The sequence below is a fragment of the Perca fluviatilis genome, chromosome 2 (genome assembly GCF_010015445.1).
Source record: "Perca fluviatilis chromosome 2, GENO_Pfluv_1.0, whole genome shotgun sequence".
Classification (NCBI taxonomy): domain Eukaryota; kingdom Metazoa; phylum Chordata; class Actinopteri; order Perciformes; family Percidae; genus Perca; species Perca fluviatilis.
In genome coordinates this window covers 19,864,299-19,934,747 of record NC_053113.1, presented here as the reverse complement: position 1 = coordinate 19,934,747, position 70,449 = coordinate 19,864,299, and the positions used below count along the sequence as shown (strand labels likewise).

The 70,449-nt window shown below is 39.4% G+C and overlaps 6 protein-coding genes across 11 annotated transcripts in view; 4 read left to right on the top strand and 2 right to left on the bottom strand.

Annotated features, from left to right (window-relative positions):
- Positions 1–1,255, top strand: part of si:ch1073-280e3.1 (complement C2) — a 6,927-nt gene extending 5,672 nt beyond the window's left edge. The window contains exons 15-19 of the mRNA XM_039825954.1: positions 13–86; positions 269–357; positions 481–613; positions 701–750; positions 836–1,255. Of these exons, the coding sequence (XP_039681888.1) occupies positions 13–86; positions 269–357; positions 481–613; positions 701–750; positions 836–1,018 (529 nt within the window). The 3' untranslated portion in view covers positions 1,019–1,255. The remainder of the gene's footprint in view (positions 1–12; positions 87–268; positions 358–480; positions 614–700; positions 751–835) is intronic.
- Positions 1,131–9,967, bottom strand: LOC120575252 (polynucleotide kinase 3'-phosphatase). Its single transcript, XM_039825966.1, is given in 20 exon segments — positions 1,131–1,759; positions 2,032–2,099; positions 2,200–2,287; positions 3,702–3,811; positions 4,009–4,070; positions 4,161–4,257; positions 4,386–4,408; positions 4,411–4,477; positions 4,606–4,676; positions 5,379–5,427; positions 5,641–5,712; positions 5,802–5,909; positions 6,000–6,057; positions 6,149–6,228; positions 7,115–7,309; positions 7,311–7,412; positions 7,527–7,805; positions 8,313–8,359; positions 9,515–9,660; positions 9,826–9,967. Coding segments are annotated over 19 exon segments (1,818 nt in total). The 5' UTR covers positions 9,636–9,660; positions 9,826–9,967; the 3' UTR covers positions 1,131–1,638.
- LOC120575221 (TRPM8 channel-associated factor homolog) lies at positions 9,647–20,625 on the top strand. 5 transcript variants are annotated; one of them, XM_039825941.1, is made up of 13 exons: positions 9,647–9,746; positions 10,971–11,043; positions 11,327–11,990; positions 12,740–12,956; positions 13,238–13,529; positions 15,310–15,611; positions 15,710–15,884; positions 16,176–16,270; positions 16,688–16,898; positions 17,221–17,457; positions 18,404–18,627; positions 18,794–18,907; positions 19,808–20,625. In XM_039825941.1, the coding sequence occupies exons 3-13, from the start codon at positions 11,344–11,346 to the stop codon at positions 20,048–20,050; spliced, it is 2,757 nt and encodes a 918-aa protein (XP_039681875.1). In that variant the 5' UTR covers positions 9,647–9,746; positions 10,971–11,043; positions 11,327–11,343; the 3' UTR covers positions 20,051–20,625. The 5 variants fall into 5 exon arrangements, with proteins under 5 accessions (XP_039681875.1, XP_039681859.1, XP_039681843.1 ...); XM_039825925.1 differs by having other exon boundaries at positions 11,210–11,990; XM_039825909.1 differs by lacking the exon at positions 9,647–9,746 and adding an exon at positions 9,915–10,032.
- A 7,971-nt stretch (positions 20,626–28,596) lies between these two features.
- LOC120575210 (TRPM8 channel-associated factor homolog) lies at positions 28,597–42,206 on the top strand. Of its 2 annotated transcripts, none has more exons than XM_039825895.1 (11): positions 28,597–28,790; positions 29,009–29,682; positions 31,842–32,058; positions 33,362–33,659; positions 34,336–34,637; positions 34,930–35,104; positions 35,365–35,459; positions 36,758–36,968; positions 37,651–37,887; positions 38,035–38,357; positions 41,568–42,206. In XM_039825895.1, the coding sequence occupies exons 2-11, from the start codon at positions 29,036–29,038 to the stop codon at positions 41,808–41,810; spliced, it is 2,748 nt and encodes a 915-aa protein (XP_039681829.1). In that variant the 5' UTR covers positions 28,597–28,790; positions 29,009–29,035; the 3' UTR covers positions 41,811–42,206. The 2 variants fall into 2 exon arrangements, with proteins under 2 accessions (XP_039681829.1, XP_039681837.1); XM_039825903.1 differs by having other exon boundaries at positions 28,976–29,682.
- A 586-nt stretch (positions 42,207–42,792) lies between these two features.
- Positions 42,793–62,269, top strand: LOC120575197 (TRPM8 channel-associated factor homolog). Its single transcript, XM_039825868.1, has 12 exons — positions 42,793–42,945; positions 49,608–50,290; positions 51,702–51,915; positions 53,120–53,405; positions 53,894–54,177; positions 55,059–55,233; positions 55,437–55,531; positions 57,812–58,022; positions 59,134–59,370; positions 60,132–60,355; positions 60,540–60,653; positions 61,366–62,269. Exons 2-12 carry the CDS (start codon positions 49,647–49,649, stop codon positions 61,597–61,599), a joined length of 2,718 nt encoding a protein of 905 aa, XP_039681802.1. The 5' UTR covers positions 42,793–42,945; positions 49,608–49,646; the 3' UTR covers positions 61,600–62,269.
- A 3-nt stretch (positions 62,270–62,272) lies between these two features.
- Positions 62,273–65,903, bottom strand: si:dkey-243k1.3 (endonuclease domain-containing 1 protein-like). Its single transcript, XM_039825882.1, has 6 exons — positions 65,889–65,903; positions 65,657–65,735; positions 65,469–65,569; positions 65,095–65,209; positions 64,350–64,506; positions 62,273–62,690 (listed from the first exon to the last, which is right to left on the bottom strand). The coding sequence occupies exons 2-6, from the start codon at positions 65,732–65,734 to the stop codon at positions 62,299–62,301; spliced, it is 843 nt and encodes a 280-aa protein (XP_039681816.1). The 5' UTR covers position 65,735; positions 65,889–65,903; the 3' UTR covers positions 62,273–62,298.
- Positions 65,904–70,449: the final 4,546 nt, after the last annotated feature.

Sequence of the window (70,449 nt, the reverse complement as noted above, 5' to 3'; positions counted from 1 at the left end):
GTCGTACAACAGACCTATCTGCTTGCCATGTACTGTACCAGCCAGCCGAGCCATGAAAAGAGTCAACTCCACCTGTCAGCAGCACAGTATGGGACCTTTTGACCTTTACACTCTGCAAATGCATTTACATTATTAAGAGTATGCAAGGACTATTTAAAAATGTTCCCAGTTAACATAGTGTTAATAATATATTACAACATAGAATTCAGACTAAAACATCCTGAATAAATTCTCATGTATTCTCAGTAAAATGTACGTGTGTTTACAGGGGATGAGCTACTACCGCACCAGGAGACTCCTGCCTTTTTCATCCATAAGAACTCTCAAAGGAAACAAACACATATTCAAGAGAGTCAAGTGAGTGAGGGCTGATGGGATTTACAGACTGCGGGCTTCATTCATGCTGACACTCAATAACATGGAGTAAATAGGTGTATTTGTTATAAGAGTGTTGCACTGTAACTAATTTGCTGTCTGCAGAGGCCTAGCTGTGTGGAGAAGGCCAGGCAAACACTCAAAGAGCCCACAGATGTAACTTTGGATGAGTATGTACCTGACAGATTCCTCTGTTCGGGGGGATCCTCAGCACACAAATACGCAATCACCTGTAAAGGTCTGGACTCTACACTTACTGTATTATATCCAACACAGTTTGAATAACACGGGATTCACATGAATTACATGTTGTCTTTTTGTATAGGTGACTCTGGTGGATCCTTGTTTCTGCAAAAAAGAAATCGCTACTTTCAGGTGAGTTTCTCACTTAAAAGAAAAAGCCTCATTACAAACTTTGCAGTCAGCATCATGTGGACATTTCTCCCGCTTTCATCTCCAGGTGGGAGTTGTGAGCTGGGGCACCACGGACGTGTGTGACCCAGTCAACTCAGCTCTGAGAAAATACAGCAGCGACAAGCCGCCTCCTGATGCTCGAGACTTTCACATCGACCTGTTCAAGATAATGCCGTGGCTTAAAGAGCACCTGGGTGGGGAGATCCAGTTCCTGTCTGAGATCGACTGAGAACATCCATAATCAATCAGCTGAGAACTGCTTAGGTTAAGCCACAATGACTTAATGCAGAATGCAATAGAGCACAAGTGGAAATAATCATAGACAATCATACACAGTAATATCAAGTGTTTTCTAAAGCTTTATTGTCAAATGGATACTGTTGATTTTTATAGCTGTGGTGCAGTAAACACACTTGTAAAGGAAGATGCTTTGTCATACACAACATAAAAAGTAATTCTTCTTGTTCTCACACTGTATTCTTTCTAAACTCAACATGTGCAACATGCATGACGCATTACTTTCATATGGATACTTTGAGTTGTTTGATAACACACCTATTTTAATGCAAGTCTAGTTAACATCACTTGTTCTAGTTAGAGGCCATTAGCCATACAGTATGCATATAAGCTAGGACATAAAAGTACTGCACAGATGTCAGTGGGTAGCCCAGACAGTCCCATCAGCTGTCTCAGCTGTGTCTACTGACTAACTTGGTGTGTTTGTCTATGACTGTTGCTTGTTGCTTGTGTGGATCTCACACCTCATCTGCTTCACTGGCTGTCATCTGTATTCTTTTTTGTGTCAGTGAGAATGTGAAAGTCAAAGGTGTTATGAAGCCAGCTGTCCTATCAGCCCTCAGAAAACTGCCGGTACAGGGTTTCTGATTGGCTGTCTTTAAAGTTCGGCACAAAGTGGATCTGGAGGATCTCGGACAATCCCTCAGGAAGAGCAGGAGCCACAAAGTGTTTCCTGTCCAGAGAGAGAGAGACAGATTACAGTGGTCAGTAACAAAGCTATTAGTAATAAGTGATTTTATTACCAGTTCTCAAAACCCACTGTGTCAGACTTTCATTTTAACATAGTGACAAGTAACAAGGACAAAACAAAAGCTTCTGAAAATGTATTAAAATAAAAACTAAAGCACATTAGTGGCGTGCATTTAGTTTGGGCTTTATGGCACAAAAAAATAAATGTGTTTTATAACTGTTAAGAGTGTGAGAAGAAAGGCCAATATCACTAACTTGTAGCTGTGGAAAATCATGTCATTGACCTTGACGTGTTTGCTGTCTGATGGAGCCATCTCACGGAACTGGGAACAAGAATAATGCATTAAAAAACACTTGCCAACACCAGCCAGGATAAACCAAACCAAAGGGTGAAGAGTGACAGTTTGGAGAGGAGATTCATACTTTGTTGTTGTGTTTGGCTTGCTCCAGAGAGGCTGAGAAGTGGAAACAGCGACACGGCACTCCGGCTGCCTTGGCTACATCCACATATCTGGAAAATACACACACAACACTGGTTACACAAACAAAGTACGTAAGTAAATAAATGCACATACAAGCAGCAGGCAGGAATATAGTCATAGCACAAAATACAGCAAGAGCAGCATATGATCAGTACCCACATTCTAAAATACAACCATTTAGTAAGATTCCTTTAGAAAAAGGCTAAAACGTTGGCAATGAAGGGAACATAGTTAACTTGCAATGTCACTGTGCAATATACTGCTGGGTTTGAACCAGGTTAAAGGGTGTAGAGGAGATTAACATGGGCCAAAATATTTCAAAAGCAATGACATAATGAAGATCAGGATCATGACATGCAATATTAAAAATGATAATTCCAAGCATTTGTTTTCTACAGGGTAAAAGTCTTTTAATATTGTTAGGGAAATTTTGATTTACATACTTTCTCTCTTGTTATTATTAAACTGTTAGAATAATATTATACTGAATACTCTAAACAAGATAACATGGAGACTGTGTGTCCTTGTCTAAGCACGGTGTGTTCCTGAGGGCATACATGCCCTCCCAGACCAGACAGGGGAGACGTCATCGACTCTGACAAGATAACAATTGACGACATCTACTGTGTATCATCATTAATTACATTTATTATAAAAAGCAGCTGTAGAGAGCTTTTCGTTAGGTCATTGTCTGTACTATTCTGTAGTGCTGAAACTGCCTCCTTGTTGGGTTCTCAAGTAAAATGAACTTTGATATATCTTCAGTGGCTAACCCTAACCCTGTCTATTATTTGATAATGTAAATTATTCTAAAAATATTTACTAATGTTAAAGTGTGATTAAGTCATTAAATCACTTACATTTGTCATCAAGTGTAAGTGCATTTTGGCTAGTCACATTAACATGGAAACAGTTCAGCTATTTGTTTAACTATGACATTTTAACACAATGACATTTCTCTACACTAAAAAGGGTGTTGTGCTCTTTGCTATGAAATAAGGAATGCAGGGTTGTTTCTTGATTTACAACTTCTTTTACTATCTCTGCTTTTGTTGTATCTCTGTTTTCTGAGTTTGTGGCGGAGGAGAGAGGGATACATCCAGTAACTGAAATAAATACAGTTACTAGGTAACAAATCTGTGGTGCATGATAACTGCTTTTTTGATATATATAGTTATATCAGTTACTGCCCCATTGTAATTGTAGTTACCAGGCAGAGTGGATAGATTGTCACATCATAGCAGAAACTGATATCTGTGAATTAAAACAGTTTTCCAAAAAGAAAAGAAGCAATAGTGGAATATAGCAATACATTCTGTTGCTACAGCCCATCAGCCCATTTAAACCGGCTGTTATACTGAGCTAATAATAATGCAGTGAGCTTGAATCCTTTTTGCCAGGAGTTTTGTCAAAATTTGGTTTGGAGTTTCAGTTGTGCTTTACCGTTTGCGAGACTCTGGGTCTGGGTTGGTGTTGTCCACGGCGACACTGCGGCCTTCTTTCAGAGCACGCTCACATGCCGACACACAGTTCTGCCATGAACCGAGTGTGTCCTGACGCGAAACAAAACATGAAGTCGGTCACATGTCACGGAAGACTTTAAGGAAAGGGCCCAATGATATATGGATATCACAATGCTCATAATACATTCTTTACAACAGTTAAAAGCGGATGTATAAAATGTAAAAGCAGGGTAGCAAACATCAAAATAAACCAAAAACTCAACAACTGTTCATTAAAAGCCACTCACCCTGTTAACGTACACATAGCCTTTTGGAATGACATGGGTGTGGAAGAATGTGGATTTACCAGCTGAGAAGAAAGGGTCAAGGGAACAAGATCAGATTGGTGCTGGTGGAAGGGGAGAACAGAAAAGGTGACACACTGTCCTTTTTCTCTTACATGCAGGGAAACCCACGGCAACAATGACTTCTGTCTTGCTGGAGGTGAGAGAGGCAGACGGTGGGTCGTACAGTCTTGCAGTGGAGTCAATCTTCCTCTAGAAGTTCACATTAAGAAAATATTAACAAAAACACAGACACAAACCAAACCCACAAATGTTTCTCATACACTGTAGGAAGAAAAAGAAAAAACACAGTACACAGGAGATATGTTCATTATACTCACAGGGTCAAAATTAGGCAGGCTGAAGGGGCGCTCTTCCAGCCCAGGAAGTACTCCTCTGGGGTGTGGAACTGCAACCCAATGTTCAGAGCAAACTAGGAAAACAAGTGAGTCACACTTATTTACCTGGCCTTTTCAGTGACATTTAGGATGACACACACAAAACAAGTCAAGAAAGGAGCCCCCCTCCTAAAAATAAAAGTAAATAAATCTTAGGTCTTACCAGTCGGTCACTGCAGGAGAAATCCTTCTTCTTCCTCCCTGGAGCCCAGTTCTCTGGCCGACCTGCAGCGTCTGTGCACAAAGGTAAAGTCAGAAGCTCTGTGTGTATGTGTATGTGCTCTTGTACTTCTGCCACACTGGAAAATGAGAATCACATCAAGGGCCAGACATGTTTAGTTTATTGATATGCTTTTATTTAATCAAAAAAGTCAAATATCTTTGACTGTATTATTGCATGTGTCATATAGTCTCACTTACAGTTTGGTCAACATAAAGTCCTAAATAAGTCAGGAAAAAGTTCCTCAGCCACCATAGAAAAAAAAGCGCCCCAAAATGTCGGAAAAAGTTAAAAAATCGTCAAAAAAAAATGACAACGTCAGAAAAAGCGACAAAAACTAGGTGGGCCAAAATGTATTGTGAACCTAAATTGATATGTGGGCCGGATCATAATCTGCGAGGAGCCGGATTTGGCCCGTGGGCCTTGAGTTTGACACGTGTTCTAGATCATTTCTGGGCTTGGGGTTCGGTTTAGACCAAGGAATCATATTGGGTTTATAGTTAGGTTTAGGTCTAGTAATAAGCATTGAGGATTATAATTGGTGGAGATTTCAGGTTGTTTGGGCCATGGTTAGGATATGGGATCTTTTTGGGGTTTAGGAAAATAGCATTGAATTAAATGTTTGGTTTTCCAAAGGACACGTGAGAAAAAACACACCTGTAAGCATGGGATGTTTATCACTTTGGCAACACCACTTAACACCCAACCTCACTCACCTCCGACATAAAAACTCTGTGTCTTGTCCACAGTCATGCCCTCATTCGCCTGAGCAGTAAACACAAGCAAAGACACTCACAGTTAAAAGTAGAATAGACGGTTTATTGTCAAACATGCAAAGGCATCAATGCTGTGAGGAGAGATAAAAGGGCGGCTCCTATGACTCATATTGATTAGCGTGCAGTGACCACACTTGGTTCTGCCTCAGTGCAAATACCGTGTATGAGGTGTTGTTCAAAAACAATATGGGTGTGTGTTTACCTTGTCACACAAGTGATTCCACATTCCCATCACTGGTTTCCTGTAGATACCAGGTCCGGTTGCTACAAACACCTGTAACGAAAGGTAGGGATACAAACATCTGGGGGGGTTTTGTACAATAATTAGGAGAAAAGTGAGAGTTAGGCCATTACATGACTAACCTGCACAGGTAGCTGCAGCGTGTTGAGGATGTCCTCCACTTTAGACTTGAAGACTTCTGGTCTCAGTTTGCCTTTAGCGATCCCCATCTGGTTGGTGAAGAACACCACCTGTTGGAAGAGAGCCAGGGTAGACTAGGAAATCCAGTGTCCTATTTCACAGGCGTTCATTTTCTATTGTTGCATGTTGCTCTTCCTCACCTTGTAGCCTTTCTTGAACAAGTTGGTCAGCCTGGGCTGAATTTCAGGATACAGAATCCTGTTAATTGAACACACAAACATAAATATTACGACAAACAATAACATGAGATAAACCCTTTGAAAAGTAATGTTCAGGGGTGTAGACATACTTCCAGTCATCTGGCGCAGTGGGAAAGACTTTCCCAGACTTTGTAGTGATGATGCAGCCATCTATGTCAAACCCAGCAATCTGGAGAACGACAAGAAGAGGAAATGTTCAGGCATTTACACATTAGCTGCATGTTCTTACCAGAAATCATGTAAGGCGATATTAGGAAACCCCATTACAGCACTTTTGTGTTTATATGAAAAACTACATTAACAAGAATAAGAAATTATCTAACACTCGTCAGAGGACCTGCGTTTTGAAGAAGCACTTTTCAATGCGACTGTTGGTTTTATTTTGTCACTTCCTGTGACTGATGCCAAACCAAACTCAACAACCAAAATTAAAGCTGCAAACAATTATTTCATTATATTTTTTTATTAATTTTATTAAAAATAAATGATTTAGTATTTATTAATCTGTTTATTTTACTCATGTAAAATATCAAAAAGTAGTAAAACAGAAATGTCAGTTTTTGTATTTAAATGTCTTGTTTTTTACAACCAGTCCAAAAGTCAAAGGTATTCAGTTAACAATAATATTAAACAGTGAAAAGCAGGGCATGTTAATACTTAATATGATGGAATGAGTGACATCATCGTCATTTTTGCTTGAAAAATGACTTACCCACTTAATAGATTTTCTTTTGCTTAACTATTCAATGAATCGACTAATCGTTAATGGATCTGCTGTGGCAGAAATGCATTTGGGGAAAACGTGATGTCATATTAGGTCCTCAAGGGTTGGGAGTCCTTTTTTACAATAGCACTGACAACTGTACCTCTACATATTTTTGCAATTACATTTACAATTACCATAATTATATTTCATTGTGAGGCCTAAATTTCACTTAAAATGATTACGTTGCAAAATCTAGTTGCCTACCACAATACTGTGTAATTCTCTGACCTCAGACACTGAAACATTAATAAATGAATACATAAAGCTGTTCTATTGAAACAGTTCCCACCTTGTCACTCCCTTTGACACCAGCAGCAGTGTAAAGCATCAGGTTGCTGATCTGCTGCCAGCTGCTCTTTAGACAGCCCTTTGAAGAGGATGAAGATGATGAAGGCTGGGTGCTATTACTCCTCTGTGTTATAGACTTCTCTGCCAACTCCTGCAGCTGCTTGAGCCTTTCCTCTGCCATTTTTTCCTCCGCCTCCCTCTTCCTCTTCCTTCATTTGTCTGTCGGAGGCCTCCTTGTCTCTTCGTTGGCGCTTCACCTCAGGGTTTTCGCTCTCTGGGCTCAGCCGTCTTTTAGATGACTAGACAGAAAAATAAAAATACTCTATTATTTTTGTTGTTGTTTGACATCAAGGTCTCTTGATAAATATCTTCACTAAATAGGTTCAAACACAATGACCAAACAAATGTGATACCTTCATTGGAGATGTAGAAAAGAAATCCTTTATACTGCGCTTGGGTTCTGGACTCAACTGTGCCTCTTTTTCTTTCCCGTTTCTCCCTCCTTTTGTCTTATCTGTGGCTTTTTGTCCTTTCTGTGCAGTGCTGGAGGCGGATCCATTTGAGCTCAGGGAGTAGAGCAGTTTAAATGGGTGGCTCTGGTTAACTAGGAAGAGGGTGCCTCCATGGGTGAGTCTACCAGACTGGCTCCGGCCCAGCTTCTCACCATTCAGGAAACTGGGATTGGGACCCAGCTGTGGAAGAAAATAATGTATGGACATTGGACTGTAGCCTTTTTACATATACAGAGAGTTTATAGGATGTTAGATAACCAGTGTGTGTCTAGGCAGTAAAGATAAAGCTGTGCTGTTATCAGATTTTCAGTGAACATGGGCACGTAGGGAGGCATGCTCTGGAATTAAAATGGCTGTCTAGTGTGTGCTGAGAATTTTAGTTAGGTAAAAGAATATATTTATAAATATAATTTCATTGTTGGTTCTGGCTCGGAGGATGTTTCCCGAAGATGAAACATTGTCGATATAGACTAGGTTTACAGACATAATGACATAGCTAAAACATCAGCTATGTCACGTGTGGTGCCAAATATCAACTCTTTCTAGTGTTGTGTCTCGAGGATAAATACAAGTTGAATGTTTGTCGGGTGTGTCCGGCAGTGGTGTTTTTCTAGCCTGACAGCTTCACAGAAAGACAAACTGAATTATAAACTGTGACGTGGGGCTTAAAAGTGTTTCTTTTTATACCTGAGTAACAACCACATCCTGGTCTGCAAAGCAAGCCACCACCTTCACTGTAAGAAACAAAAGAAGAATTATTACCACCTCTACTTACTCACGGGCACATGCACACACATACTTGGATAGTCATTTAGAACTGAAACGATTACTCAAACAATCTACAACTTTTCTGATTATGTAATGGCTCAAGTCACTTTTTAAGCATCAATGCAAAATAAAGGAATTTGCACATTTAAGATTTGTCTTTCTGACATTTTACAGACCAGATGACTAATCGAGAAAAACGTTGTCCGATTAATAAATAATGAAAATAATTGCAGCCCAATATACAGTTATTGTGGCCTACAAAGATATGACACCAATTCTATCCCTGTTTCTTATTTTCTGCATTTTATCTTTATGTATTTTATGCACAGCAACAAAAATGACATTTAGAGCTGCAGCAAACAATTATTGTATTAATGATTACTCCGCCTGTTTTTTTTTCTTCTTGAGTAATCATTTTGTCTCTAACAGTTAAACATGTCCATTGCAATTTTTTTTTTTTTAGCCGGCCAACAGTCCAAAACCCAAAGATACAATGGTATGAAACAGAGAAAAGCAGCAAATTCCAAGATTAAGAAGCCTGAACTGCCAATGTTTTCATTTTTACTTGAGAAGCGACTCAAATTATTATTCAATTATCAAAATAGTTGCCAGTTTTATGTCTAACGATTTAATCAATTCATCCATCCACTAGTCATTTCAGCTCTTGACATCAACAACTCCTTTAAATTCTGTAATCAAGAGAATGAAGCACTAAAGTTGTTAATTAATCTTTCTCTCCCAACAAATTTATATGTCTCTCTATGTAAGATCTATTAAGGTTTACGGCTATAAGAAACAGTATGTCTCATGCTGTGTAAAAGTTACTTATTGATCAGTCCATCTCAAACAAAAAATAAATAGTCCTAACAGTTTTTAACACTCAGCAACTTATTTAAACGTTGTTCCTGCTCAACACTGACACCAAACCACCAGGGCCTTGCATTTATATTTAACTATTACTATCAGAATACTTAACTAAATACTAAATTACTAAATAGTACATTTTGCAAACTACAAGGGTCTCGCATGGGGGGTCTCTTGGTATATTCTTCAACAGTAAATGACGCGCGTGTGCATTGTCACGAAAAGCACCAATGTATTTATGTCGAAATTTCCCTCACCCTGGTGCCTGGAGCATTTCTTGTCGGTGACGCCAGTGTCCGGACCCCGGCCCAGAATCACAGCTCGTCCGTTCTCCAGGGGGAGCCGAGCTCCGGAGGGGCTAACCAGCGTACACGACATCTGAGCGAGCGACCACCACAGCAGCCTGTTTGTGTGTGTTTGTGAACCACTCGTTTAATACAATTATGAACCGAAACACTTATCGCACGAAGGTGGCTTCGTATATAACAAGTATGTAACGTTAATACTTTTGCCACAACTTATTTGTATCTGAGTTGGTTGTAGAAACGCAGTAAAAACAAATACTAACCGGAGGGGGCTTTTTACATTTTAGCAGAGTGTACCGTACCCACGGTCCATCAGAAAAATACGCTCGTGTAGAAACGTACTCCCTTTCAAGCTTCCACTCATTAGTCATTAGTTACTTTTCCGGGATTTCAGTACTAGCATAGTCGTATAATGCTTGATTTGTTGATTCATAATGTAAAGTAATTTCACGGAAAGCCACGTCCGCATGGTAAAGTAGACTTTTTCATCAATTTCTTTTTTGGTAATACAAAAATGCTATTAGGCTACTGTAGCCTACATTTTAAGAAGTTTCTCTTTTGAATGTTGCGCAGAACAGTAAACCTACCCGAGCTTCTCCGTTGGACAAGAGTCAAAAAAGAAAATTGACACACGGAGAAAATAGGACAATATGACCTGTTTGGGCTAAATGCTTGTATGCGCATACATTTGTCTAATTAGGAAAACAATACGTGTTCGTCGTCTTTCCTTATTTATTATCCTTCTATCCTTCTATTATCCGTCTGTTAATGATGACGTCAGGCCTAGATGTTTTGATTGATATAGGCTACTGTCTGTAACCTATTTTCTTCATTACAGGGTGGCCAGGTTGTGTAACTCATTCAGCCTAGTTGGTTGAAGAAAACCTTGTTATTAGACGTGTAATGTGGTTTGCTTATTATCATAGAAGTAGGCTTTTTACATCAGATTGTTTTATAACTTTTTATTTACAAGTAAAAAATATTGGGACAGGCCCACACAACATAGACACTAGAACTTAAAGTGGGGATTCTGGTGTTTACAAAAACAAAATGTAATACACTTGAACTATTATTTAATTAATCGTTATAATAGTCATCATACGTTTCTTTAAGAAACTAAAACACAGATGTCCTTATTGGTTTTATATTTTACAGCCACAATGTTATGTTGTGCTCCCAACATTCACAAATATTGACTTACACCGACATAATTCCAGGGTTTTGCTCACTGAGAATGTTTACAGACAGGTGATGTCATCCATACTATCCATTGATGTTCAATCTTGGCAGTGATAATAGCCTGGGTCAATGGGTTGATCTCACTGAAGCCCCTCCTCCTATTATCATTTCTGCTGAGCTACTCAATCCTGTTCTTACTCTATTTATATTCCCTCTTCTCTCCTGTCAGATAGAGTACTTGCTGGATTGCCTGTCTGGAAAACTGTCTGATAATACAAACAGAAAGACAACTCGACTTTCAGGTAAAAAATTATCACTTTGAGATTTAGGTAGCGTTTAGGTAGCATAATAATTGTAAATTGACATTTTTGTTGTAATTTGATATATATTTGTATGAAAGTGTAACACATTAGGCAGCAGTAGTACAGTATTTGTTGTTTTAATCTCTGTGAACTTCTTTTCTCACAGGACAACCAACAGACACAATATACATCTACGTGCAACTGTTTAACCACATTTACTAACGCTTAACGACTTTGCACCATTTTTTCCGCATCCTGCTTTCCACCCTTTAAATCTTCAAAGCATTGATCCATCTCACCATGTCCAACCAGCCCATCCAAAATAAAAATGAAGGGGCCTACATGTCCGTGATGAGAGGCTTGAGAGAGCTGGACCTCCGGGGCCCCTGTGTTCCCAGTGACCTGGTGCTAATTGGAGACCATGCATTTCCTTTAGCAATGAACAGCCGAGGCCAGGTCCTGATGGCAGCCTCTCTGTACGGCCGTGGAAGGATCGTGGTTCTGGGTCATGAGGGCTACCTGACCGCGTTTCCTGCTCTGGTAGAGAACGCTCTGACCTGGCTGAGAGGAGATGGATCTGACAACCTGTCTGTGGGGGTCCACGAAAACATCAAGGCAGTTGCTGATAAAATCAGCAAATCCAGCTTCCAAGCCAACGTTGTGGGGGCCTTCAGTGACAATCTGGGTGTGGGGGTGTATGTGACAGATGCCTACAGCCTGGGTGCTGACGTGAAGGACCTGGTGGCATTTCTGAAAGCTGGAGGAGGAGTGCTGATTGCGGGGCAGGCGTGGAACTGGGCTGCAAATCACCCTACGGAGAACACGCTGCTTCAGTTTGAGGGGAATAAGGTTTCTGGTGTGGCAGGGATCTACTTCTCTAAACGTTATGGGGAGGTAGAGTGCCTGCCTGTCTACCCACAGATCCCATCCTCCTGGATGGCTAGAGTGTGAGTGTATACTGTACTTCTCCTTTGTTGCACATTTAGGAAGGTTCTACTTATTATTTAATTTTAATAATTAATATTGACATTTTTTTAGAATATGTGGTGTATTTCTCTAGGTGCCGAATGAGTTAATGAATTTTCAGGGACAGAGAATATTGTGTATATACAAGTCATCCACCCTTCTCACCTCCAATCAAAAGCTTTGGCAGGTATCATGCAGCTACATTCTTTTTTTTTAAAACAAACACCAAGAAGAAGAAAAAAAAGAACTATACCAATAATAAGTAAAAGGGCATACCTCCACCAAGGCATGCCCTTTCTCACAATTTTAATGCAGTGTAAATCTTCCCAGTCGGGAACTAATTTTTTAGACTATTCCAACACCACATGAATGCAGCACAAATACCATATCTCGCAATGTTAACAACAGTGAAAATAATTTGTGCATCTGTCCCGTGTTTCGGATCCGTTCCAAAATGTATGGGTTCTTTCTTAGCCATTCTACACCCTTCCATTGGGTTTCATGAAAATTGGGCCAGTAGTTTTTCCGTAATCCTGTTAACAAACAGACAAACCAATAAGCAAAACAACCGAAAACATAAACACCTTGGCAGAGGTAAATATAATACATAACTTATTACCATACCGTTTTTTAATAGACTTTCATAGCAAAACAAAATAATCCCATCAAAAATATTGAATAACAATAAAAAAAAATTATTTTCCTTTTGTTTTCCTCCTTGCAAATACAGAATCGGAAAGGATTTTGAGGATGACTTGGAGTTCTTACTCGAGGGTGTTTCAGAGTTTGACCTCCAGGGTGGAGCAGTACCTTCTGAGCTTCTGGTCCATGGCCCACTAGCCTTCCCCATTGGTACCACTGGGGATGGACGAGCGTTCCTGGCAGGAGCCTACTATGGGCAGGGACGGGTTATTGTGGTTACACATGAAGGATTTCTGGGACACGAGGTAGAGTTTACAATAAACTCATTCATTTTAGAGTTTCTGCCTACATAAGTCAAATAGAACACAGAATTTGCTAATGTAGTATGTATATAAAAGATCTCATGTCAGATCGTATGATCTCATTTAGACTGTAAATATGATTACTTTGCCTATTTATTTGGATACATATTACCTTTTGGCCACCAGCAGGTGGTTGTCTGCAGTACGATGTGTGCTAATCTGCCAAAGCTCATTATGTGATTAATAAACTACTGCCTTTCTTGTAATAACTGCCTTTATCACAGACGCTGGCTCCATTTTGGAAAAATGCCATTCATTGGCTGGATGAAGGCCGGCAGGGAGTTGTTGGTATAGCGCCAAATCATGCGCTCGAAGTTCTCAGGAAGTCAGGGTTACAATGTGAGAAGACAGACTTCAGGAAAGACCTGAGTGTATTTGTTTGTACAGCGTACAGTGATCATCATGCGGAGGAAATCCGAGACTTTGTTGCAGAGGGAGGAGGACTGCTGATTGGTGGACATGCCTGGTACTGGGCACAGACACACCCTGGGCAAAATGAATTAACAGATTTCCCAGGTATGATAATGCACCACCACCAACGATTTCTTATATATACTTAACCAGTTTTATCACGTGATAGTATAACATGATGCATGCTAAGCATATTCCAGTTACTACTGTCTAAATGCTCATTCTGGTGTGATTGTACTAGGCAATGACTCATTTTAGGCACAACTCAAAACTGCGTTCTGCGTTAGATCCCCACACAATGAATCCCACTTTGCTAAGTAAGAAACACATTTGCAGTCATAAACACAGTATAGAGTACAGGATGCCAGGCATTTACATAATTACTACATGGAGGAACATACAGATTAAGCACAGGGAAACCAGGTACAGGCACTCTTAAATTAGAATTATCCAACTGCAGATGACCAGGGAGACTGAACTGATGGGCTGGCTGAGATAAACAGGGAAATTTGCTTCACAGAAACCAATGGACCGAATTACTGAAAAGCACCACTGTGCCTGTAGAACAAACGGGGGCAACGGACAGAGACAGACAAGTTTGCAGGGGTTGCAGGCTAGGACCTGCGCACAGCTGGCCAGTCACTTTGTGAGGTGGGTGCCAATGCCCTAATCCGACGTTGGCAATCAACTGTCCAACAAGCAGTTCTGACAGAGTTTACCTGTACCATAAAGAGGCAACCAGCTGAATGACCACTAGAGTTGGTGCTTCAGTGGCTGCAGAAGAAGGTGCAAAATGCAGGACAACTGGAGCAGGTGCTGACTGGTTCATTTAAAGCAAATCTAGTGGTTTAATGGAAGAATAATACATATGCAAAGTGATGAGCGGCAGGAAGTCTGACACACTGGCTGGGCAATCAAAGATAAACTAGAGTGGTCTGCTTGGGGAATTGGATGGTCCTTTCCCAAATGATATGACTTACTTGGGTCCAGGGGTTCCATGTTGGTGTGAAGCCTTGAAGATGCCAAGCCAAAAGCCCACAGCAGCAGACCAACCACAAGAAGCCAGTGTAACCTGCTGCTTAGAATGGCTACCCGACATTGTGGAGAGTTTCTCAACAGTACCTTAAACAACATGCCCCCACCAACGCAGCCCCTTGTGCGGTTTTAACATAGGACTAGTTTATGTCTGAATGCCTGCTCGCCAGCAGGAAGACATGATCACTGGCTGAAGGGGAAGTTGGATCACTGGGCAGCGGGGATGCAAGAGCACTGTGCAACTGTAAAGAAATGACAGTGGTTGAGAGTACTGAGAGTAATGTGGCTTTTTTAGGTCCAGGCTTTTTATGTGAACAACGTAAGATGGCAAGCCAATGACCCACAAATGACATTCACTAGGAGCCAGTGAGCTCTCAGGCTGGTGTTACCATAGGCATGGCCTAGCAAGTCACCAACCACAAGAAGCCTGTGTCGGGCGATAGGGCAGACAAGACATTCTGGTAAATGCAAAGAAGGAATGTGCAGTATATAGGCTGGTGGTGATCTGTGATAAGGTCCTGACCTGTACAATTACAGCAGGCATAAAAACAAGGGTAAATACAGTAATCATTAGAACTGCAGCTGGGGAGGAAGGAAGGCAGGCACTGAGGACATCAAATGTCGAAAATGACTACCTTTGCAAACACACGAGGCACAAGAGGTGTTGTGATGTCACCAAAGAACATACATTAAAATATATTTCACTAATAGGCTACTGCTTTGTATAAGTAACAGACCTGCATAAACTTAAATCTAAAAGTTTTTATAACCCACCCAGTCCCAACATAACATAATAGTTCCAACAATAAAACACAGTTGATCAAATCAGGTTTGCTGGAATGTGTTTCAGGAAACAAAATCCTGAACACAATGGGCTTGAGCCTGTTGAGGGCAACAATCGGAGGAGGTATCTACAAGGCCCCTGTGCCTAGCCAGGCCATCAAAGACGCCTACCACTTCCGCCATCTTCTACACCGCTTCGCTGGTCATGTCACCCAGGGGGAGGAACTTACAGAGCAGGAGGAGAAATTCCTTACAAAGCTGGGCCAGGACTGTGTTAACTACTTGCAATTGAAGGCTCATGACTGCTCCTCCTATACACAGGTCGTATCCACCCTCACTGACATTGTGATGAAGTCAGACATGCCACAGGTGAGCAGTACAATTACATGAAAGCTTTATAAAACATTCCAATATAACATCTAGAAGCTGACATCAGCAACATCTTCGATAATTCATTTTCTTTCAAGGTGTGTGAAAGCAGCCCTGTGAAGAGTCCCAAAGACCACCTACTCCTTAGTGTAGCGGCACATGTATATAAGATTTGCCCAGATCCTGATGCCCTCCTGCCATCACTTATCAAGGATAACCCATTGATGCCGGTTGTCTATAACCATAAGATCCAGATTGATGCCAACACAGCAGGTAAGTTGTTGTGAACTGTTTATAAGTTTGACTTGTATGTGCACACTTGTGATTCATTGTGTTTCATTGACATGTGCACAACTGAATTCAGTAATGTTTGTATTATTATACTGCATTAATCTACAGACCTCAATGTTAAGAAGTAGAAATGTAAAATGTGTCTTAAAAATTGTGTACATGTAATTATGACTCAGTTCTTTGCTGCTGTGTGTGTGTGTGTGTGTGTGTGTGTGTGTGTGTGTGTGTGTGTGTTTGTGTTTGTGTATCTGTGTGTGTCTGTGTGTGTGCCAGGACGGGAGGAGTGGATCAGTACAGGTCTCTACCTCTCTCCTGGAATGAAGACCTACATTTCCATTCCAGCAGAGATTGTCAACAAGGGATGGAAGGTGCGGTACACAAAATTAAGTTAATTGTGTTTCTGTTAATTTTGTACCCCTAGTGGAGGTCCAGCCCACCCTATGTATACCCCTGTCCCCAGCAGTGACTAGGCCCATCCCTAACATTTTCCCACCCCATCCACCAGTGCTGTCCACCCCACTTGGCTGCCTCCAGAATATATCAATGCCCTCCCCCACAGGGGGTCTAGCCCATTCCCTGCAGAGTCAGCAGGCCACACCCAAAAAAATCTAACCTAATTTTACCCCATGGCCTCGGGCAAAATTAGGAGTAGGAGTCACCTCAGGTCATTCAGTCTTTGAATGTACTGCAGTCATTACCATATCCAATTTTCCAGCATTGTATCCTTTTATTTATAATAAAAACTATACTTCCAATCAGTAATACATATTTCATGTCTTCCTCAGATCCAGATAGGCTGTCAAACAGACCATCTCCAATCAGAAGTGTTGAAGAGAGCACCGTGTGTTCATGAGCGATTTCCTATAATCTCAGAGATGATGCAAGTGTGGAACCTGTGGGGGGGACTCATCTACCTGGTGGCTCCACTCAATACACAAGTGGAGGGGCTAAAGGTCACAGTGCAGATGGCTGTACCTGCGCCATATTATAAATCTGGTGAGTCTGTGGTGAGTGTGTGTGTGTGTATCCTCATGGGGGTAAATGGCAGGCATGTAGTATACAGGGCATGTAGGGTTAAATATGGTTTGGTTTTATCATTTAGGACAGTGTAAGTAATGACATCTTGAAAAATCTAATGCAATCTCATTAGTTCTTATCAAACATCACTTGCCAGAATAATTCAAGGGAAGTAATTTAATTTTAGAATGTGATCATTACAAATCTATGGAAGGATACCTTAAACTAAAATTTACAAAATAATCTTGTAAAAATGCATTGCATTCTTTTTCAATACATCCATCCTGTTTGTTCTTTTCAGGTGTGACAACAGCTGCTGATTGGTTGTTGCTGCGGACAGCTCCCTCCCCCTGGGCAGAGTTGGAGTTTGACAACATCATCCTTACTGTACCATCAGATGTTGTTCGGAGCCTGGATCGCCCTGATCAGTTGGCAGCGCATTGGGATGAGATCATGAGGGGCATTGCTGACCTAGCTTCCATACCACACAAATTTCCTCGCAAAGAACGTTTTGTTACTGATGTGCAGATTTCCCATGGTAAATCAATCAATCAATCAATCATTAATTAGTTAATTAATCAATAACATACAATTTTAGTTCAATGTTATCCTGTCAGTTCCTACAATGTACAGTATGCATTAAAAACTAATGTTAATAATAATAATAATAATAATAATAATAATAATAATAACACATTATATAATAAATATATGTGTATGATGAGGGTGTGTAGTGTAATCATTTAGGATCCTAGTGGCCTGAAGGTAGAAGCTCCTGCTGAGCCTCTCAGTGCTGGCCTGGTGTATCCGGCACCTCGCGACACCCTGCTCTGCAATTTCTGCAGGGCCTTGGGGTCCTGTTTGTTGCGGTTTCCGTACCAGGCCATAATGTTCCCTGTCAGGACGCTCTCGATGATCCAGGAGTAGAAATTCCTTAGTATTTGAGGAGACACCTGGAATTTCCTCAGGCGTCTGAGGTGAAACAGCCTCTGCCTTTCTTTGTCACCACTTAGTCAATATGCAGCGCCCAGGTCAGACTCCCTTGAAGTTCTCCACCCTTTTCGCAGGGGACCTGTTGATATTAAGGGGGCGTAGTAGTTCCTTCCCTGCTTCTTCCCAAATAGACAGACAACCATTTACTATCCTACCCACGGGCAATTTAGAGTTTTTAATTCACTGAAACTACATGTCCATGTTAACTCCTTGACAAAAGGCGAAAAATGACATTGGGTGCATACGACATTATGACAATGTAAAAATGTTTACTTGTCACGTTTTTTAAAAGTACTATACTACTATTTATAACTACTAATTCTAATAGAGTTTTGTACCAACACATGCTATTATGAGGCCTGCATTTTGTGCTTTGCTCTGATCACATGCCCTTCCACTAAAATATATAATACTACAAGGTTTCTCCTCTGTATAAGGAATCCTAAAGATCTTTTGCTATAACACTGTTTTTCTCATTTTTCTTCATCTAGGTTGGATGCATGCTGGTTATCCTATCATGACACACAAGTCCACAGCAGCTGAGCTGGTCAGCATTGAACATGCTAGGAGTGAAGGCCTGTGGGGCCCCATCCATGAACTGGGACATAACCAGCAGAGAGGCTGCTGGGAATTCCCATCACACACCACAGAATGCACTTGCAACCTATGGTCAGTGTATGTGCATGAAGAGGTGCTGGGTATCAACAGAGCACAGGTGGAGTAAATACGTTTTTTTGACAAAACAACTTAGACCAATGGCTAGAAAAGCCTTGTCTTAAGATGTATTGTGACATGTTTTGATATCAAAAGATTTCACAAAAGACAACTAATTTGTTGAGAAAAGTATTCACTGGGATCACATCATTTCACCTTTTATGCAGGCTCATCCATGTATGACTTTAGAAAATCGAAACAGACGAGCAGAGGACTATGCTAAGAACGGCAAGAAACTGAGCAACTGGCACATGTGGGTGGCCCTGGAGACATACATGCAGGTGAGAGAGAATTACTATATGTACACCCTTGAGAGAAACCTTATCACATATAAGTCAGCAATTAAACACAACTGCACTCCTACAAAGGCAAAACAAATCAAAATACAGCAGCAGGTTGCAATTCCAGGTACGTGTACTCATACTCAAAATATGTTCAGTATGATTCATCCAAAAAATGATATCAGTAATTCATATAGTGTTTCTCTACTGTAATCGATAAAGCTCTCTATAATTGGCCTCTCATTTACCCATTCATACACACACTTTTACACGATTGGCGATGGAGCTGCTATTTAAGATACTGGACTGTCTTGCCAAAGGACACTTTGACATGTGGACACCAATCACCAAGATCCTCTTTGCTAGATTTGATACTAAAGTCTGTCTAAAGAGAAGTTGTTGCGCTCGGCTTGATGTGGATGTGAATTAAACTTGATGTGTATGTTCAGGACATGTTCAGGAACTCCATTGAGATGAATCAGGGTTGCTCAAAGGGAACTTGACTTATGAGCCAAGATGTTATTGACTCTACCCACATGCACTATCAAAATGAAACAGATTTTGGTTAATACTTACCCCTAGAGAAGTTGCACCAAAATTGGAGAAATTCTGTCCAATAGGTTTAGAGATACATGTTTTTGGCATTTGTGGTGCCCCCTTTGTATCGGTTTCAAAATGCTTTGGCAGGCCTATTCCCAAACAATGACTGAAGATATCTACCAAGATGTAATGATTGAACAAATGGTCAATGAGTTATAGCCAATTTCCTGCCAAGCCTGGAATCATGTTTTTGGACATTTCTACCCCTTCGGGTTTGAACCCTAAAATGATTGGAATGTTTAAGATCAAGAGACAACACTGGTAATTTTCACTATTGCATGTACCTCTGTCTCCATGTAGCTCCAGGATAAGTTTGGTTGGGATGCCTTTAAGAAGGTGTTCGCTGCCTACCACAAGATGAGCAACTTTCCGAGTGACAATGATGGAAAGATGAATCTGTATGCTGAGACTTTCTCCCAGACTGTGGGGATGAACCTGGCTGGATTCTTTAAGGCCTGGGGCTGGCCCATACAAACAGTCACTGAGGAGAAACTCTCCAACCTGCCTCCCTGGACTGACCACCCGATGGTCCAGTATGACTGAACTTCAGACTGCTGCTGGTTAAAAGTGCAGAGAGATGGGTTCAATAAGCCAATTATTGACGTTGAGTATTTAGTGGGTAATTCAATTAACTGACTTTTTTTGTGCTTTTTTTGTTTGTTGTATTTTTACCATGCAATATTTGAAGAATAAACAGGAGTTGCATAGTTGACCATATATATACAGCTTTTACATTCAGAAGCTCCTTTGAAAACAGGGTTGTATTTGTTAAATACTTTAAAACCAAAGACACAAAATACCAAGAGGTCATTAAATTAACATAACTGTTACCAGGTGGGCTATACTTGTATTTAGAAGATTTTGAAGAGTTAGAAAAACATTGAAGCATTAAGCACAATGGGGAATTATTTAATTTATAGTAATTTGTTGGAAAAAAAGGGTTCTGTTTCAGGGTTAAAACAACATGATCTCTGATATTTGGATGTCTGAATTAGTAAGCTGCATCTTTCCCTGGTACTGTGGTACATAATTTGCTCTAAAGCTCTTCACTACAATGATATTTCCCTTTACTGTCAATGGAAAATACATTAATAAACAATTAATTCACTGCTCTGCTACTTCTTTTAATTTGTCCATTTTTTTTTATGAATGAGAAGCGTAGTAAGGGATACATTAGAGTTAAATACATGGTCAAATACACCATATTCACATATGGAACTAAATATGTGGATAGTGCAATGTGGAAGTAATATGAATAATAGTTTTCCAAGGTTATACTAATGTAAAAGTGCAAATACACCTGAACAAATTATTTCATTGTTTTTTAATCGTTTATGCCCTGCAGTTATTGTAAAACAGCTCCCCTAATGGATGATTAGATAATTGCTCCCAGTTCATCCGAGAGAGCTTTTCTACCATACGACAGTAGTTCTCCAGCCAAATGAAGAGAGAGAGAGACAACATAATCTGGTAGAGAGATTGGTGTCTTTGCCATTCTACTTGGATTCATCACAATTTCTCTCTGAAATTGTTGAGTGGCTGGAGGCAGAATTTGCTAGCCTGACAAGCCAGACCCACATCAAGATGTTGGGTCTGGGAACTCACCATTGACAGGGCTCAATCTGAGGGGCGGGATAAATGGTTGTCTTTCAAATTCCCTCTGCACGCAATAGGATAGCGCTACAACCAGGCAGAGCAATGAAGAAGGTAGCGAAGCTAGTTGATAGATTAAACTGTTGCCGTATCCGGTCAGCATAATTCCAAACACATCTTCCTTTTTAAGAATGATTTCAGTGATTTTCTTTGTTCTTTTCTCAAAGAAAAGCTTAGCTCTATACACAATGTGATTGGCCTGACTAAAGTTTTTTTTTCCAGCTTGCAAGCCAAGGGAGAGTGCCTAGACCCTCCTGGCTGCAAATTAAATTTGCTGCCACTAGGGTGCGTCTAGCTTTCTAGGCTAAGGATTTGCCAAAGGTAGTCAAAATACAGCTATTGCAGCAGCTAGATTTAAGAATAACTGCAATCTTTAAAGTAGTGCCTGCTTACACAGACGTAGCTATCCTTAACCGGGAAACTGTCTTCCCATAACCATTCTAACATTAGTTTAGAGTTTGGGTCCATTCTTTTAAAGGTAGCCTATAATATACAGCATTATTCTAAAAAACAAACAAATGTAGGCTATAGCCTAAAAAATAATCCCCTCTCAAACACCATTTGTGACCAAAGCAGGGGGCGGAACTTGAAATTGTCCAAACAAGTCTGACTTATAAAAACAAAACTTATTCTTAATTTGTCACATACACATAGTACTATGTAGTGAAACTGTATTACTGCATTTAACCCAAACAAAACAAAACTCATTATTAAAGTGTCACATACACATAGTACAATCTAGTGAAATTGAATTACTGAATTTAACCCATTACTTGCTCAGGGACATTTTGACATGTGGCTGTATACAACCATCTGTGTTCCTTAATTTATGGCTTAATTAGCTTCTCTTGTATTGGTGCTCTTTTCCAGGGCATATACTGTACTACTCTTAGTTTTTGGGAAAGGTTATGGTTATTGTATTTAGCAGACACTTTTGTCCAAAACGACAAAATATGAATCTTATCTTAAATTAACAGTAAAATGTTTTTAAAAGTTGCTAAGCCAATATTAAAGGTGCTCTAAGTGATGTGACGTGTTTTTTAGGCTACAAAATGTTTTTGTCACATACAGCAAACATCTGCTCACTATCCACTAGCTGCCTTTCCCCAGAACACAGACAGCCTAGGCTCCACAAAACTGCGCCAACCTGCACAACGAACCATAACAAACAGTGTTCCAGCCAATAACCGACAAATAGGAGCCTACGTGCTAACGCTGCTGCAGTGATAGCTCAACCAGCTCCTTCTTGTCGGTTATTGGGTGTTTGTTATGGTTCGGGGGAAGATTTGTGGAGCCTGAGCTGTCTACAGAGACCAGCGTTTTTTTACAGTGCTCAGGGGACAGGCAGCTTGAGGATAGTGAGGAGATGTTTTCTGTATGTGACGAAAAATGGTGTAGCCTAAAAAACGTGTCACATCACTTCTAACCTTTAAGCAAAATAGTAATAATAACAATAATGGCAATACAATATCAAATATCAATAATAATAAAACAAATAAACACATACCTTAAATATACAAATCATAGCTCTAAGAATTAATTAATTATTTAAGTGTAAGATCAACAGATAAGTCTTGAGACCCCTCTTGAAGGATCCAAAACTACCACACGAACGCAGAACACTAGGCAACTCATATCATAGAATGCACTCATATTTTAAGAGGACTGTCAGGAGGGAATGTGTCTGACCAATCACGGTGGGTGTGGGCCGCCTGGGCCAAAAATGCCAGGGACGATTTTTTTGTCCCAGTCCAGCCCTGCCTCTAACGTGATTTCTGTTTTAATGTAATTTAGTTTAATGAAGATAGTTTAATGTTTGACATTCGTCGGTTTTCGCGGATGTTACCTTCAATAGCTCCGTGTCAATACTTTCTGGGTATGTTGGAGAGCTTATTTAGACAGACGTTTCACACTTATTTTTTAACTCAAAATCACCAAAAATAATGACACAGTTTAGAGTGCAAAGAACTGAATGTCTGTCCAACGCGCCTGTCACAATAGACGTATTTAGGGACTGTCGTAAAATTGCAACTCCACTCATTTTAATCTTCATTAACTTTTTTGTTTTACAACATAGACATCTCAAACGACTAACCATTAAAGAGAGGGAGAGCCATTAAACATTTCACACTTGTGAATTGGTAAAAATAAATAAAGATAAATAAAGATGTAGGCTATAGTTACCAATAACGATGGTAGTTACAACCATTTTCTGATTAATGAATATATTGACATCAAACCACCTGTAATATGTGTCAGACATCCCCCTTACAGATTTCACAGATTTGAAAATACCTTATCAATATCAGTCATATGTTGGCTATTTAATGCATATTTAAAGATTATCAATTTAATAGGTTTCTCATTTATGAATATTCTGACATCAAACCACCTGTAATAGGTCTCAGACATCCTCTCACAAATTTCACAGCTGTTAGTTTGTAAAAAAGTATTTCGCTAATCCTGTAGTATCCTCATCAGTGACCTATTGTCTCTAAAATGCATATTTAAAGCTTTTCAATTTAATGGCTTTCTCATTTAGGAAGATAATCACATCAAACCACCTGTAATATGTCTCAGACATCCTCCCAGAACGTTCACAGCTGTTAGATTGTGAAAACCTCTTTAGCAAATCCTGTAGTATCCTCATCAGTGACCTATTGTCTCTAAAATGCATATTTAAAGCTTTTCAATTTAATGGCTTTCTCATTTATGAATATTTTGGCATCAAACCACCTGTAATATGTCTCAGATGTCCTGCCAGAACTTTCACAGCTGTTAATTTGTGAAAAAGTATTTAGCAAATCCTGTAGTATCCTCATCAGTGACATGTTGTCTATTAAATGCATATATAAAGGTTAACATATTAATAGGTTTCTCCTTTATGAATATGTTGACATCAAACCACCTGTAATATATCTCAGACATTCTCTCACAACTTTCACAGCTGTTAGTTTGTGAAAAAAATACTTTGAAAATACTGTATCAATATCCCTGATCTGTTAGCTATTTAATGCATATTTAAAGGTTATCAATTTAATAGGTTTTTCATTTATGAATATATTGACATCAACCCACTTGTAATATGTCTCAGACATCTTTTCCCAACTTTCACAGCTCTTAGTTTGTGAAAATGTCTTTAGCAAATCCCTTAGCATCTTCATCAGTGACCTATTGTATATAAAATGCATATTTAAAGGTCATCAATTTAATAGGTTTCTCATTTATGAATATTTTTGGCATCAAACCACCTGTTATATGTCTCAGACATCCTTTTACAAATTTCATAGCTGCAATTTTGTGAAAACGTCTTTAGCAAATCCCTTAGCATCCGCATAACTGACATGCTGTCTATAAAATGCATATATAAAGGTTATCAATTTAATAGGTTTCTCATTTCTGAATATATTGGCATCAAACCACCTATAATATTTCTCAGACATCTTTTTACAACTTTCACAGCTGTTAGTTTTTGTAAAAATACGTTGAAAATACCTTATCAATATCAGTGATCTGTTGGCTATTAAATGCATATTTAAAGGTTATACTTTTAATAGGTTTCTCTTTAATGAATGTATTGACATCAAAACATATGTAACATGTCTCAGTTATCTCACAACTTTCACAGCTTTTAGCTGTTAGTACTGAACAAATTCTGCATCATCTTCAGTGACCTATTGTGTAAAAAATGCACATTTAAAAGTTATCACTTCAATAGGTTTTTCCTTCATGAATTTACTGAGAACAAATCACCTCTTACATATCTCAGACAACCTCTCACATATTTAACTTTGTGAAAAAAAACCTTGTAAAAATAAATTTTGTAACAAATGCAGATTTAGAGGTTATTTCAATATGTTTGTCATTTCTGAAGATATGGACATCAAATCACCTCTAATATGTCTCAGACATAATCCCAAAAGCCCATTTAGCCATACAAGTATGCAATGCATCATTAACAATCAATAATAGGTAGGAACTGGAACCGTCCAACCGAACCTCAACTTAACAGCCTTTGCCCCAGCTAACCTTTAAATATGCATTTTATATACAATAGGTCACTGATGAGGATGCTAAGGGATTTGCTAAAGACGTTTTCACAAACTAATAGCTGTGAAAGTTGGGAAAAGATGTCTGAGACATATTACAAGTGGGTTGATGTCAATATATTCATAAATGACAAACCTATTAAATTGATAACCTTTAAATATGCATTAAATAGCCAACAGATCAGGGATATACGGTATTTTCAAAGTATTCTTTTCACAAACTAACAGCTGTGAAAGTTCTGGGAGGATGCCTGAGACATATTACAGGTGGTTTGATGTCAATATATTCATTAATTAGAAAATGGTTGAAACTACCATATTTAATGGTAACTATAGCCTACATCTTTATTTATATTTATTTATTTTTACTAATTCACAAGTGTGAAATGCTTAATGGCTCTCCCTCTCTTTAATGGAAGTGGTTTGAGATGTCTATGTTGTAAAACAAAAAAGTTAATGAAGATTAAAATGAGTGGAGTTGCAATTTTATGATCCCTGTTTTCCCTATTTATGGTCCCTAAATACGTCTATTGTGACGGGCGCGTTGGACAGACATTCAGTTCTTTGCGCTCTAAACTGTGTCGTTATTTTTTGGTGATTTTGAGTTAAAAATAACTGTGAAACGTCTGTCTATATACCTCTCCAACATACCCTGTAACTGAATAAAATGGAGGCTTTGACAAGGACCTATTGAAGGGTAACATCCGTGAAAACCGACGAATATCAAACATTAAACTAACTTCACCCCGGTAGTTTATCATGGCTTTTTAGTTAACTGCTTTGTCTACCATACGAGTTACAGAGGAGATACCTATTATATAAGGCCGTTTTTTTCACCTGATATAATGTGTACCTGCCATCATGTGTGTTATTTTCTGTGTTCTTTTGGTCACCATGAACAACCTGAGATAATATAGAGATGTCTGCTCTTTTATAGGAAAAGTTACAGAGGGTTAAACCTACACAAAAAACAACCTGATATTATGTGTATCCCCTCTGTAACTAATATGGTAGACAGGTGAACAAAGTGGTTAATTGAAAAGCCATATCAATTAAATTAACACAGGAATCACGTTAGAGGGCAGGGAGGGACGGGTTAGCAAAGACAGAGCATCCTTGTCAGACCACACCCGCTGAGAATGGACAGATGGAGGTTGCCTAGATTAAAGGAAAAAATATTGTTCATAAACCTGCATATGATATCGAGTCACATAGATAGGCCTATTAGTCGGCCTATGCAGCTAAGGTGCATGGCAATATGGAACTTTGGAAAACAATGTCGATTAATCCACAGTAGGAGAGAGTGGGGTGATTTGTGCCAGGGGGGAAGTAGATCCACCCCTTGTTTTTGGAAAACCATAGAATAAATTGGTCATGTGACCACATCATTTTGAAAAGCCATCCATTTTACTCATCCTTCAAAGAAGGGAGACACATGGCATCAGAAGTAAGCACATTTTAGCTCAAAAAACAGTTTTTTTCCTTCACTATGATATTAAAGAGAAGTTTTATTAAGTTTTTAAGTGGTCACAATAGGATGTTTAGAAATTAGCCTAGTCACTTTATTCTTATATGTTATATAATTGACAGACAGCGTTCTATGTATGTAAACAGGCATCTATTGCCAAAGCCTTTTTTTCCTGAAATGATTCACAAATATCACATATTGTGTATTTAAGTTTTTGGTGTTTTCCCAAACTACAAAATATTACTTATTCCAACAGTTTAATAGAGTAACAATATCTAAATAAACCTTAAATGAGTAATTTTGTATTGCATTTGTCTTGCTTTCATATAGCATTACAGTTTATAACATTAAAATGTTCTGTTTTACTTCAGAAATCACTGGCACAATTTACCCCAACGTATTCCCCCAAAGGCACAACTTACCCCGTACCAGGGGCAAGTTGTGCCACGAGACCTGAAAATATTTATTTCAGATCCAAAGTTATTGTTCTCAGGGATGCACCACATCCTGAAATATATGTACATCCTTAAGTTGAAGGCATTACTGTCATGGCCTCACTTTAAAGTCACTTTGAGTAAAAACTGGCACAACTCACCCCACTTTCCCCTACTAAACAATGCATTAACGTCGCAACAGACAAATAAACATATTTATGTAGCTAAATGAGTGCCTTGTTAAACCCTGTCGAGTCTTCCAAGTCGCTATTTGTTCCATAATGTAATTTATGAGATGAATTCTCTGAGTGCACTCGCACTCAGGGGATGCAAATCCTGGCAGGGCAGTGCCTTGGCACGACACCGGCAATGCGGCATCTTCCCACGGAGGTGAGTGTGTATTTGTTTGTGCTTTAGAACATAACTGCTGTAAAACAATCAGGTTAAACAATAAAATAAAAATGTTTAATCGAGACACTGAGCCACTCAGGAGGGTAAAGTTTTAAAAGCCTTTATTATATTTATTGGCTTGTGTTGCCTTGTTTTAATGATTTGGAGGGACGCACTTTCTACACACCCGAGCAGCATTCCATGCATTACATTACATCAGTGTAATGTAATGCATTCCATGCAGACTGCATTGTGACTGCAAAAAGTTTAATCCTCTGACTCACTGCTTTGTTCGGCGCTCCTTCTTGTCATTCACTAGCTTGCTCGACAATTGCTGGGCTCTCCCTCTGGCTCTGAGTCGGGGAGGAGAGCAGGGCCCAACTACATATTATACCTTTATGTAAGTTCTGTTCCCATTGTAACCAAGTCTGTGCATTTCGATGATTTGAGAAATAGATCAGACGCACAAAGGCTCAAAAGTGTTTACAAAGCAGGTAAACATCTGCAGTATTTCATCTATAGCCAAATACATGCTATTTGTTTGGATATTTGGTATATGACCTTTATAAGTTGGACTTTGCCTCATCAACAAAATTATGGGGTTACTTTACGGTTCGAGTGCTGGGTTGATGCCAACGCAGTCATGCAATATTAGTTGACTATTGTGCTTTTAGCGAAATCAAAAAGTATATGGTACCACAAATTACTAAAAATATACATCTGTGACTTCTTGCTGCTTAGCAGGGATCATTTATGATGACTTACCTTATAATTCTTATTTGATCATAAACATTAAAACATGTTTGTTTACCATTATTGCAAAGTATTGTATTATATGTCTCTAGTGCAACACAACACCTCCATATTTCTTTAAGTAATTAATACACAAATGTGGCATTTTACAGTCAATATATTATTGCAGTCTCACTACAAATATTTACTTTTACTGACTAGATGAACAGGTTTCTTATACCTGCATAGCCAGGATTTGTCTCTGTCTCAACCCACATAATTAGGCGTTTAGCTAGTAAAACAGGGTGTGACACAAGGGTGTTGTTTTTTCCCTTAATAACATTATAGACGCATAGTCAGAGTCGTTGGGTTGTTCTGAGTGAAGTCCTTCCTCTTATTGTATTTACCTTTTGTTGACTGAAACAGTCCCTACTGCTCTTGCTCTCATTTATATGCACTTTTCTTTTCTGTCAGGAAGTGTTATTGGAGCATTGCCTGTTTGACAAGCTGTGTCACACAGTGTAATTATACAAGCAACAAGCCAACTTAACTTTCAGGTAAAAACCCAACTTTCTGCTTTGTGTTAGTTTTGTTTGTGATGAAAATCAGTACACTTTTGGTAAGGTAATTCATACTTTACCCAATATACTTTTTGTCTTTGAAGCTGAAGTTTTAGATTGATATTTTGTTGTTCTAACAGTGCTGTAATGTTCTAACACTATTTACATCTGACTCATTTCAGTTTTCTTTTGCCATCCTCTCTCCTTCTCATCAGAACTTCCGAGAATTGATCCATCTCACCATGTCCAACCAGCCCATCCAAAATAAAAATGAAGGGGCCTACATGTCCCTGATGAGAGGCTTGAGAGAGCTGGACTTCCAGGGCCCCTGTGTTCCCAGTGACCTGGTGCTAATTGGAGACCATGCATTTCCTTTAGCAATGAACGGCCGAGGACAGGTCCTGATGGCAGCCTCTCTGTACGGCCGTGGAAGGATCGTGGTTCTGGGTCATGAGGGCTACCTGACCGCGTTTCCTGCTCTGGTAGAGAACGCTCTGACCTGGCTGAGAGGAGATGGATCTGACAACCTGTCTGTGGGGATCCACGAAAACATCAAGGCAGTTGCTGATAAAATCAGCAAATCCAGCTTCCAAGCCAAAGTTGTGGGGGCCTTCAGTGGCAATCTGGGGGTGGGTGTGTATGTGACAGATGCCTACAGCGTGGGTGCTGACGTGAAGGACCTGGTGGCATTTCTGAAAGCTGGAGGAGGAGTGCTGATAGCGGGCCAGGCATGGAGCTGGGCTGAAATGCACCCTAAGGAGAACACGCTGCTTCAGTTTGAGGGGAATAAGGTTGCTGGTGTGGCAGGGATCTACTTCTCTAAACATCAGGTGGAGGTAGAGTGCCTGCCTGTCTACCCACAGATCCCATCTTCATGGATGGCTAGAGTGTGAGTTTATACTTCTTCTTCTTTGCAAATTTAAACAGGTGCCAAGTTGTGGAATGGCAGATTTTCTGTGAATCTTAAAACTTCTCCACAACTTTGTTTAAATTTTATATTCAAGTTAAATGGATAATTTTAACAAGATAACAAAATACAAAGATCCTGCAGCCATGCTATCCGCTCCGTGTTGCTGTATTTAGGCTTTGAGGTAAATGTTACATTAGCTTTATAACATGCTGACAATGATGGTATAATGTTTACCATGATCTCGTCAGTTTAGCATTTTAGCATGCTAACATTTTTGCTAATAAGCACTAAACACAAAGCACAGCTGAGCCTGATGGGACCCCCATTCATTTTGCAGGCATTTAGTCGTAGTTCTTTTTCATTAATTATTTTACTGTTTTATTTTAAATTCTGAATAACTTCATCTCATTTATGTTGAATTTAAAAAATATGATTAAATTGGACAAATTTGAATTTTGTTCTGATGAGGGCGCTAGAGGAAAAGTCAGGGGGTCACCAAAGTTATTTCATTTCATTCTGATTGGAATATGAATGTCAATACCAAATTTAATGGCACTCCATCCAATAGTTGTTCATGTATTTTTTAAACCTCAATCTCATGGTGGAGCTAGGGGAAAAGGAAGGGGATCACTGACTTTATTAGGATTCATAGTCTTTGACCTGTAGATGAAAAGTCAGGAATGCACCAAAGTCATTAGGATTTAACTTTGGGCACCATGGATACGTGTTCAAAATGTCATACCATCCAATTTTTGTCGAGACATTTCACTAAAAACTTAGGTCACCAAAAGGTCAGTAAGATTCATCCTCTGGTCACCTTGAATGTCTGTAAAAAAATTCAGAAGCCAGTACCTGTTGAAATATATCAGTCTTGATGTGGTGGACCAACTAACAGAAAGACCACCATTTATATATTTAGGAGAATGTCATTACTATGGCTAAAAATAATAGGTATAGCCCTTTCCAAAGTGGAAATTTCTTTTCTGCTCGTGTCTTTGTCAGGGGATGCGAGGCAGCAAGGATGGGTTGCAAAGCTGTGCTTTTATAGTCCTTTTTGCCTAGAAAGGTTGCTAACAGAGTGAAATGACCCAGAAGTATCTAAGATAGCCTTGATAAGAGCAGGTTGAATTCTCTAAATGCTAAGGTAAGGAGCTTCAATACTTTCTTTATTACCTCCTTTTGCTTAGGATACTCTGGACTATCCTTTACAAAAGCAAAGGAGATATGCCCTCCCATAATTCTTTGCAGCAACAACATATAAAGTGACGCACCATTCAGCCATTCATAATCAGCATATTAAAAGTTATATTTTTTACTGGCTTGCCCACGTTTATAGAGAGCCTGCATGAAGCAACACAGTAAGAACCCTTGGGGTGAGGTATCCAGATGCGCTTTTTGAAGTCCATCTTTTGAATCTTGTAGTTTTACCACATCAGACGCATGTCAATAAAATCTGCAGTCTCATAATTATGTAGCCGAGTGTAGTTGGAATTTCTTAATACCAAGGGTTTTCTTAACCTAAGTTCTTATGCATTCTCCTTCACATCTTTCCTCACCTCATTACAATTCCCATCAAGGTCAATGAAAAGTAGTTAACAAAAGACATAAGGTGTAATTTATTTTGACTATTCAACTGCAGCCTGTTTCAGTGTTCAAAGTTAGGAATTAGGCACAGTTCAGGTACAGATTCAGGTGGCTCGAAAGAAAAGCCATGAAACAACAAAGAAACATTGACAATCTGACAACTGACTAGGGAAAAGGGAGAGGTATATGCAAAGCAGGGCTGATGAGGGAATGGAAACAGTTTTGCATGTAGGTGGGGAAGGTCAGCTGATGGAAATAGCTGAAAGGGTTACTGCAGGGCAGGAGGGAGTGGCTGGATGTGAGAGTCAGGTGACTGGTGGAGGTAAAAAAGTTAGAAGGCATCTGGTGGACAGGTAGAGAATGGCAATGAAGGGGCCTGGGAAAGTGGAAATTTGGCTGGAGAGAGAGAGGCCGAATGTGACTCTCCTCTCCCACTGTCTCTTTCATTCTCCCTTATGTTTCTTCTTTTTTGAAAACAGAATCAGAATATGTATGTAATACAGTGTTTCTCTCATATTTGGCACTTCTCTTTTCCTCTCCCCTTTCAATTTCAGAATCAGTAAGGATTTTGAGGACGACTTAGAGTTCTTACTCCAAGGGGTGTCAGAGTTTGACCTCCAGAATGGGGTAGTAGCTTCTGAGCTTCTGGTCCACGGCTCACTAGCCTTCCCAATAGGTACCACCGAGGATGGCCGAGTGTTCTTGGCAGGAGCCTTCTATGGGCAGGGACGAGTTGTTGTGATTACACATGAAGGACTTCTGAGACGAGAGGTGGGGTTTGAATGAGTAAATCATTTATTTGATTAAATAAACAGAAATATGGGGTTCCACCAAATGTTTTGATTAGTATTTAAAGTATGTAAATCACATGCTAAGGCCTTCCCAGTCATTTGATCTCAGACAGCAGACAGTTTTCTTAGCCAGATGTTCCCAGTTCACTCTTTTTACATATTTGGGTTTGCCAGTTCTGTCTCGGAATCCTCCCCAGCTGTCTAAATCAACTCATGATCGTGATAGCTCTGTTCCCTTCGTCAGCCAAATGTCCAATACGACCGCATATGTAATGATACGACCACAAAGTACATTTTCGATCTTTGGCCTACGGTATCCTGGACCAGGTACACTTAGAAATCCCCTAATGCTCGAACAGGGTGTTATTTATTGCCAATCCATGACTAGCACAGAAATCCAATGACAAAGCACTACTAAGGTTAAGATCCAGCACGTAGCTCACACGCCTGATGTCCCTCACCTTCTGCTCTGTGTATGTTGCCGTTCTGAAAATCCCTTCGCTACGAAAAAAAAAACAACCTTTGAGCTAGCAAGCCACACGCTGAAAATGGCAAGTTTTGAAGAAAATTTGGATTGCGCAATAAGGCAGGCCTGTTTGGTTCTTCAAGTAAATGACTGTAAAGATTTACAAAGAATATGTTTACGGCATTTACTATCTAACTGGGACGTTTTGGGAAGGATTGGCAGGGATTGCTGTGGACGAAGTACACATGGTGATACAGTGGTAAGAGCAAATTACGTTTAACCATACATTCAGCTAATTTAAATAGCTCACGTTACTGTATTGTGTGAACAGTTAACTTCATTTAATATTTTATCTCACGTGGGTGCAAATATTCCATTTCCTGAGAACATTTCCTATTTTGCAGAGCCACCGTTGCTGCGTCTTTAACTTTAAAGGTCTGGTTTAAAGAAATGCAAACAACCTAGAGAGTTTTTTGCTCCTATCCTAGAAAGTGTCTGTGGTGTAGCCAGACCTAGGTCTGCCAATGCGAAACTAGGTCTAGGTCCTAGTCTGGCCCCTCCCTGACAAAACCACTCTCAGGGCCACAGATAATTAATAAATGATTTGTTCATCATCTGTTTATCATAATTTTGTAGATTTTCAATTGAGAAAAATTCTTTAGATGAAGTAACCAGATGGGTGTCTGTTTTTGGCTAATCGGGTGGATTAATTATTTAACCAATCAGATTAATCTATTTGTCAATTACATATCCTTAATCTGCCAAATGTTTTTTTGTGATTAACAAACTGTCTTTCTTGGATAAACCTTCATCACAGACACTGGCTCCATTTTGGAACAATGCCATTCATTGGTTGGACGAAGGCCGAAATGGGGTTGTCGGAGTAGTTCCAGATCTCAACGAAGCCTTTAACCTCTTCAGCAAGTCAGACTTTACGTGTGAGAAGACAAACTTCAGGGAAGACCTGAGTGTATTTGTGTGTACAGCGTATAGCGATGCACATGTGAAGGAAATACAAGATTTTGTGGCAGAGGGAGGAGGCCTGCTGATTGGTGGACATGCCTGGTACTGGGCACAGACACACCCTGGGCAAAACCCAATCACAGATTTCACAGGTATGACAATGTGCCGCTGCCAATTTCAATATAATGAAAATATACCACGTAATGATTTTTTTCATTTGTAAGGGACCATGTATAATATTATATATAATAAAAATAAATTATATAATTTGATGTATTGTACTAGACTTTAAGTGAAATCACATTTTCAACTACACAAGTACAGAAAAATCAGGTACGATGGAACATTGAAGGGCTCAGTATTTTTCAAATAAAGTTATTGTCAGATTGTATGCAACATCTGAAACCTCCTTTCTAATGACAGTCAGGGCCAGTCGGGTCAGGGAAATGGCCCATTGTCATCTACTTTCAGACTACTTGGGCCAAAGCATACTGTAAGAGGATGGCTGTAGCACCTAAAAAATAATAAGGAAATAAATAAATGGAAGAGGCCAAAATTAGCTCCACCATTAAAATGACATGCACACCGACAAAGCAAGCAGAGCAGCTAGAAAAAGCATAATAGACAGCTGAACTGAAAAGAAAACATCAGGACTAATAACTCACACACAAGACAGACTAGACACTGATGAAGGCAAATCTAAAAAAGAAAGAACGTAGACTATTGTTTTATGACATAACAAATCTGCACAAACATGACAGTCAAACCTTATCCCTGAGAGTTTGAACTGTGCAACACATAGATCAGGTCAAGTGTCTTGTCTTTCAGGAAACAAGATCCTGAACAAAATGGGCTTGAGCCTGCTGGAGAAATACATTGGTGAAGGTTCCTACAAGGCCCCTGTGCCTAGCCAGGCAATCAAAGACGCCTACCACTTCCGCCACCTTCTACACCGCTTTGCTGGTCATGTCACAGAGGGGGAAGAACTTACAGAGCAGGAGGAGGAATATCTAAAAAAACTGAGTGGGGACTGCATCACCTACTTGCAAATGAAGGCTCACGACTGCTCCTCCTATACACAGGTCGTTTCCACACTCAGCGGCATCTTGAAGAAGTCCGGCATGCCACAGGTGGGCCGTGAATGACTATGTGATTGTAAATAATTTGTGAGAAAGAAGAAAGGTCCCCTTTGTTTTTGCCTTTTCAGTTAGTTTTTTTTAATCTATTCTCCAGCGAATGAGTTACCTTGGAGATATAAGTGGAAGGGGTAATAAATAATTATCATACAAATAATTGTACTGTAGGAACAATACTACAAATAGTTCCATAATATGTCTGCATGGAGTCTGATGTTTTTTTCTTAGCTGCACATACTGTGATACTGTGAGGAACCTCTTATAACACTCATCATTCATTTTCAAGGTGTGTGACAGCTCCCCTGTGAAGAGTCCCAGGGACCACTTACTCCTTAGTTTAGGGGCAGAAGTATATAAGGTTTGCCCAGATCCTGATGCCCTCCTGCCCTACCTTATTAAGGATAATCCCTTGATGCCAGTTGTCTATAACTACAGAATCAAGATTAATGCTAACACAGCAGGTAAGACCTCACTTGTAGACAAATGCTGGAATTCTAATTTGCAGAACAGTGATTATTCTTTTGACATACTTTGTGTGGAGAACTAAATATATATTGTAATCTTTGTGGTTTTTCATTGCATTTATATACACATATTGTGTGTGTGTGTTGTGTGTGTGTGTGTGTGTGTGTGTGTGTGTGTGTGTGTGTGTGTGTGTGTGTGTGTGTGTGTGTGTGTGTGTGTGTGTGTGTGTGTCTGTCTGTGTCTGTGTCTGTGTCAGGAGGGGAGGAGTGGATCAGTACAGGTCTCTACCTGTCCCCTGGTATGAAGACCTACATAGCCGTGCCAGCAGCGATTGTCACCCAGGGATGGAAGGTGCGGTACACAAAATTAAATTTAAACATCAGTTATGAGGTCAAATGAGAAACTTTAGATACAAAGCCGAAATGGGTTAGGTTAAAACAGAAATTCCCCTCATAACAAATCAAGGCAATTAGGTAATATCACATGAGAGGGAGCGCCATTTATTAGTTAACAGTAATATGTGACAACAGATTATCATTTGCTTGTTTATTAATCATTAATTTGGCTCCACCAACAGAAATAGTTATGCAACTGAACTGGGTGTGGACTGTTCCTAACTAAGCAACATTTTTCTGTACACTAGCTTGCTACTTTGTGTAGGTCTATATGTTACCACAGGCCAGCTACTTTGTGTAATGTACTCATCTCTACTCTGTACTCATGTCTCTTTCCATTTACTATGCAACCAGTGGCATAAGAGTCTGTTGACAGTTGGCATGTGTGATTCCACTTACAGCTTGATTAGACAGTACTGTGCTCCATGTCTCTCCATGGATGGTCTCCAGTATCTTTTTAATGAGCTTTCAGACATGCAAAACAAAAAGTTTTTAGTTTAGATGTTTTATGTTTCACCACTCATTATAAATCACAATTCACAGTAGCACAATTCGTAGTCTTTGTCTCTTAATATAAAGCATCTTATCTATCCCCACTATCTGCCTTGATCTCCCTCACCATGAGTCCCACATCGTACAGTTTCTGTATGGCAGATGCCCTCAGGCTGTGGTTGGTGTAAGACATGTCTGTCCCTGCCTCTATGCACATCTGGTTTACTCTCAGCGGAACGCCAGTATACCAGAAGCTGTCTGTCACAGCACTTACCCTCCTGGCTGCAGATAGAGGGCTTTGGCGCCAGGCGGAATTTTGTTCAGGATTTTTTCGCAATGCTATCTGGCAGAGGGGATTTCCTTGCTCTTAAAATATGGTGTTAATGTAATGAAAGGTTATAAGAATGCCTGTAAAGCGGAGTGATACATGTGTAGTTAAAAGTCCCATGCTTTTAATATACATATCAGTACTCACGGAATGCCTCTTGTTCAATCAAATGACTTGTTCAGAACTAACTGTTGTTGTAACGTATGATCAGTTATTCATATCCAATAAGCTGCTATGTGCTTTCTATGCAGTAGGAATGTTAATGACTGCTGAAGCTGACTTATGAGAATCATATAATTTAATTACTACTCCTTCTATCTATCTATCTTGCCAGCCGCACATCCTTTGACTCATACATGTAACTACATAACAAAGTATGCTGTATTTTATACATACTTTACAAAGTGGTAACATATATTCAATGTCTTCCTTAGGTTCAGATAGGCTGTCAAACAGACAGACTACATGCTGAAGAATTGAAGAGAGCACCGTGTGTTCATGTGCAATTTCCTGTTACCTCAGAGATGATACAAGTGTGGAACCTGTGGGGGGGACTCATCTACCTGGTGGCTCCACCCAATACACAAGTGGAGGGGCTAAAGGTCACAGTGCAGATGGCTGTACCTGCGCCTTACTATAAATCTGGTGAGTTTGTGGTGGGTGACACTGGTATATGTATAAGAGTTCTGATACATTGGTGAGGACTTAAAAGCATGGCACAGAGGCAAGACAGGTAAAGCCGGAAAGACAGTTTGTTTTGTAAGAAGACAAAAACACGTTCTGCAGTCAGTGAGGCAAACAAATCAAAAGAAAGCAGGCAAAACACAACATGGGTGTGGGCTAGGGTATATAAACAGGAATGCAGGCAGAGCAAAGGGCTGGAATACAAAAGTGAGAACTCAATAGACAATCTGACAAAAAGGAAGGGCAGGTGAGCAGGTATATGCAGTATACTGAGGGGTGGATGTGATGATGAGATGACATGTGGGTAGGAGGGAACAAGGGAAAGTTAGGAAGGGTCAAAGACTACTGCTGGTAGGATGAAAAATGGCATGTTCTGGAATGAGAGGAGAAAACATGCAGAATGAGGATGAAAAATGTTTAGACATGAGTTACATGGAGACTGAACCCATGCCAACATGCATGTGTGTATTTGTGTGCATGTAACATTGTTTTTCCAGTATAGTATTTACTTCTGAATTCAGGAGGTCACGGAGTCTGAGAGTTTTCCAGAATGTACAAACAAGTATACATCAGAAGAAAACAAACAAATTCAAACTCACTTTTGAATACACATATACAGTACATACTTCTTTCTTCTCTTCAGGTGTGACAACAGCTGCTGATTGGTTGTTGGTGCGCACAGCTCCCTCCCCCTGGGCAGAGTTGGAGTTTGACAACATCATCCTTACTGTACCATCAGATGTTGTCCGGAGCCTGGATCGCCCTGATGAGTTGGCGGCACATTGGAATGACATCATGAGGGGCATTGCTGACCTAGCTGCCATACCACACAAATTTCCTCGCAAAGAACGTTTTGTTACTGATGTGCAGATTTCCCATGGTAAGTGTCTTCTCAGTGGAAATTATGTATTGAATAAGAACAGGCCAGTCAAGTCATGCATGTATTCTTTGCTTTGGTTTCTTTGGATGCACTTGTATGATGGTGAGCTCTCACATTGACCCTCTACACGTCACGTACTCAATACAGGTTGGATGCATGCTGGTTATCCTATCATGACACACAAGTCCATAGCAGCTGAGCTGGTCAGCACTGTCCATACTGGGAGTGAAGGCCTGTGGGGACCTATCCATGAACTGGGACACAACCAACAAAGAGCCTGCTGGGAGTTCCCACCACACACCACAGAGTGTACATGCAACCTGTGGTCAGTGTATGTGCATGAAGAGGTGCTGGGGATCAATGGAATAATCAGTCCAGCACAAAGGAATACTCATGCAGAAGATTATGCTAAGGGCGGCAGGAAACTCAGCAACTGGCACGTGTTTGTGGCCCTGGAGACATATTTGCAGGTGAGGAATAATTTATTATAGTATTCCTAAGAAAATATCCCTGGTCATGCTGGGTCTGCATTTATACCAGCTCTGAACTAGAACTATACAATGGAAACAAAATGCCAACAACACTATATGACAAGAAAACACAGCCAGCTGATAATACATCAGTATTAAGATTATGATTAACAAACACACAATACAAAATTGCTGTACACACACTCCAAATATTGCATATAATATGTGCATCACAGCACATGCATTTTCTAAACATACTAGATACACAAGATTTATACTCCCATTAAGCACATCTACTCTTAACTTTAGTAACTGAACCACTGGACTTTGACTTACCATTAAAAGAGGGCCTTGTCCTGCCATTCACTCAGGCATTTGCACATTTGGTCTCTTTCAAAGGCCAACTGCACCTTACCTACGAAGACATTCCTCAATTCTGAGAAGGATTTTTTTGCACGTGGCAGTAGACATCCAGTGTTAATCCATGACGCATAACAGTCACTACACTTGGCATGGCTTCCAGTGTGTTGTGGTACTTGTGAGGAGTTTTTGCGTTGTCCATCTCGCTCTTGCCTCCTTTTCTCCTTTAGTGTGCAAATAAACTGCTTGGCAGCCATACTGTCTCAAAGATGGTTGATTTTGTAATTAGCATAATATGCTGGAGTAAGTGGGGATCCAAAATGTTTAAAAATCTTGATTCAAATCAGCAAGTAAATGAGCGAGATGTGTGTCCCAGCAACCCGTTCTCATTCCGAACTCGTAAAATAAGTACGTTTGGGCAGTGTCCTTCAGCGTCTGATGCGACGAAAAAGGCACCCTTCGACGTATTTGGGTAACGTACTGGGGAGAGCCGCAGTTGGATGAGATTTAGCGAGTGGTATGTAAGGGGAAATTGCTGCATAAGGACAGTGGTTGTGGTGGCGGATGGGTAAAACACCGGACTTTCACTCAGGAGACTCGGGTTTGCGCCCCGCGTGTGGCGTTTTGTTTCCCCGTCTCCGGTGTGTGTTTCCCGGCTTTTGAGGCGTCCTTTCCCCGTTGTTTTTCTTTTGTTTCCCCTGTCTATGGCGTTTTTTTTTTGTCTCCAGCCGCAGCGTTTTTCCCGGCTTTTGAGGCCTTTTGCCCGTTTTTCCCTTTTTTTTTTGTTTCCCCGTTTAGGGCGTGTGTTTCCCGGCTTTTGAGGCGTCCTTTCCCGGTTGTTTTCTCCTAAACCCAACCTCCGCGATTTCGTTATTGTCGCGCTTCAACCCGCGTGTGTTTCCCGGCTTTTGAGGCGTTTTTTTCCGTTGTTTCGGTTGTTTTCTCCTAAACCCAACCTCCGCGATTCCGTTCACCCGTCCCGACCAAGCGCGTCAAAAGCGACGAAAAAGGGACGGAAATAGTGGCGACCAAGCACGTTTACATGAGACGCTAAAGGAGACTTTTAACGTCAAATAAGAACGAGAAAGGCTCCTGACCGAACGTCCTTATTTTACGAGTTGGGTGTGAGAATGTGTTGGTCCCAGCAGTGTCAACTGCATGTAGAAAAGCCTCTACAGTTCCGTCTTGTCAGTGAGAACGTTGACATGCACACTAATATTTCACTATTATTCCAAATATGACAATATTCCGAATATGATACAGGTCATGTAAACAGCATATTCCGGTTGGATATTCCGAATAAGGCTGATTGGTTGAGCGAATCCCCATACACACACATTAGAGATGAGACAACAGTTCTCATATTCCAGACACTGCAATGTTTCGTTACCAAATTCACTTCTGAGACTTTTTTAATGCGAGAAATCAACTATATAAAGCTCAAATATGGGCCGTTTTACGAAAATGTATGGCTAATTGCAAATTTGGTAAGACGTGTCGGACTTTAGGAGCTCCACACAGTCCCATTCAATACAATGGGAAAAGATCGTGGCTAGCTTGCTACACGTTCGGCATAACTATAGTATATTTACAGTTTGAATTTCGTCACGGCACTTATATTAAAGGTTCCCCAAGGTCTTACAAAGCTTAGCTAACAATTGTCCGATTTCAATTTAAAGCATTTTTGTGAATTTCAGAGGTCTCGTTAGGAGGAGGCTAGCTAGCTCTCATTGATGGACTCCAGCTCACCGCGGGCTCTATCGATGAGACTCTATCAATCAGGGTTTATTTCCCTGATCGTTTGTTTAAATAACTCAACACATATATCCATTATAAGATTAACTGGAACCTGCGGTAAGAGATTCAGGTGTAACAAGCTTGCTGACCGCGCTCTCAGTCACACACCGGCCATTTAGCTGGAAGAGGGGAGGGAGAACAGTGAGCTGCAGGCCCTGGAGCTCTGTCAGGGCAGCGGCGTTTGGTATTCCAGTCACCCAGAAAGGGTGAGTTTGCGCGGGTATTGAGCACCGCGGGCTGCCGGCTGTGACGGAGCTCAATCTAGCTCACAGCAGGCGGGAAGGAGGACAGGCAGGGCGGCGATGTAGCAACCCAGGCAGCACCGGCCGCTGAACTCCGACACATAGTCGGACAAAATTTGCAATTAGCCATCAATTTTCGTAAAACGGCCCATATTTGAGCTTTACATAGTTGATTTCTCGCATTAAAAAGTAATGGAATAGCAGAGATCTGCGCGACCTAGTTTCAGAAGACTACCTGATCTCAGGTCAGTTGTGTAGCCTATGCAAATGTTGGGGCGTGACAAAGAGAGAGACTAGAGCCAAATGAGGAGGAGCCGCCGAATTGACGTCAACTTGGCGGCTCGTTGAGATTTGCCCGTTTTCAGAGGCAGTTTCAAATTGTGAGATTTGCAGAGGAAATAGGTGTCATTGGGATTTTGGGGTTCTATGTATGTCCTATTTACCCACCAAACTGTCGTTTTTCAACTATGACTGACTAAATCTGTTTTGCATTCTATCACCCCTTTAATGTCTATAGTCTTGTTAGCAACCTTTTAAGACTAAAATGCTCATTACACCAGTAAGAAAAACTGTTTACCCTGAAACCCTTACCACTAATGAAGGAAAAAATGTAAAATTTGGTCTGATGGTGGTATTGAAGGCTAGAGACCATGTTGTTACCTGAATCACAATAATTTGTCCTGTGCCGAGGTCAATTCAGGTCACCTCTTAGCACTGTGTGTCAGTTGGCTAAACGTTTTTCAGTGAAAAGCCCGTGATAATGTTATTAATACTCCTTTTCACAATTTCCTTTACCTCTTTCTCCATGTAGCTCCGGGATAAGTTTGGTTGGGATGCCTTTAAGAAGGTGTTCGCTGCCTACCACAAGATGAGCAACTTTCCGAGTGACAATGATGGAAAGATGAATCTGTATGCTGAGACTTTCTCCCAGACTGTGGGGATGAACCTGGCTGGATTCTTTAAGGCCTGGGGCTGGCCCATACAAACAGTCACTGAGGAGAAACTCTCCAACCTGCCTCCCTGGACTGACCACCCGATGGTCCAGTATGACTGAACTTCAGACTGCTGCTGGTTAAAAGTGGAGAGAGATGGGTTCAATAAGAACATTATTGACACTGAGTATTTAGTGGGTAATTCAATTAACTGACTTTTTTTTCTTTTTTGTTGTTGTGTTGTATCATATTTGTTTCAATATTTTAAAGAAGAAACATGAGTTACATAGTTGACCAGATATATACAGCTTTTAAATTCAGTAGCTCCATTTGAGAAAAATCTGTTTTTAGTGTTAATGATTCATGTGAGTTTGGGAAGGTAATTGTTTTTGTTTCTATATGTAATGATGGTAAGTGATTCAGACTGTTTATGAGATGAATAACACATTTACTATTTGTTTATGTTAACATTTTATTTTATCGTCACTGGAAAATATACCAATAAACATTCACTTCACCCTTTGTGTCCTTTAGTTATTGTAAAACAGCTCCCCTACTGGTTCATTAGAGAACTGCTGGAGGACTTCTCCCAGTTCATCCAGAGAGAGCTTCTCCACCCAGTTGTCCTCTGTGTTCCTCACTGTGACAAGGCATTGTAAGACAGAGGGACAGAGGATTACATATACTGGAGTTGCAGTACATGAAAAAAATAAAGTTGGAAATGTGTTGGTCCAATGGGATGCACAATGAGGTTTGATTGCATATTTTGGCATCTACAAATGTTGGATGTTTCCTTGGCTTACGGACAGTAGAAAATCATCATGAAGTTGCAAAGTAAGGATACTTTTCAGAGTAGTATTGTGCTCCTTTGTATCACTCCCCACACATATCTGTTTATACATGACATCATGGGTTATTAAATGTCTCACAATCACAAGACCTCTTGTGCTCAGGCCATAATGATGTCAGAGATTGAACCTGTTGATATTAGTGATGGTAAAACCAGTGATAAGCACTGTTTTGCATGCTGGTTGAAGTTTCACCAGGCATTGAGCACAGTCACAAAATATTTCTTAGGAAACACAGAACAAGACAAGTCCCTCCTCTTTTTCTCTGGAATTTTTCTTTGGAATAGTCCCTCCTGTCCTCTCTCTCCTTTATACTCTTTCATCTCATTAGAAAGTTCTGTTGTGCTGAAAACTTCTGTGCCTTGATTGAATTATCTGACCAGGAGACCAAACTAACTTTCAGGTTAAGGTCAGTTTTTACTTTTCTGTACTGTTTACATAAAATTAAAATGTGCTAACGCTCAGATCTTGATGGCAACAAATGAAGAACTGTGGATTTTTTTTAAATCTCTACACCAACTGTAGATTTATATTGTAATGTATATTTTAAATTACTCTTTATATTAAATAAGAGGACTGGACGTGCTCCACTCACGTAGATACTTAGTAAGCTTCGAAGGCTGAGAGCTGGATCCTAAAAGTGAACAATCAAAAGTAAAGCTACTATGGAAGTACTCCAATTTGATAGACTGTATTGCCACACAACGGACATTTCGGGCACGCCCTTATCCGCCTGGTGTATAACAATGTTCTCGTTATTCATCAACTCTGCTACAGCTTTTCTCTCTGACTTAATAAGGATAGAGGGCAGTTTTTTGTTTAGTCTGGGCACACAAGTCCATAATATCTCTTTCCACTAACCAACAGTAGGTTTCAACTGATTAATTATTAACCACTGGTGTAAATGTACTTTTAGATTTTTAAAATAATTTCATCAGTGTTGACAGGTTGTGACTGGTTTTAGGTATGATAAGACGCAGGATTCCTGACAGTGTCTTTCATGTAAAAGGCTTTCAATCTTAAGCCTCGAAAAAACTTGCTCCACTCACTTAGATACTTAGAAAGCTTCGAAGGCAGGGTGCTGGATCCTAAAAGTGAACAAGATGGAGACAGGGGTGGAATCCTTTTCCAAAGAAAGACATACTGATACATTTCCTGAACACCCTCATTATAAACAGATTGAATCAGGAGATTTCATTTGCTTGTTTTTTTATGAATTGTTTTCCCTGTCTTTTTATTTCAAACAGTTTGTATTTAATTTATATGTATTCATTTTTCAGTTTTTCCATTTCAATAGTTTTTTTTATTTTCTTCATTCTGTGTCTGGATCTATGTTTTAATTTCAACTAATTGAGTTTATGTTATAGTTTTCAGAGCAGCCTTTGTATGCTAATTTGTGTGTCACACTGTCTAATATTTACTGAGCACCATACATCACAATGTTATATGTCATACCAAATGAAAGAAGGAAGTCTTGGGAACATATTTTGCATTCATAACATTTTCATATCTTATCTCATTATGGCGTTGTAGGCTGTTGAATAGAGAATGTGCACTTGTGACAATTTGCCCCATCAGCGGGTAAGTTGTCACACTAGATTATCTAAAAATAAGAGCACAACTACTTATTTGTGAATATTGATTTACATTTTTAAATTTAAACCAGAACTGAAAATATAAACAATCATGCCTAGAGAATCTGTAAAAACAACAAACATTTTCAATCAAAATACAAGACCTTTACTTTGAACTTTAAACTCTAATGTTCTCTGGCACATAGATTCATGATAACTGAATGGAATGCTGCAGATAACTTGCTTAACTTAACATGTTTAACCTCTGAACTAAACAGATGCCTTGTATTTGACTAATCAGACTCATCTTCAGCGTCACAATTCTGGCACACATAAATTGCCTGGCCTAAGGTGCAAGCATCATGGGCCCATTTGTTGCACTTTAGCCTACACATTTTACCCAGGTCTCTTTTGAACGACTGTTTGAAAATGGCTCCACACAGACAAGGCAGAAGCACTCTTCATCATCTGATGATGACTCTTGTATAATTGTTCCTCTTTAGCTGCCTTGTTCTTTGTAGGTCCAGATTTGTCCATGTGACAATTTACCCCGCTCTCCCCTACCTTGGGCTTTTTTTGTGTTGGCATTTTAAACTCCGGACGATTTATGAGGACTATGGTTGACTGCTCCTTAGATCTCTGCAGGGTAAATCCAGACAGCTAACTAGACTATCTGTCCAATCTGTGTTTTCTCTCGCACAACTCTTTTACAGTGGCTCTGTGCGGTAGAGTGATGATAGGGCCGCATTTTTCTGTCCGAGCTCGGCCCGCGTCCGACAGGCATTAAGATATTTATGTCCGAGCCTGACACAGTTAAAATCTTTTTTTTTTTCATACCAATGACACATGAAGGCTACGTTTGTTTGTGTGGAAAGCAAGTTTTAAAAAGCAACTGTAGGAAGGCATTCGGGAATGTCAACAGATGAGCGCATCTGCGCACACGGGGCAACAAGAGCACGTTATAAGCGGTTTAATTTAAAATGTTCAATGTGTTAACCTTTCCTGATTGCTTCGTTTCCACCGTGGTCAGAAGGGGATAGTTACCTCCAGGGCCGACGTTATAAAATGAATAACATCGGGGTAAAATCCAGTCGGGGTAAAATCCAGTGGTGGAATGTAAGTAGGCTACATTTTTCACGTATCTGTACTTTACTTAAGTACAATCAATAGTGCATACTTTTGACTTTTACTTCGTTACATTTTGCAGCAATTATCTATACTTTCTACTCCACTACATTTCTACAACGTTCCGTTACATTTTCGATACATTTTCTGATCAGTTTATCCCCGCAGCCAAAACGTCTTACTGACTGTCACACGTTTGCAGTCCGCAGGGAAGCCTTCAGCAGCTGCAGTCCAGCTCCCGGTGACGCACGCGATATTAATCCCACTATGGCCACGCCATGACCCGCCCTTCAATATCATTTATTGGCCAGGCGCGTACCGCTCTCGGTACTACCGCTGCTCCAGGTACTGCCGCTGCTCCCGATACTCTGCTTGGTCATATGTGAAACATCCGTTCACATAGGGTTCATATACAACCCGTATATTTGTCTTAAAAACACTCCCGGTCCTCCTCAACTGTGAAGCCACGCACTTGTAGTCCAAGCCCGTGTGTTCTCTCTAGATAAATGTGTGCAGCATTCACTGTCCCGTGGGAAATGATGCAAAGTCGAGCATCATGCCGATCACCCTGATAGATTATCAGAATTGTAAATCAGAATGTAAACTGGGCCCAGAGATGGGAAGTAACGAAGTACAAATACTTCGTTACTGTAGGCCTACTTAGTAGATTTTTCGGATATTTCTACTTTACTTTACTATTTATTTTTGTGGCGACTTTTTACTTTTACTCCTTACATTTTAAAACGAATATCGGTACTTTCTACTCCTTACATTTTCGTTACTTTAGTTTTGTACAAGAGGTCGTAATGTCGGAGAATAGCGCGGACACGCGCCTCACACCGCGAGCGGGCGCGTGCGCCACACAGAAAAAAGTGAGAAAAAAGAAAGAGAGACTGCTGTCCGGAGGATAATCAGTTGAGATCGTGTGTGTGCGTCCTTGAGAACTGTAAGTCGTATAACTTATGTTGTCAGTTCATTTAAGCCTGTTGTTGTATTGGTCTATAGTTCCTGCACAGTTAAAGTAGGTTAGCTAGTGATTTAGTTGTTTGTGTTCTTCACCTGTTAGCTAGGTTTCACGTTGCTTGTAAAGCATCAAAAGAGAGAAGTTGTCTCTGTCCGTGTTTTACAGACACACCTGGAAAGTTGGCGAAGTTGGAAACCAGCATCAGCTTTAAATACGGTCCTAAATCCTCACTAACAAGTTTCAAATAATTTCACTGGAGTTACCGTTATTATTTTTCACGTGATCAATACCGAATTCAATCTAATTGGATGAGAATATACTGTATGCTACGTTGCATGTAACGCACCACTACAAGACGACTCGACAGATTCGGCTGCATTCATTTGCGGCAAATAATTGCAGCTTGATGGTGGTAACGTTAGCACTAGTAGTATGGACGGCGACATGATTGAAAATGAAGAAAACAGAGATCCCAGAGATTAGGCAGACAAGCAGCAAGACATTCCCAATCATCCCTGGCCTTATCTGAGAGAGATGTTTGAGATAGGCTAGGAGGCATCAAGTATGACTCCTGGCCAATGTGCTGTGTAACTCTTAAAGTATGGGGAACTTTTTAAATAATCTATGTTTAGTAATTCATATTGTATCCTTTATTTTCTTTCTATATTTGAGCACACACACATACATGTAGATTCCTTTAAATGTTAAGGGGAAGATTAAAAAAAGAGAAACTGAATCTGTGAATTCTCACAGAATCACAATTGAATTCATATCTTGCTACTCAGTCAGAATCTTATTAAGCTGGAGTTCCAGTCTCTGTCACAATAATCATATATGTGATGTTTGTCAGACATCCATTTAAAATGTAGACAATGGCATATAAAGAGCCTGGTTTTTATGTCCACTGAAGTTTCTCATCTTGCACTGTGTTAAAAAAATACTCTGGTAAAAGTAGAAGTACTGATTTAACTTCTTTACTTAAGTAAAAGTGTTACTATAGTAACATTTGTGTGGTCCAGGTAGCTTTGCATAAAAAGTGGTTGTCATTCGCAAGGCTACTTTTACTTTTATACTTTAAGTACATTTCAAAGCCTGTACTTTGTTACTTTTACTTAAGTAAAGAAGTTAAATCAGTACTTCTACTTTTACCAGAGTATTTTTTTAACACAACACTGTAAAAACGAAAATGTTGTGAAAACTCAAAATTTCAAGGCAACTTACTGCACTAGATTTTTGAGTTTTGAGGCCAACTCAAACTCCTACGTTTTGAAAATAGTTCAGCCAACTAATAATGTTTTGTTCAAATAATTAACTTTCATATGCTGTGCCAACTAATAATGTTTTGTTTAAATAATTAACTTTCATATGCTGTGCCAACTAATAATGTTTTGTTTAAATAATTTATCTTTCATAGATATAAAAACTTAAAATCTTAAGTTTCACATACTAAATAATTCAAAAAACAGTCATGTCAACTAATTATCTTTTGTTCAGATAATTAACTTTTGTGTGTAAAAACTAAGTTTCGACTTCTAAAAAAGCCCCCGTGCAAAATAGGGGCCCATCTAAAGCTGCTGATCTTGCATCACTTGACATAAAAGGGCCACTAGTGAAGTGACGCGCCGCAGAATACTGGCTGAAGGAAGCCTATTACTGCTCAAAGTCTAACACTGCAAAACTCCAGCTCTTCTTATCAAACGTAACAGTCACTTACCTCATGGTTACAAATGTAAACCAGCACAACAATGACAATTACCAGGCAACAAAACATTACATTCTAAGCAGACACGTTTAATAAACGGAATTCATAAAGTTACATTTGTATTTCGAACAAACTGCAAACTTTTCAGCAAAGTTTGACACAACCATTTACTGCCTTGCATCATGGGAATTGACCAGCCAATGAACCACCTGACTGCAGTACGCAAATCGGAGTTCAAGGCATAGAGCAGGCCGAAAAGGTAGGCAACTGAAAACCCCTGCAGAACTGCCCAGGAAACCCTGTTTTAGCGTGGAGCATGAAAAGAGTAATTGACCTGGCCTCAATTTGAGTCTAACTACAATTTCAAAGTGGCGCCACCATACATTTTGAAGTGAGACCAACTTATCACAATAAACTTAATACAGTGAGTTGAAGTAACTACTTTAACAAAGTTTATAATGCAATTATGTGTTTTTTGTTCTGTTTAATTGAAAATCAAAGTAAGATGAGCAATTTCAAGTTCTCGTTTTTACAGTGAAGTATCTGTACTTCTACTTAAGTACGGGAAGTGAGTACTTTTGCCATCTCTGACTGGGCCACAGATGATAAGCACAATTACATTAACCGAAAACTAACTTAATTAAAATGCCACAGCTCATACTAGTTTTTTTTTAATTATTAGAATAAGAGAATAAATCGTTATGCAAGTAGCCTACTTTTACTTTTAATACTTAAAGTACATTTAAAATCAGGTACTTTTTACTTTTAGGTCTGCTTAAGTAGGGTTGTCATTGTTGTACTTCTACTTTTACTAAAGTAAATATATCTCTGGTTATTTGTACCTTTACTTAAGCTAAGTACTGAGATTCAGTACTTCCTCCACCACTGGTAAAATCCCGTTTCTGGTGAGCAAATCAATTGGCCAATTGGCTTTCAGTCTGGGGGTTATTTCAGACACGGGCGCACACACTGTGTACAAAACTTAAATTTGCTGCTTCCTCTTTCTCTATCTCTCTTCTGCCCACTTACCACACACATAAATGCCAGTAAACCAGGAATGTTGTGTGGACTAGTCAGACCCTCCTCTGCAGCGCTGTGCAGGAAGGTCTAGCAAAGAGAGACTAGATAGAAAGTAATTATAACATGTCTGTTCTATTTCTGCAACAACAAAAAAAACAGAAATCCTTGGTGTCCATGTTTAAGTTTACTTTATTTTTTATTTTTATTTGGCCTGATAATGCAGTTTTTGTTTGGTTTTAGTTTTTTTTAGGAATTTAGTTTTATTCATTTTCAGAAACCAAAATTATTGTTCACTGTTTTTTTAATGTTTTGGTTTGTGTTTACTAACCCTGATCTGGATTGGTTGTGGCTCCCATCGTTTGGATTGATGTGCCAGTTGGGGATGATTTACTCCACATATACAGTATGGGTTGTATAATTAAACCAACCTGTGTGTGGAGTATTGTTTGTAATTGCCTGAGTACACACTAAGTATTGCCGCTGCCTGAAACGTCCGTTGTGTGGCAATAAATTCTATCAAATTGGAGTGCTGTCCTAGTAGCTTCATTTATAATTACTATTTATATTCCCCCAGGCAGCCTGACTGACACAACACACCTCATGTTGGTACACCTGTAAACCTTAATTACTCACAACTTATTATTTATCTGACTCAACATCCTTTTTTCTACCATCCTGCCATCCAGTCTCTCCATCCAACCTTCAGATCATCCATCCTTCTCACCATGTCCACCAAAACCACCCAGTCCTTCCCCGATGGGGCCTACATGTCCCTGATGAGAGGCTTGAGAGAGCTGGACCTCCGGGGCCCCTGTGTTCCCAGTGAACTGGTGCTAATGGACTATGCCTTTCCTTTAGCAATGAACAGCCGAGGCCAGGTCCTGATGGCAGCCTCTCTGTACGGCCGTGGAAGGATCGTGGTTCTGGGTCATGAGGGCTACCTGACCGCGTTTCCTGCTCTGGTAGAGAACGCTCTGACCTGGCTGAGAGGAGATGGATCTGACAACCTGTCTGTGGGGATCCACAAAAACATCAAGGCAGTTGCTGATAAAATCAGCAAATCCAGCTTCCAAGCCAAAGTTGTGGGGGCCTTCAGTGGCAATCTGGGGTTGGGGGTGTATGTGACAGATGCCTACAGCGTGGGCGCTCACGTGAAGGACCTGGTGGCATTTCTGAAAGCTGGAGGAGGAGTGCTGATAGCGGGGCAGGCGTGGAACTGGGCTGCAAATCACCCTAAGGAGAACACGCTGCTTCAGTTTGAGGGGAATAAGGTTTCTGGTGTGGCAGGGATCTACTTCTCTAAACGTTATGGGAAGGTAGAGTGCCTGCCTGTCTGCCCTCAGATCCCATCTTCATGGATGGCTTTATGGTAAGTGTATTCCCCTCTTCCATTTTGTATTTCTAGTCTCGTATTGCCAGACCTAGCTGCATAGCGCTGTGTTAGCAATGGAGTATGGTCTGGCTACACCGCATATCTATTCTGGAATAGGGGGAAAAGTGACTTATCTTTTAATCTAAAAACTGCTACATATATATGACCATTCTCCTCTTTAGACTATCCTTAATACCAAAACTTACAACTATATCATTGAAGCAATTTACTTCCACATTCAATTGTCATTTAATACATTCCAGGGTTTCGTCTGGTGAGCGATTGTAATGGAATCATAATATAACACATTTAATTAATTATAGACCTAACTTTACTTACTAAGATTCTAAAGATTATTTCAATGAAAGACTGCTTGCATTAAAACATGCACAGAATCTAAACAATCAACAAAATGTGATAAGGCTATTTTATTGAAAAACCAAACCAGCCAATTAGCAGGGCCTAATAAAATAAATGAACCGTGATGTTTTAAAGCGCGGCTAATGGTGGAATGGGTTAATCGCTGCATCCCTCTCGTGTCATTGTGAGAGGGGAGCTACGGTGGAGTTAAAGCCAAAAACAGACACCGGCTTATGTGAGGCAAAATGATCGGCATTTAACCATTTTACTTCCAATTCCACCATCCCAGAGGATTTAACACAGCATATTCAAACCTCATGAAAAATCCTTTGACATTAAACTTGACACCAAGTTTTAAGGCTTGCTTTGGACATTTTGAACAATATACAAAAAAAAGGTTAGGACCTGAAAAGTATTTAGCTTCTTCCTACTTCTTTACTATTTCCTTTCATACAAGAGTATTTATTTATTTTGCTTATTCTTGCTTTTTCTTTTGGGAAATTTTAAGTTTTTTTTGTATGTTGTTTGAAATAAAACTATTCAATTATTCATTAAAAAGTTATGAGTACTGATACAGTGCATTAGGAAGGACATTCATTAAGTTTGAAGATCATTTTCAGTGCCAAGCTACATCCTGTAACGCCCTGCAGTGCCCTGCTATGACATGAACTACTACGACTACCATTGTAGTCACTGTTCCATTGTCTTTATTATGACTATTATTGCCACTGTTCATCACACCCCCAACCGGCCCCGTCAGACACCGCCTATCAAGAGTCTGGGTCTGCCAAGTTTTCTTCCTAAAAGGGAGTTTTTCCTTGTTACTGTCGCAATAGCCACTGCTAATGCTTGCTCTTGAGGGAATTACTGGAATTGTTGGGGCTTTGGAAATTATAGAGTGTGGTCTAGACCTACTCTATCTGTAAAGTGTCTCGAGATAACTCTTGCTATGATTTGATACTATAAATAAAATTGAATTGAATTTTCCTGCTCCACCTATCTCCTATCTCTGTGCTTGTCTCTCTCCCTCCTCTTTCCCTTGATACAGTGTTGGTCAGGAGTTTGAGGAGGACTTGGCGTTCTTACTCCAGGGGGTTTCAGAGTTTGACCTCCGTGATACATCTGCTTCTGAGCTTCTGGTCCACGGCCCACTAGCCTTCTCCATTGGTACCACTGAGGATCGAGGGGTGTTCCTGGGAGGATCCTACTATGGGCAGGGACGAGTCATTGTGATTACACATGAAGGACTTCTGAAAACAAAGGTGCAGTCTAAATTAATGAATGTTTTGAACACATTTCAAGAAGTCCTCCAAACCATTCAACTATAGGTTGATAATGCCTACCCTCTAATACCCATAGAACTTTATTTTTTTAATTTTTTTATAAATTAGCAAAACTAGCAGTGCCAGGGAATGTGACTCACAGGAGGGTTTTCCGTCCTTTTATCTAAACTTAACGGTCGTGGTCGAATGCACAAAAGTAGTACTAGAAGAAAATCATGACAGCTGTGGAGTGGGTGTGGTTTGGGGGGGGGAGTTCTTGTACCACACCCGTTTAAATTATATTCAGGCTTAAAGTTCTGCATAATTAAGGTTGTTTTGAGTGACAGCTGGGCTGCGGTCACAGGAAGTGAGCAAAGACTGTATGCTTCATTTGATCTGCCTTAGCTCTGTCCACGATATACCACTTTGCCCATTTTTGGATTAGCTGAAGTCAGGCACTGCCAAGATGGCAACGGCCGGAGCCACCAGGAGCCACCACTTTCATTCACTTCATTTTGGCTCTTTAGAAAACTATGGGTGACATCACAGAGACTACATCCATATTTTATACAGTCTATAGTAATTACACACGTGATGGAGAATGTGACGTACAGTAGTTCCGTGAAAGTAAAGTTATAGATAGATAGATAGATAGATAGTACTAATGGGGGGTGCAATGGCCCCTTTCCTACTTCCTAACTCTCTACTTCCAACGCCATTGCTCAGACCACACCCATTTTCGTACTCAACCTTCATTTTGATCTAAACTACACAGCTGCGAAGTTTCGTAACTGCATATTGCACGGCTGTAAAGCCATCATGGTGGCAAAATCTGGCCGCAGACATGCATCAAAACCCCCTCTGTGGTAGTTCCCGCTACAGTAGGTGTCTCCAGGGCCACATTTTGCAATGATGACACACATGCACACACAGAGACTCACAAGGTGAAAACAATACCAGAGTCGCTGTCGCTCTTGGCAAATTTTGGTTGTAATTACTGATTGTACAAACGACTGAATGTGCTATTCGGGGGGAGGACAATATCTGAAATACAGTATTTTGTGTAATTTCTTTTGCAAGATCTTAAGTTAATATAACGAGTATTCAGGCATCTGCAGTGCACTGAATAGTGTTACATACCAATCTGCAAAGCATTTTACATGATTAACTACTCTCGCTTTTGAAATGACTCTTTTCATTACAGACGCTGGCATCGTTTTGGAAGAATGCCATTAATTGGTTGGACCAAGGCCGGAAGGGGGTTGTTGGTGTTGTACCAGAGCTCAAACTTCCCAGCGAGTCAGGGTTAAAGTATGAGGAGACGGAGTTCAGGAAAGACCTGAGTGTATTTGTTTGTACAGTTTACAAGGATGACCATATGGAAGAAATCCAAAACTTTGTCGCAGAGGGAGGAGGTCTGCTGATTGGCGGACACGCATGGCATTGGTCATACACAAATGTTGGGCAAAACCAAATGATAGATTTCTCAGGTATGATAATGTAGCACACAATTTTGAGTCTATGGTTTCCATTTCAACCCACTGGCAAGTGCACAGACATGATAATATAGGATGGCGTATGCTGAGCAAAACCATTTGATGTTTACTGGACTTTAAAATACAATACAGCCCCACATAACGATTTCCACAGTGCTACATATGTCACACATGTGCAGTGTCAACGTACAAGATAGTACAGGAAGAGCAGAGAGGGGGTTTAAAATGAGGATGGTGGAGCTGCAGCAATCTTGCACCTGCGTGTGTTAATATGTCTAATATCCAACTCAATCAAAATGGATCTGAGCATACTCAGTATTAAACTTCATCACATGGAATTTCTTAATTAATGTGGTGGCAAATATTTGTAAAACAAATTTGCCATAAATGAGTTATGAGATATGAGATATGCTTATAAAAGTATTATCTTCTGTCCATCTTTTGCCCAGTTGAAATGTTTTATTGTTGCATCTGTGTTTCAGGAAACAAGATCCTGAACAAAATGGGTTTAAGCGTGTTGGTGACAATAAATGAAAAAGGATCCTACAAGCCTAGCCAGGCCAAGAAAGACACCAACCACTTCCGCCATCTTCTACGTCGCTTTGCTGCTCATGTTACCCAGGGCGAAGAATTTACAAAGCATGACGGGGAACAACTAAATATACTGACCATGAACTTCTTGAACATGAAGGCTTATGACAGCTACTCCTACACACAGGTGCTGTCCATCCTCACTGATGTGTTGAAGAAGTCCGGCATGCCACAGGTAGGCAGTATTTGACTTTATAGTCTATTAATGAATCTATGAAGTTTCATTAATCTAGTTCAATTTATGGTTTACTATTTACAGTAAATCGCACATTTAAAAAAAACTGTATAATAAAAATAGTTGAAAAACAATAGCAATATAATACCATAGTAATATAATGTGCATAGTTTGTGGACAATACATGTGCTGGTGAGCAGTACCATTGAGTCAGAGGTTAGTTTCCCTGCTACTGAGATTGATATGGCCTTCAGGCTGTTTGGAGAACTTGCAGCATTCTTGAGAAGAGCTCATGCGATCGACTTCACACTTGACACGTTTCTGTGCATTCATGTATACACATACAGACAGAAAGAGATTCCTTCCTTCATATGATGCTGGTACAGTGCCAGCTATTGGTCAAATGGCCCGACATTTGTCAAGGCCATTCAGACATCATATCAACACATGCCCACTAAATGGGATTGCAATAGCACATAGAGTTCAGTAGATATGACATTTTAATATAATATAAGCCCTGCCCACAGTATTTGAGCAAACTGTGAGGGCCAGCTTTAGCAAAACTGTTGCAACATTAGTTTCTTATGTTAACAGGCCATTTTAGGTTGTTGTTATTTAACACACAAAAATTGTTTGTGGTCACAACATAAGGAGCAATGCCTGCAATGATTGACTGACAATACAAACATACTGTACTTTTTACATTTCAAAATTTATTTTGCAATTTGGTTATGTACCACAAACACATTTAGTTGTCATCACTAAGGCCGGCCATTTCATTTATATTGTTGCCCTCACTGTGTCACCACAGGAAAACAATCCAACCAAGGTTGTGTTACAGAGATCTGTTTTATACCTATACATATTCCCTTTATGTCAAGGTGAGTGAGAAGAACCCTGTTAAGAGTCCAAAAGACCGCCTACTCCTCAGTTTAGGGGCAGCGGTATATAACACTTGCCCAGATCCTGATGCCCTCCTGCCCTTCCTCATCAAGGATATCCCCTCAATGCCAGTTGTTAAAAACCAAAGGATCAGGATTAATACGAACACAGCAGGTAAGTCCACATTGTTGTGAACAAATGTGTAAAATTATTATAAAATAAACATGCAGACCTGTAATTTGTCTGAATACAATTTAATATGTCACACTAGTGTGTGTGGTACTACATTGCATTAATATGAAGAATGTAAAATGTCTCTTGTGCCTTACATACAACTCTGAGTATAACGTTTGTTTGTTTCTTTGTATGTGTGTCAGGAGAGATGGAGTGGATCAGTACAGGTCTGTACCTTTCTCCTGGTATGAAGACCGAGATAATCATACCAGCAAACATCGTCAACAAGAGCTGGATGGTACAGTACACAAAATCAAATTATTACTGAGCCCATTATGTTTTTGTCAAGGTTCTGCTAATTCAGATTACCAAATCAAGTCAAGTCAAATCTAGTCTATATCCTTGACGTTCCACTTCCTGGATTGCTCTGGTGCTGCAGGAAATACTGCCGGATGCATGTATGTCCGTTTCCTTCTGCTTTCTTTGTGTAGGAATTCTAAACTCTGGTGGATTTATGAGGACTGTGGTTGACACTCCTCAGATCTCTGCAGGGTAAATTGAGACAGCTAGCTAGACTATCTGTCCAGTCTGAGTTTTCTCTCGCACAACTATTTTGAAGCAGCTCTGATTGGTTTTAAGAAATGGCAATAAACCAGAGCACATTTTTCTCACATCCCGAAATGCTATGTGGAGTAGCCAGACCCTCCTCTGCTCCACAGTGTGTGGATGGTCTGGCAAAGTGAGACTAAATCAAATCCATTCTGTCAGTAGCCCAAAATCACTTCTTTTTTTTCACAAAGGGCATCATAATATGTAAAGCCTATGTCAAGCTGTTTTAACATAAAATCTAAAAATGTTTATCTCAACAATTGAAATTATTGAGCAATAATTCAAAAATTCAGGGTAATTAGCATTTGTGCGTAATTTTTATCTAATTAATTCACATTTTTGAATTATTGAGATAAAAAATTTGAATTATCGAGCTCAATAATTCATTTATTAAGATAAAAAATGACGCACATATCTATTTATATTTGCAGATATCAATCTTAATCATGAAGGAAACCAATCGGCGTAGCTAGTTAAAAAGTGTTGGACAACGATACATTTTTTGCCGAAACTTGCCTACATTTCATGAGCACTTTGTAAAAGTTAACATGGAGGCCATAGGGAGCACCGGGATGTCAGAAAGCGCAACTTTGTAATAACCTGCGCTAGAAGGGAGTTAGAGTTAGAATCTTTCAGGGATTCTTTTCGTCACAATCGAGGCAGCATTTAATCTCCCAACACCAGCCATGTTCAAGGGATGCTTCAGCTCATTCAAACTTTCTAAAAGTTCGCAAAATGTTTCTGTTCTCAAATGGTTTTCTAACCGGATGCAAATTTGCGATAACATTAGAAATTATTTGCAATTAATGGCATTCCACCGATCCTCGCTGCAAGTGTTTTTCAATTGTAAAAATTCTCCTTCAGACTTAATCTAATACACCCGCAACCATGATGCACTGTACCTCTCCTACTGTTTATGCCAGGCAGAAAACGACATCTACACCAGAATGCAAATGTAATTCCCACCCCTCCAGCTCATTAACCTGGAATTATTGGGATACAAAATTTCAATTTTTAAGATAAAAAATGTATTAATTTAGATCAAAAATTTGAATTATTGAGATCAATAATTAATTTCTGATTTAAAAATTTGAATTATTGAGATCAAAAATGTTTAGATTTTATGTTAAAACGGCTTGTGATAAAAGACACCCTCTATGAATTTATATTGAGCAAACATTTATCAATATTATATCTATATCAGGCATGTCATGAAATGAAAATATCATTATTGCATTCAATCCTTTCAAATGGCATGGCCATTTCATTTGTTGTTTAAATTGCTCATATTATGCTATTTGGCTTTTTCCCTTTCCTTTATTATGTTATTTAAATCTTTGTCCCATTGTATGCAGTTATAGGTTTACAAAGTGAAAAAGCCCAAAGTCCAACCCAAAGGGACTTACCATCTCCAACAGAAAACACTGTTCACAAACTGCTCCAAACAGCTCTGTTGTAGTCCAGCCTTTACTTCCGTGACAAACGTGCGTCACTTTGTAACACGTTATAATGCTCGCCTAGCTGCTAGCATGGCACGCCCTGATCCTCTGCAACTGACTAGCTAGCAGTACTTACCTAGGTACTGCACATGTGCGACTCCCAACAAAGATGGAACAGAAGTGAGATGCCTCACTCTGTAGCTAAAACAGAGAGCTCAACAAACAGGGTGAAAAGAGGAGCTGTAGCAATTTGCAGTACAACAAAAATATAGTGTTTTTTGAAAATTAAACCACATAAACCTATTCTGGTACAACCTCTAAATACAATTATGAACCTGAAATGAGCATAATATGAGCACTTTAAGGTTTAAAATGCAACATACTGTCCTTTCATGAAACCATTTATGTATGCTATTCTGTCCCGTTTAGTATCGATTGACTTATATGCATCTACTGATCAATCTAACTAGAGTCCAGTAGACTTATGATACAGGTTTTCAAGGCAGTGACACATCCCCTTTCTTCCTCAGATCCAGATAGGTTGTCAAACAGACATACTGAAGGCTGACGAGTTGAAGAGAGCACCAAGTGTTTGTGAGCGATTTCCTGTGACCACAGAGAAGATGCAGGTGTCAAACCTGTGGGGGGGACTCATCTACCTGGTGGCTCCACCCAACACAAAGGTGCAGGGGGCAGAGGTCATAGTGCAGATGGCAGTGCTTGCTCCTTATTACAAGTCTGGTGAGTGTGTGTCACTGTCTGCTCCACAAAAGACTGTATAGAGAATCCAGTGCACATCATGCAGCAGTTCGCAGTTTGCTGCCTAGGAACCAAGTTTCTGGTCTAGTTTGTATGTTTTCTTTCAATAGATTCACAGCACTTTGTATTCATGAAACCCATTTAGTGCTGTAGAAGTGTTGACATGCTTGTTTTTGGCATGAGGACTTCATGCTGTATACTCTGCATACAATGGGACTTTTGATGAATAATAACAATAATTCAAAGCTCTGTTTTGATTTCACCCCAACACCCAACCTTTGTCTATTTTAGGCAGACATGAATAAAGTACTAGAGACCCAGACTTGAGTAAAAGTACAAGTGCTCTATCAAAAAAGTGATTTGAGTAGAAGTTGAAGTGCTCTTTAAGCACCACACTTAAGTGGAATTACTAAAGTATTCAACATTTTTTGTACTGAAGTATTGCAAGTAGTTTATTTTAAAATCTACTACTCAAGTACTGAAAGTAAAAGTACAAGTATAAAAAACAGTCAAAAGTTTGAATATCATATTGTTTGTGTTGTTTCGTGTGTTTGGCCTGGTGTGCCATTTGCGTATTATATTTGTAACTTGCCTTGTTGTGTTTCTTTGGATTCAGCGGTGAATTTTGGGGGCCATTGTTTCGTGGTCTTACGGGGGGGCGGAGTGGGCACTTCATTCTGTGTGAGTTGTCTTCCGCAACTCACACATGAGGGGGGCATGGGCTCTGGGTGGGGCCGGAGGTGGTCTTCTTCCTCGCCCTCACCGCCACGATCGCTAGGGGTTGGGGGTGGTGTTTCTGGTTCTTCCATCTCGAGGCGAACTGGCGGAGCTCAGGTGTTCTCGGTGCGAGCAGGCAGCAGAGCGTAAGGCAGAACGGGAGCATGTACGGTCTTCTTATAAGCTTGATCGCTTGATTCGCTCAATGATGAGCCACCTTCATCAAACCTGGTAACAAAAATATTTACTGAAGTAAAAGTGGAAGTAGGAGAAAAAAATAATACTCCAGTAGAGTACAGATACAGCCTTTTAGTACTTATGTACAGTAGTGAAGTAGTTCTACTTTGTTACTAATACTATACATCTCTGATTTTAGGTGTGACAACAGCTGCTGATTGGTCGATGCTACGCACAGCTCCCTCACCCTGGGCAGAGTTGGAGTTTGACAACGTCAACCTTACTGTACCATCAGATGTTGTTCGAGACCTGGAGCGCATTGATGTGGTGGCAGCGCTTTGGAATGACATCATGAAGGGCATTGCAGATTTGGCTGCCATACCACACAAATTTGCCCGCAAAGAACGCTTTGTAGCAGATGTGCAGATTTCTGCTGGTAAGTGTGTTTTGCTGTCACATTCTCACATGTTCAATCTAATGATTTCTCCACTGCATGTGCTGTAAAAGAAGAATTTATTTAAACCCTTACACCTGTTTATAAATAATTAAATTGAAAGTGTGGTGTATTTTGTAGCGATGCTGCGTTGCTGTGTGGAAAGGAATCCGCCGACACTGTTTCTTGATTATAAAGGTTTATTTACAACAAGGAATTCAGCATCATGTACGAGCCCTGAAGAGCCTGGAGAGCGACCAGTTTCCCAGATTCTCAAAAGTCACTCTAAAGTTCTTTGTGTGTGTGCCACATGTGTATATTCCATGAATTGGGGTGGGATCGATAACTGACCAATGGAATATGCAGATACAATAAGATGGCCATATACCTCAAAAGAAAAAAGGTTTGATGGATTTTCAGTCTTAGTCCCAGATCCCATGTACTTGCTGTACAATTCCAAGATCTACAGTGGGTGAACAAGTTTATTGCTTAAGGATTATGACTTACTATTGGCATACAACCACTATTAGTTGTTACCACATATTGAAAACACATAAAAGGCATATATAAGTATATACGTTTTAAAATGTAAACTTCTAATTAGCTCAGTGACTCACAAATGGAAACTCCTCTCTAAATGTTTGAGTGTCACTCCAGAGGATGTGTTTGGGAGATATCACTCGTAAAGTGCATTGGCATAGCTTTAGAACTGTAAAGATACATTCCTGTAACACTATTTATGTTACTATTTTCTCACCATCCAGGTTTCATGCATTCAGGCTATCCAATCATGATCCACACAGAATCAGCAAATGAGCTGGTCAGACCAGGTGATGCCAGAACCAAAGGCCTGTGGGGAGAAATTCATGAACTGGGACACAACCAACAAAGAACCTGCTGGGAGTTCCGACCACACACCACAGAGTGTACATGTAACCTGTGGTCAGTGTATGTTCATGAAGAGGTGCTGGGGCTCAACAGGGAAAAGGTGAAGTAAATTAGTTTTATTTTAGATAAACGACCCAGGCCCAGAAAAGACAGGTCTGTAAGTGTATGTATTGTGATACATTAACAACGGAGTTGTTTTTTTCTGTGATCACATTGTTTTTATAGTCCTGTTATTTCCCCTTAGTTAACATTATAATATAATGAGTGTAACATCTTCAATGCAGGCTCATCCATCTATGACCTTAACAGAGCGCAAGAGACGTGTAGACGAGTATGTTAAGGGGGGCAAGAAACTCAGCGACTGGACAGTGTGGGTGGCCCTGGAGACATACCTGCAGGTGAAAGAGAATTACTGCATTTTACATCATGCAGAGGAAATATGCTTGGGTCACACTGCCGTCAACATTTATCTAAAATTGGAACTGTACACAGGCAAGAAATGCAAGTGAATTAAGAAACAATGCGAAGCGGTATGTCCTCTGTATGTTGCACAATATTCTTCAGCATTACCTGCCCTTCATCAAGCTAAACTGACCTTTGTCATGTTTTGCTTTAATTTGGAAGTATCAACTCTGTAGCTAAACCATTGGGCCTGGTCAGGCTCAGCCTATTGGACTTTTGTGCTAGTGATGGATTATGCATAATGAACACCATTTTCAGCCATGAGGTGGTTTGCAATTGTAAACCAGTAAGAAGGCTGACCTTGGAACATGTCGCTAAGACTGCTTTACAAGAATATTACGGAATAATTTTTCTTCCTTTATTCTGGGGGAAGTAGAGTTCTTTTGCATTGGAGAAGTAGACATTTTGATATGGTGCAGCTTGTTGAAAAAGTCATGATTTTAGTTATAATTCATTGTGTGTCTTTACCAAATTAAGGACTGAGCGACATTACAATCTGAGCAGCCCCATTGCCATGTGTCTAAAGTAGCCTCTTAAGACTTTTCTAGTTTATTGCAGGTCACGTGTTAACTCTCTCATAAACTTTCATTCCTTCATCAACCCACTGTCTATTCACATTTCCCTCGACCTCTGTTTACTTCTATGTAGCTCCAAGGAAAGTTTGGCTGGGATGCCTTTAAAAAGGTGTTTGCTGCCTACCACAAGATTACCGACTATCCCAGTGACAACCACGGAAAGATGAACCTGTATGCTGAGACTTTCTCCCAGTCTGTGAGGATGAACCTGACGGGATTCTTTAAGGCCTGGGGCTGGCCCATAGATAGAGCCACTGAGAAGAAACTCTCCAACCTGCCTCTCTGGAGTGACCACCCGATGGTCTAGTATGAATGAATTTCAGACTGCAGCTGATTAAAAGTGCAGTCTATAATAATTACTAGTTCCAATTGAAAGGTAAATTTCAAGTCTTCTTTGAGGGTCATATTTACTCTAATATTTTTAAAGACATTTGGATGTTTCTTTTATGGAAAAGTAAGCTGTGTCTTTCATATGTAGGTCATGTGCTCTTAGGTTGTTAAAGGTTACGCTATTACTTCTACATTAATTCCTGTAATTGCTTTTTGGATGATGTTTTTACACTGTACGCCTCAAGGGGTGGTTTATCTTTTTGACAGAACAAGAAAAACAATTTAATTCATTCATTAATACAATATAGTACAGTACCTGACAGTTGACTCAGGCTCTTTGCATAAGGCAGATACTTTTTTTACATTCTTTTCCAGTTTTGTATGTTGATAATTGTCTTTACTGTCAATGAAAAAGACACAACTGTCACTGTCATTTATTTTCATTCATCAAGTTGTGGTTGAATAAGAATAATAATATGGGATGCATTAAAGCTGTTGAATTTTATCACACAGTACACCATGTGGGCAACAGTGTTTTTAAAATGAAGCATTTGGAGCAGCTTTGCTTATTTGATGATTTTTACGTACTCGCTTGATTCTTGCAATCTTTTGGGTGGGTGACATTAAAGAGGGAATGGCATCAACAATTATTGTTTCATCGTCCCTTTGTCATCCTTTATGCCCTGCAGTTGTTGTAAAACAGCTCCCCTACTGTCTCTTTGGAGAACTGCTGGAGGAATTCTCCCAGTTCATCCAGAGAGAGCTTCTCCACCCAGTTGTCCTCTGTGTTCCTCGCTGTTGCAGCACCACTCTGAATGGGTCTGTCATTGTTGTCCACACAGCAGTAGGCAGTCCACAGGTAGTCTGGGATGTTGACACGCTTCACATTGTTTTTCACAATCCAATTGTCTGCAGAGGGAATGGCACCAACCAGCACATAGGCCTTAGAGCACTTGTCCCGGAAAAGGTCAGTGAGCTGGGACTCGTGGATTCTCCAGGCATTCTGGTTCAGCTTGGGGTTCTGAGGAACCACATTTGTCAGGGTGAAAGTGGCATTGCGGCTGGGGACTGGAAGAGGAATGGAGAATTACAGGATGTTTTGCAAGAAATAAAGTGCAAGACAAAAAATAAAGTTGTGTATTGTAAAGGTGGCTTGATATGATACAGAGAGAGAGAGAGAAAGATTAAATAGATGTGTAGAGTAGTAGCTGGATCATTCTCATTCTACCAGGTTTGAAAATTTCACCAACATAAACTTTAAAATAGTTGTTTGCTCATCGTAATTTTTTTCTTAGATTTGATATTATTAAATGTTTAGTTGCTGCAGATTAAGGAATACTTTAATTAATTTCATGATCACAAGTATATAAAACATGGAATTTTTTTTGAGCAATTCCCTTTTGTCTATGATAAACATATAAATATTAATATGAAACAGACCTGGCAATTAGTAATTACTGTAAGTATCTGAAAAGGTCCAATTTAATATCAACTGATCTTTATGATTTAGGACTGAGATAAGATTCCAAATATTTCTCTGGCTGTAGCCTCCCATAGTGTAGCCGCCCATTGGTTGTCCAATGGTTGCTATGACATCAGACACTACAGACACCCAACCATAGAGACCAAAAAGCATAAAATAAATCTACCTTTCATGATTCAGTTTTGATATAGATTGATGCAAAGTTTAGCTGTAAGGATTATGTTTAGATACAGAGGGCTGTTATTCTACATCTGTCAATGAATATCCTCTTATATCACAGCAAAATAATCTCAAATGCAAAAAAAATGTATGTATGTTAAACATGAGTAAAACAATATTAACTAGTGTATGTGCACGTTATCTTCCATTATCAAGTAAGTGAACTTTTAGTGTGGGGGCCATTTTGCCATTGGGATCATCACAAAAACAAAAACTGTGTATCATTGACTGGACTGGATTATAATTTCGTGGAATATGTTGTTTGGTTATCAATTATTTGTTATCTTTATATCAGTTGATGAACAACAAGCTATCTTAAATGACAAGTATGTGAATTGGTGGGGGGTCACTGGACACAGAGAATCCCTTCTTTCATTAAAGATGGCTAAAGCATTGATTTAAAGCAATGATCTTTCCGTCTTGTATCCAGGGGTGGAATATAATGAAGTACATGTACTCAAGAGCTGTACTTCGGTTCAGTTTTGAGGCACTTGTACTTTACTTGAGTTTTTCAATTTTAGGCTACTTCATACTTTTACTCCATTGCATTTGTTTGATAACTTACGTTACAATGTATAGATTGAAATTATCATTACAATATATAAATCAACTTTATGATGTATTATTATTATTAGCCTCACCTTTACAAGCTGCAACAATAAAATTATGCTTACACATTTCCTTACACATTAATGCATCAATAATTATAATCCACTAATATAATAAACATTATTCTGAAATGGGGCATTCTGCATAATAAGTCCTTTTACTTTTGGTACTTTAAGTATATTTTGATGCTAATAATTTTTACTTTTACTTAAGTAAGATTTGAATGCTGAGTATTTTTAGATTTTAGTATTGTAACTTTTACTCAAGTAAAATATCTAAATACTTCTTCCACCACTGCTTGTATCAGAGGTCTCCAATACATCACCCCTGTTGAACGCAACTGACACCTTCACCTGGTGGCTACTGCCACCTACTGACCTCAATCCCAAAAATCACCCATGTTCAACCTCCGTTACCTGCATGGTGTCCGTTGGGGTTGAGGTGACCACGGTCGAAGCCGGAGTGTGTATAGTCCTCATTCAGAGCCTGTTTCTCTCCTTGGTAGACCCCAGGGTGGTCTTTCTCCAGCCAGTACCCATCCTTCATCTCTGCTTGCCAAGACATTCTTACCAGCTGTAAGGCAAAAACTTTTAGATTTAGACATACAGCGGTTGTCACTGAGCCTTATATAGCAGGAGTACTCAATTGGCTTTGCCTGGGGTCCACTTTTGCAAAAGCTGGGGGCAAATTAATAGGTAAACCAAATGAATAACCAAATAAAATGAATCAACATTAAAAAGGCCCATAACTCATCTTTCTTTGAGGTCCTTTGTTTTCAAATTAACTGACTTATAAACTAAATTCACTTAGCAGAAGGATTGACACTAGGCCTATATTAGTTTTTATGTATATAATCTTATAAACTTTGGCACCTTATTTAAATTCCAAGTATTCCCAGTGTGTTAATTTATTTTCGTTGTGAATAAGAACATTTTTGGCAGGTCACCTGGCACCATTGGAATTATGGAATTGGCATTATGCACAGGGTTTATACTTTACAACCCAAACTCTACCAAAAATAACACAAACACACTGTCACAAAAGCACAGTCAGCACATTATACTGTCTTCTCCATACTTGATAGTTATGACACAGATTCTGCTGATTTTGACCACATCAATACTGTAGATTTCCATATACAATACACACCAGTACACCAACCTGAGGCTCTACAAACCACCTTTTCTCCCTGCCACCCCCATTGCTGGGCTGGAAATGATAGGCAGAATAGACAGCAATACGATGGTTGGTGTCATACAGTGTGGCAAAGTGGTACCTGGTGGGGCAAAGATTAAGTATAGTGATTTAGAGATTAAACATTAAGACGTAAAAAAACATTTAATGCTGAAAAATAGTAAGATGATAGCAAAAGTCAGATTTTTACTTTTAAGAATCAAATGATAAATTATTACAATAAACATTATTTACAATAAACTGCAATACAATGCAGTTATATAAAAGTTAACATTATAGTGCTGTGTAAACGGTATATTGTAGTATATAGGTCTAAATTCCACTTTCCGCACTTACCCTACCTGTTGATGAAGCGCTGACAGAGATGGGCAGCACCGGCTGTAGACGCGCCCCACTCTGGCACCTTCTCTTTATAGAAGTACCTCATACATTCTGGAACGTCCTGGGACAAAATAACACATTGTCCAAAGTGAGTCAGTTACACAACACACACAGATTTAATGCTCCTTAAAGTTATAAGGACACAAACCTCAAAACGTTCAACGACATCTGCATGGACAGAGAAGAGAAGCGAGAGAAGAGCGCACAAATGGACCAAGGTTTGCATCCTGGACAAAACAAAAAAGAGATACATAAGATAAACATGTGAATACATTTCACATTTGTTCAACAAGGCAGTGTGTGTATTTTTACTTAAACAGCTTAGTCCTGATCAGTTTGTTTGTAGTATCTGTGTTTCTATGTTTGTTGTTTCCACTCACCTGCAGGTGCACCTGTCTGCCGCCACAGTCTGCCCTGAGCAGAAACTGGCCTTTATATATGAGCTCTCCTCACTGTTCACCTTGTTTGGCCTTTGCTTTTATCTGAACTCCTGTTAACACGTGATATTTGTTTGCAATGAACCAGAATTTGGTCACCATATAAGGTGTGGATGTGGATGACCAATTGGGAGTGTGTGAAAATGGAACAGTGATATGTACATTGCCAATATTAGCACTGCTAAGGTATGATTCCCAGGGGATTTGTAAAGATGTGAAATAACATACTGTATATGAAGAGGACATTTTATTTAATTTTATCCAACTGTATTTTACTTGAGTATTTCCACGTCCTGCTACTTTATCCTTTTTACTCTACTACATTTATTTGATAATTTTTTTAGTTTTTAGAATGTCACATGCTTCCCAGCAGATGTATCAAGTTATTAAAATTAGGTCCACCTTTACCAGCTGCAACATTGAAGTGATGTACACATTAATGCATCGATAATTGGAATCCAATATAATAAACATTATTCTGAAATGGGCCATTCTTTTCTTTTTCTTTTGAGTACTTTTGGTATTTTAAGTATATTTTGATACTGATACTATTGTACCTTTGGTATTTGTACTCTGCGATATTGCTACTTTTACTTAAGTTAAAGATCTGAGTACTTCTTCCACTGGTTTTAAAGCATTTTAAAATCCTGTTTTTACATTTATGCATGAGTAATAATAATTTAAGGTAATCTTACTGCTTACATGCTTACTCAATGCCATTTTTCTTCATTGAGTATTTTTACCACCAGTGGTTTTGAGACTTAAGTCATGTATTGCCTAATACTGTATGAAATCAAGCACTACAATCAATACACAACAGTCTATTTTTAGCAACTGTCTAATTCTTTGGCAACAAGATCATTTTACACAGTTACTGTAAGTCAGTCTGAGTTTGTGGTGATGCTGAGATGAGACATTTAAGTGGAATGTGTGTTCCAGTGCGTTACACTTGTCACTGACTCTAATAACGTGTTCTAATAACACAAAAACACTGATGTTCATTCCTGTTATTTGATATTAAGTTGACCTCCTGGAATATTTACAACATGTGCTTTTGATAGATTCACTCACAATCTCCAAAAGCCAATTTAGGTTAGGTAACACCAAGATATCTGTTCATGTGTTGTATTTCCCACGATCACAGCACAAGCTTTGGCGAACCTCACATGTGGATTCCTCCCAGTTCTCTAAGTCAACAAAAAACTGCTCCTAATGTGTGAAGAAGATATTTAACTTGCTCTTTATGCTTTTGATGTTTTGTTTAATCACTTTGAATTGCCTTGTTGCTAAAATGTGCAACATAAATACACTTGCCTTGCCTTGCTCTATGTGCCCAGAGAGGTCAGGAGGTCAGTTTCAGCTTCGACTTTGTGATCTCCATCCTGCAAAAGGACACATCAGCAGACTTGCTCTTATGGAGACTTCCCAAAATTGAAACATGTCGCACATTTCTTCTCCAGTACACCAGGATTTATTCAACATTTCTTTTTTAGAAATTTACAACAGAAATATAAATGACCATAAATACAAAATGTACATTATCCACCGCCCAAGACAATTGTGATTGGTTTAAAAAAATAAAAATGCCAATAAACCAGAGCATGTTTTCCTCCCATCCCAGAATGCTATGTGGAGTAGCCAGCCTCCTCCATCGCGCTTTGGAGGAGGGTCTGGCAAAGCGGAGACTACGTTGACCATAACACATCCATCTTTTAACTAAATATCCTGTTGTTTCCAAATAATCCTATTTGAGAGAACAAATATACTTGATAAAATGGCTTCAGGTCTAGTTACTCATATATAATAACCCTCTCTAGGTTAAAATTCCCAATTTAGAAATCAAGAGCTCCTCCCTCTTCAGGAGAAACTTCTCTAAGTCATCCTTTGCCAGAGATAACGTCTCAATTTCTGTATATTAGTAGGAAGAGACTGGATGATTCATTTTATAAAAGAAATGTGCTGCAACTGGATATATCTCTTTTTACACCACTACTTTTATCTTCTGTAATGTACTGGAGTAATGGTGGCGCGCACGAGTGCAGCGGCTTACAGCTCTCTAGAATGGTGCTTAGTTTGGATTTTTTTCTTGTTTTTGGTAGTTGTTTCGGAGAACTGTCAAGCAAATCGTGTCTACAGTTGTCAAGAACTTATTAACTGGGGATTACAGCTCAATGGAGTCATTACTCAGGACTTCCATCGAACTAACAACATTCCCCCGGCGATAGCGAGACCACCAGGCTCTCCCTGGATTGTTGTCGGCTCTGTCAAACAGCGGAGGCAGTGAAGGGAGAGGAAGCAGAAACGGGACTGCAGAGCTGGATTGCTTGCCAGGCTACGGAAACAACCGCACAAGCCACCGCTACCGAGCATATTTCTGTCTCAGTTTTACATATATAGCTACTGTATGTTTTAAAATGATTGATCTTACTGGAGTGGCTCTACAATCTCATTGTACGTAAATGCAATGAAAATAAAGGCATTCATTCGGCATTCATTCATTCAAATAGCCTAATAAAAATAATGTTTCAAGATTTTTCTTTTTTTTTCTTTTGAAATTTCTTTTTGAATTTCTTATGAAATATAATGATATGTTCTAAATTACTATCCAACAGTATGGTGTCGGCTGGCTTTGTTTTAGTTTCCTAGTTACATTTGATTTCCATTGTCAGTTTCCTCTGTTTGCCTGCCTTTTTCTGTTTCCTGTGTTTCCAAATTATACGGCATGTATCACTATTTTCTGAAACCAGACAATCAATAAATTAATCAAGAAAACCATCAGCTGATTAATCCGTAATGAAAATAATCATTTGTTGCAGTCCTATACAAAATAGTTTTAAAAAACTAGCTCCAACTCAACCAACTCCAACAATACAATGCTGGTTAAACATTATTGCATGAGTAATACTATAATATCTAATGATGTATTATATTATGATACAACCATTTCTGCAAACCTTTACTTTTGGTATTAAATAAATTTTTTCTGATTATGTGTTTTTCAAGAATGTTTTTAATCCTTTAAGAAACTTTTGTTTAACTAGAAAATGCATTTCCTGCAGAAAATAATTGTGAATGCTGAAAAGCAAAATTGCCAAAGCTAAACTGGATTGCTGGCATAATTGTGTAAGAAGAAGGTGAAGTGGTAAGAATAGTTAAAAAAAAGTGGAAATGGTTTTAATTAGTACAAATTTCATTGAAATGTTGAATAATACCAATAATGTATTTAACAAAAGTGGAATATTTAAGGTTTAAAAAAAAAAAGAAAAGTCATAGTATAGGTTTGTCAAAAAAAGTGATAGTCATATTATAGCATGTCAAAAAAACTAATGAAAAATTCATTGAATAGTATAGCAATAAAACTCATAGTATGTCGAAAAAGGGATAACAAAGTCATAGTATAGTTTGTTGGAAAAAAGTAATTAAAAAGACATAGTATAGTATGTCGAAAAAAGTCATAAAGGTCATAGTATAGAATGTTTAAAAAAGTGATAGTATAAGATAGTAGTAAAGTCATTGTATAGCATATCGGAAAGAAAATCATAGTATAGAAAGATGTTTTCTTAGTATGTCGAAAAAGTGATAAAGTCAGTATAGTATATTCAAAATTGTCATAATATAGTGTGTTGAAAAAAATTGTCAAAAAGTCACAGCATTTCGAAAAAGCAATTAAAAAGTGGTATGGTATGTCAAAAAAAAGGCAAAGTATAGTATGTCGAAAAAAATCATAGTGTAGTTTGTCGAACAAAATCATAGTATAATGTCGAAAAAATGTCATTAAATAGTCACAGTATAGACGAAAAAAGTCATAAAAAGTTTGTGTAGTATATGGAAAAAAGTCATAGTATAGAAAAAGGCAAAGTATAGTATGACAAAAAAAGGTCATAGAATATTACGTAGGAAAAAGTAACAAAAAAGTCATAGTAGAATATGTCGAAAAAAAGTGGTCAGCTGGCAACAAAAAATAGGCGACGCTGATGCGTAAATCAACACTTCCCCATCAGTCAGGACCAAGATCTGACCATAATTACACTTGTGCTTTCCATAAACTGCCGTAAATAGCCTATTATTTCAGTTGCAATCCTGCCAGTGGAAGTGATCGTGAGAGCAAATAAAAAATATAAAAAACATAATTCAAACCGCTGTGCGCGTTGGCTCAAGAAGCAGAGAAATAGCTAATATGTAATTCATTCCCATTCAAATCTATATATTTCATAAATATACCCATCAGGGAATGTTTACGGCGTTGTCGGTCTCTAAATGTTTTAACTTTTATGAGCGCACTCTTCCCCCGTGTCTCTCTCTCTCTCTCTCTCTCTCACCCCGCACCGAGCTCCGCCTGATCTTCTATAAGAACGGTGATGCCGTTATCAATCGAGTAGGCCTATTGATTGGTCAGTAGGCGGTGCTTTAACCGGTTGATCTCTGATCTCCAACATAACCTGCTCCCGACCAGGTGAGGCGTCCAGCATGAGTTACCACGGCGATTGAACCCGGTAACAAGTGA

Excerpts from the sequence above, each read along its gene's own strand:
- LOC120575221 (XM_039825909.1), top strand. Across the intron at positions 13,530-15,309 it reads TGAATTAACAGATTTCCCAG|GAAACAAAATCCTGAACACA; the intron begins GTATGATAATGC and ends AATGTGTTTCAG. Across the intron at positions 17,458-18,403 it reads TGATGTGCAGATTTCCCATG|GTTGGATGCATGCTGGTTAT; the intron begins GTAAATCAATCA and ends TTCTTCATCTAG.
- LOC120575210 (XM_039825895.1), top strand. The coding sequence starts at position 29,036 with ATGTCCAACCAGCCCATCCAAAATAAAAATGAAGGGGCCTACATGTCC. Across the intron at positions 29,683-31,841 it reads TCTTCATGGATGGCTAGAGT|AATCAGTAAGGATTTTGAGG; the intron begins GTGAGTTTATAC and ends TTTCAATTTCAG. Across the intron at positions 38,358-41,567 it reads CCCTGGAGACATATTTGCAG|CTCCGGGATAAGTTTGGTTG; the intron begins GTGAGGAATAAT and ends TTCTCCATGTAG.
- LOC120575197 (XM_039825868.1), top strand. The coding sequence starts at position 49,647 with ATGTCCACCAAAACCACCCAGTCCTTCCCCGATGGGGCCTACATGTCC. Across the intron at positions 55,234-55,436 it reads GATTAATACGAACACAGCAG|GAGAGATGGAGTGGATCAGT; the intron begins GTAAGTCCACAT and ends TATGTGTGTCAG. Across the intron at positions 58,023-59,133 it reads TGCTCCTTATTACAAGTCTG|GTGTGACAACAGCTGCTGAT; the intron begins GTGAGTGTGTGT and ends CTCTGATTTTAG.
- si:dkey-243k1.3 (XM_039825882.1), bottom strand. The coding sequence starts at position 65,734 with ATGCAAACCTTGGTCCATTTGTGCGCTCTTCTCTCGCTTCTCTTCTCT. Across the intron at positions 65,210-65,468 it reads TGTCAGCGCTTCATCAACAG|GTACCACTTTGCCACACTGT; the intron begins GTAGGGTAAGTG and ends TTGCCCCACCAG. Across the intron at positions 64,507-65,094 it reads GGTGGTTTGTAGAGCCTCAG|CTGGTAAGAATGTCTTGGCA; the intron begins GTTGGTGTACTG and ends TTTGCCTTACAG.